This window comes from Leuresthes tenuis, unplaced genomic scaffold (assembly GCF_036924035.1).
Source record: "Leuresthes tenuis unplaced genomic scaffold, fLeuTen1.0.hap1 SCAF_10, whole genome shotgun sequence".
In the NCBI taxonomy this organism is placed as follows: domain Eukaryota; kingdom Metazoa; phylum Chordata; class Actinopteri; order Atheriniformes; family Atherinopsidae; genus Leuresthes; species Leuresthes tenuis.
This window is the reverse complement of record NW_027325364.1, coordinates 27,746,214-27,817,483: the sequence shown is the minus strand read 5'-3', so window position 1 is coordinate 27,817,483 and position 71,270 is coordinate 27,746,214. Positions and strand designations below refer to the sequence as shown.

Below are 71,270 nucleotides of genomic sequence, written 5' to 3'. Positions count from 1 at the left end.
GTGAATTACCTCCTCTAAAACAGAGGACATCCGTGTCGCTAAAACCTTGCTAAAAAGTTTACAGTCAAAGTTTAAAAGTGTGATGGGCCTCCAATTCTTTAGGTCAGTCTTATCATTTTTTTTATAAAGTAGAGTCACTATTCCCACTCTAAAACTGTCAGGCAGTCGGTCGAGTTTTTCAAAATCTTTAAAAACATCTAAAATGTCTGATGATAAAAGGTCCCAATAGGTCAGATAGAATTCTGCAGGAAGCCCGTCTAAACCCGGAGCTCGACTTCTCTTAAAACCTGTTAGGCATTTTTTTAACTCTAAAGCAGTAAAATTCTGTGTCAAGTGCACATTCTCTTTTACGGTTTTGTCAACGAATTTTAAGATTTCTGCCGATGTTTCCAAGTCCACTGGTTTCTCTTTGTACATGTTACTATAAAAGGTATGTACAGTTTCAATCATCTCTTGTGTGGATTTTGTTAAAAACCCATCTTCTCTTTTTAGATTTTGATTACACTCCTTTTTATTTATAACTTTCTTTCTTTTTCACCTTCCTCAATTTCCTGCTCCCTGCTTCTTACAAAAATTCCTTTACTCTTTATTTCTGCTAAAACTGACATTTCCTTTTTGACATCTTTGATTTCTTCTTTAAAGTCTATGCCACACTGATTTAGTTTAAAGTAGCGCTGTAAGCGTTTATGTAGTCCCATCATACATCTATTCTCTTTCCTTTTTTTACGTTTACCTTGCTGTTTAAAAAAAGTCTGGGTCGTTTCCTTCACCATTTCCCACCATTGTGCATGTGTTTCGTAGAGGTCTTGAAGGGTCTGCCACTCTTTATAACATTCCCTGTACTGACTGACTATGATTTCATCCTCCAACAGGGAACAGTTGAGTTTCCACAGACCACTTCCTACCGTCACACCAGAAGGGGGTGAAAGGGTGCAGGAGAGCATAAGGTGGTCTGAAAAGAAAACAGGGGTTAATCTAACATCAGTGGGTGGGCAATCTCTAGTAAAGAAATAATCAATGCGAGAGGCTCTGGTGCCATCATGACTAAACCAGGTGAAGCCCTCCTCTCTGGGATGCATGGTTTTAAAACAGTCAGTAAGCTTAAAATCCCTGCATATGCCCTGAAGTAAAATCGAAGTCTTATCCACTTTAAAATCTACCCCTGCTCTTTTTCTATCTTTCCTGCTCAAGATACAGTTAAAATCCCCTCCTACAACTAAAGGTACTTGCCCTAGCATGTAAAGCTGTATATCTTCTAAAAGGTCATACCTTTCATTTTTTCCATTGAAACCATAAATATTTAAGAGGTTAAAGTCTTGCCCCATAAAATTCAAGTGTGCTAAAAGTGCCCGTCCGTCTCTCACCACTGTGCTACCTTTCACCAGAACATGCGGATTTTTAATTAGAATGGCCACACCATCATTTTTATTTTGATTTGAGCCACTCCATATCAATAAATGGGGCCACATTTCCTCCCATTGTCTATGGTTTTTTAAAAAAGGTAGTCCACATTCTTGTATTAAAAACACATCTGATTTTATGGAGTCTAAGAAGGATAAAATACTCTGGGCTCTTGTCTTTGATTTCACACTTCTCACATTTAGTGTTGAGAAGGTGAGAACCATTAAAAGCATAAAGGAAAGTAGGTATGTCATTTTCGTTTTTCTAAGTTATCAAAACAAATTACACACAGGTTATTTCTTGGGAAACTAGCTCTTCCTTAATTTCTTTAGGTGAAAAGTGAGTAGGGTGATCTATATTTCCTTTTCGGACTCTCGGTGTTGGCCTCTGACGCAATGTTGCATTTAACTTTGAGTCCCTGGGGGTTGATTGCAGAGCTGAAGTTAAAAAGGAGACCTCATTTGGTGAGTCGGAGGGGAAGACTAGGTTCTTCCACTGAAGAACTGTCTGAAAGGGACCTAACCCTTCCCCTCTTCTCTGATACCACTGGGGAATCAGAGGCTCAGATGCCGTCCTCTTCGGCTGTTGACCTTCGGGGAGGTGAGTATCTTCACTAGACTCACCTGTCTGCTCTTCCTCCTCATTTAGCGTAGCTCCACCCTCTGCCTGTGAATTCTCACAGACTTCAACACTGAGTGGTGAGGCCTCTACAGGCCCCTCCCCTTTTTGCTCCTCACTTCTAATCCAAGCTTTTGGCGGGAAGTTTGAATTTATTGGGTCAACCTCTTCACTTTGTTCACCAACTGCCACCTTTGGTTCTTCTCTTTGTTGGCTTGACTGTGGCTTTACCGTCTTTAATTTGTTGGCAAAAGATTTAGGGCAATCTCTGAAGAGGTGATTTAATTCTCCACAGAGATTACATTTCCTGCCATTTGGACACTCTCCAAAAGTTTGCCCAATTTCTCTGCTCTTCCCACATAACACCTTGGTACAAGCCTCAACCAGGTGTCCATGCTCACCACACTTGCGGCAGAACTTGGGCTGCCCCTGGTAGTGGATGTAACCTCGGTTTTCAAGGTGGCCAGAGTGTCGCCCACCCGCTGCACTGAGCACTCTTCAGCCCTTTTAAATGGTATAACTTTGCACTCCCGCACGCTCCAGCAAGCACCATTCAAGCAACAACTTTGCACTCCAGCTTCGAACATCGGCACAGTCGCAACAAGTAAGGCGACTCTACTCAGAGAAGTCACTCTGCACAGTAAGAAGATTTCTTTTGCACAGACAGAAAGGGCTTCACCCGCAAAGGTAAAGCCTGCCAAAAATAGAAACAACTCATTAGTGCTGCTCTCCACAGAAATCTTTAGTAAAAGGCGAAAGACTTGTACGTTATGAAGAGAAACCAGAGTACGATTATCCGTCACTGCGGGAGCAGGGCATCAGGCTAGTTGGCATAGCCACCTTCCCCATGGTGAGCTTTGCTTGGTTGAGACGCTTGACCCCCCCCCTTGCTCCTCGGCTGACCAAGTAGGAACAATCGGGCCCTATTCGATGGCTGCCTTGTCTTTTACTCTGTGCAAAAGACAAGGCAGCAACAAAAACACCACGAGAATCCCGTATTGAGGCTTTGTTCTGATCGCTCATTCGGTGTCGCGTTTCTTTCAAGCAATTCTCCCGGTTAGCCCACACTCGGCTCGCTCCCATAGCCGTGTTAAAGTCTACTTCGCATTCACACTCTTTTCTCAGCAGACTCTTGGGATTTTATCTATAAAATGAATTCCTTCACTCAAACTATGTGAAAACTGCTTTGTCCTTAATATTTACCATGTCTAGAAAGATTTAAACAAAAAAAACAACGTTGTACTTTGCAGTAAAAGAAAGAGCAAATGTAAAGTTTCAGGAATCCGAGAATAAGCTTACTTTCATGAGTTCTTCACGATTTCGGATTTTGCTATAAAATGAATTCCTTCACTCATACTAAATTAAAACTGCTAAACCGCTAATCTGTTATATGTAAGGCAGATGTCAAATTCACCGAAATAGGATCAAAGGGTATTCGGCCAATCGAGCTGTAGCAGCTTCGGTAAAAGAGTATAAGTTGAAGAGTTTGTGAATAAAGGTGTGTGCACACATAGTGTGCTGTACGAAAATAGGCAGGGAGCAATGCCGGCTGGGGTATATGTTCTTGTATGTTGTCTGACTGTTTGATTTGAATGTGTTGTGTAAGTGTCCTGTTGAATGTTACATGTTTGGGCTTTGACACGCTTCACTGTGGTTGTTAACTGTGTGGTGTGTCCTGAAATGTTATATGTTTGGGCTGTGTGACATGCTTAATGCTTGTCAGTAGCTACCCACTTATTCATATATAGCAACTGACAACATAAGAAGTCCGGACATACTTTGATAGTAGTTGTAGAAGTATCCTTATTGATAATAGATCACTAATTCATAGTGATAGAACAGTAGATGAACAGGTGCTTGCACATGTCTCACGAAAATAAAATGGGTGTATGATTGCTGACGGCAGAGCAATACTGCCAAACTTATGAGTTCTTGTGGCAAACTTGATTCAGTGTCTTGACGTGTATACGCTGTTTCGCTGACTTGATTGTCACAAGAAACAAAGTGTGTTTGATAAGATCCGACCATTTTATTACGGGAGGATCAGTATGTATGGATTCTGATGTGACTGATAAACCCATTCGTATCTTAAGCATAATCTAATACGTGAGACAACGCCCTGGCACACGATAAAAAAAAAAAAAGAGAGAGAGCGGTTTTGTGTCCCCACAGTCCATAATGTAGAAAAGAGAGAAAAAAGCCTTTCTGATTTGGTGTGTGTGCTCACAGTGCAGAGTGTAGAGAAAAGAAAGCCGTTTTGGTGTCACGGGTGTTGTGACTTAGACACACACATTTCTAAATTGAGAAAGGAAATTATTTTAGAGGAAGCACTAGAGTTTAGATCCCACATTTGTTGATAGGCATTCATTTATTTCTTCACTTCTGATGAAGTTTCAACAATAAACAACAAACTTTGTATTATGAGAAAGAACCAGACTCATTCTTCAGGAATCCGAAAATAAGCTCTATTTTATGAGTTATGCACGAATTCGGATTCTCCTATAAAACGAATTCATTAACTCAAACCAAGTTAAGACTGCTTTGTCCTTCATATTTATTCAGGTCTAATCAAGTTTCAACGATAAACACCGTTGTACTTTGTAGAATGAGAAAGAACTTCTTCAGCAATAAGCATCTCTCGACATATGACGAAATACAGATTTTGCTATAAAATTAATTCCTTCTATCAGCCTGACTTAAAACTGTTTGTCCTCCTTATTTATCCACTTCAAATCAAGTTTCAACAATTAAAAAAAAATTGTAGTTTGAGAAAGAACACCTTAATCTTCAGCAATCAGTATAAAAAGAGGTGCAAATGCCAACCATACATACCTAAAAGGTGGAGCGGAAGTATTCAGCTGCAAGTAGGTGTGAATGTTCAACCATAATTTGTAAAAAGCGGGTAAGAAAAGGTTCGAATGCCCGACTATATATTAACAAAAGCGGGAGGAGAGGTCTTCGGATGAGAGTGGGTGAGAATTTCCAACCATAATCTATAAAATACGGTGAAAAAAAATATGTGAATGCCTCATAGAACACTAAAAGCGGAAGTGTTCGGCTGCAAGAAGGTGTGAATGTCCGACTATATTTGGTGAAAAGCAGGTGAAGCAAGGTCTGAATGCCCAACCTTACATCATCAAAAGCGAGATCAGAGGTGTTTGGCTGCAAGAAGGCCATAGTTTGCCAAAAGCGGGTAAGGTGCGAATGTCCGACTAAATATCAACAAAATTTGGGGCGGAGGTCTTCGGATGCAAGTGGGTGTGAATGTCCGACTATATTTGGTGTAAAGCAGGTGAAGCAAGGTCTGAATGCCCAACCTTACATCATCAAAAGCGAGATCAGAGGTGTTTGGCTGCAAGAAGGCCATAGTTTGCCAAAAGCGGGTAAGGTGCGAATGACCGACTAAATATCAACAAAAGTGGGGGCGGAGGTCTTCGGATGCAAGTGGGTGTGAATATCCCACCATACAAGTATGGTGGAGAGGAAGCTGTGAATGGCCGACCATAGTAAAAGGCGGGTGAGAGAAGGTGCGAATGTCAAACCATACATAAACAAAACAGGGAGCGGAGGTGTTCTGCTGTAAGAAGGTGTGAATGTCCAACCATAGTTGGTAAAAAGCGGGTAAGAAAAGGTTAAATTACCCGACTGTACACAATCAAAAGAGGGAGCGGAGTTGTTCAGCTAAGAGAAGGTGTGAAAGTCCGACCTTGGTTTGTAAAAAGCGGGTAAGAAAAGGTTCGTATGCCCGAATATACACCATCAAAAGCGGAAGCGGAGGTGTTCGGCTGCAAGATATTGTGAACGTCCGACCAAAGTTTGTAAAAAGCAGTTAAGAAAAGGTTCGAATATCCAACCATACATAATCAAAAGCGGGAGCAGAGCTGTTTGACTCCAAGTAGGTGTGAATGTCAGATCATAATTTGCAAAAAGCTGATGAGAAAGGGTGAGAATGCCCGACTATACACCATCAAATGCGGTAGCGGAGTTGTTCGGCTGTGAGTAGGTGTGAATCTCCAACCATAATTGCTGAAAAATGTGTTAGAAAAGGTAAAAATGCCGGTCCATACATAATCAAAATCGGGAGAGGTGGTGTTCAGCTGCAAGAAGGTCTAAATGTCCATCAATAATTGCTAGAAAACATGAAAGAAAATTTTCGAAAATCAAACCACACATGATCATAAGTGGGAGAGGAGGTGTTCAGCTGCAAGAAGGTGTGAATGTCCACCCATAATACCTGAAAAATTGGTAAAAAAAAGGTGTGAATGCCCAACCATACATCATCAAAAGCAGGAGTGCATGTGTTCGGCTACAAGAAGGTGTGAACGTCCAACCAAAGTTTGTAAAAAGTAGTTAAGAAAAGGTTCGAATATCCAACCATACATAATCAAAAGCGGGAGCAGAGCTGTTCGACTGCAAGTAGGTGTGAATGTCAGATCATAATTTGCAAAAAGCTGATGAGAAAGGGTGAGAATGCCCGACTATACACCATCAAATGCGGGAGCGGAGTTGTTCGGCTGTGAGTAGGTGTGAATCTCTGACCATAATTGCTGAAAAATGTGTTAGAAAAGGTAACAATGCCGGTCCATACATCATCAAAAGCGAGAGAGGTTGTGTTCGGCTGCAAGTAGGTGTGAATGTCCAGCCATAATTACTCACAAACGGGTAAGAAAAGGTAGTATTGCCAGACCATATATGATCAAAAGCGGGAGCGGAGGTGTTCAGCTGCAAGAAGGTCTACATGTCCATCAATAATTGCTAGAAAACATGAAAGAAACTTTTCGAAAATCAAACCACACATGATCATAAGTAGGATAGGAGGTGTTCAGCTGCAAGGTGTGAATGTCCACCCATAATTCCTGAAAAATGGGCAAAAAAAAGGTGTGAATGCCCAACCATACATCATCAAAAGCAGGAGTGGAAGTGTTCGGCTACAAGAAGGTGTGAACGTCCAACCAAAATATGTAAAAAGCAGTTAAGAAAAGGTTCGAATATCCAACCATACATAATCAAAAGCGGGAGCAGAGCTGTTCGACTGCAAGTAGGTGTGAATTTCAGATCATAATTTGCAAAAAGCTGATGAGAAAGGGTGAGAATGCCCGACTATACATCATCAAATGCGGGAGCGGAGTTGTTCGGCTGTGAGTAGGTGTGAATCTCCGACCATAATTGCTGAAAAATGTGTTAGAAAAGGTAAGAATGCCGGTCCATACATCATCAAAAGCGAGAGAGGTTGTGTTCGGCTGCAAGTAGGTGTGAATGTCCAGCCATAATTACTCACAAACGGGTAAGAAAAGGTAGTATTGCCAGACCATATATGATCAAAACAGGGAGCGGAGGTGGTTCAGCTGCAAGAAGGTTTGAATGTCCGACTAAAGTTAAAATATATTAAGAAAAGCCGGAGGAGAGGTCTTCGGATGAGAGTGGTTGAAAATTTCCAACCATAATGTATAAAATGCGGTGAAAAAAAGGTGTGATAGAACACTAAAAGGTGGAGCGGAAGTGTTCGGCTGCAAGAAGGTGTGAATGTCCGTCTATATTTGGTGAAAAGCAGGTGAAGCAAGGTCTGAATGCCCAACCTTACATCATCAAAAGCGAGATCAGAGGTGTTTGGCTGCAAGAAGGCCATAGTTTGCCAAAAGCGGTTAAGGTGCGAATGTCCGACTAAATATCAACAAAATTTGGGGCGGAGGTCTTCGGATGCAAGTGGGTGTGAATGTCCGACTATATTTGGTGAAAAGCAGGTGAAGCAAGGTCTGAATGCCCAACCTTACATCATCAAAAGCGAGATCAGAGGGTTTTTGGCTGCAAGAAGGCCATAGTTTGCCAAAAGCGGGTAAGGTGCGAATGACCGACTAAATATCAACAAAAGTGGGGGCGGAGGTCTTCGGATGCAAGTGGGTGTGAATATCCCACCATACAAGTATGGTGGAGAGGAAGCTGTGAATGGCCGACCATAGTAAAAGGCAGGTGAGAGAAGGTGCGAATGTCAAACCATACATAATCAAAACAGGGAGCGGAGGTGTTCTGCTGTAAGAAGGTGTGAATGTCCAACCATAGTTGGTAAAAAGCGGGTAAGAAAAGGTTAAAATACCCGACTGTACACAATCAATAGCGGGAGCGGTGTTTATGGCTGCCTTGTCTTTTGCACAGAGTAAAAGACAAGGCAGCCATCGAATAGGGCCCGATTGTTCCTACTTGGTCAGCCGAGGAGCAAGGGGGGGGAGCAAGCGTCTCAACCAAGCAAATCTCACCAAGTAGGAACAATCGGGCCCTTTTCGATGGCTGCAACACCTGAAAGAGATATTGATGCGAGACCCCATCAAAAGCTTTTTCAAAGTCTAAATTTAAGATGACAAGCCGGGTGTTTCTGTCTCTAGCGTAATCAATGATGTCTCGAATCAGTACGAGGCTGTCGGTGAGTTGTCTCTCTGAGATGGCACAAGCCTGGTCTGGGTGAATTACCTCCTCTAAAACAGAGGACATCCGTGTCGTTAAAACCTTGCTAAAAAGTTTACAGTCAAAGTTTAAAAGTGTGATGGGCCTCCAATTCTTTAGGTCAGTCTTATCATTTTTATCAGAAGTGAAGAAATAAATGAATGCCTATCAACAAATGTGGGATCTAAACTCTAGTGCTTCCTCTAAAATAATTTCCTTTCTCAATTTAGAAATGTGTGTGTGTAAGTCACAACACCCGTGACACCAAAACGGCTTTCTTTTCTCTACACTCTGCACTATGAGCACACACACCAAATCAGAAAGGCTTTTCTCTCTCTTTTCTACATTATGGACTGTGGGGACACAAAACCGCTCTCTCTTTTTTTTTTTATCGTGTGCCAGGGCGTTGTCTCACGTATTAGATTGTGCTTAAGATACGAATGGGTTTATCAGTCACATCAAAATCCATACATACTGATCCTCCCGTAATAAAATGGTCGGATCTTATCAAACACACTTTGTTTCTTGTGACAATCAAGTCAGCGAAACAGCGTATACACGTCAAGACACTGAATCAAGTTTGCCACAAGAACTCATAAGTTTGGCAGTATTGCTCTGCCGTCAGCAATCATACATCCATTTTATTTTCGTGAGACATGTGCAGGCACCTGTTCATCTACTGTTCTATCACTATGAATTAGTTTATCTATTATCAATAAGGATACTTCTACAACTACTCTATCAAAGTATGTCCGGACTTCTTACGTTGTCAGTTGCTATATATGAATAAGTGGGTAGCTACTGACAAGCATTAAGCATGTCACACAGCCCAAACATATAACATTTCAGGACACACCACACAGTTAACAACCACAGTGAAGCGTGTCAAAGCCCAAACATGTAACATTCAACAGGACACTTACACAACACATTCAAATCAAACAGTCAGACAACATACAAGAACATATACCCCAGCCGGCATTGCTCCCTGCCTATTTTCCTACAGTTCACTGTGTGTGCGCACACCTTTATTCACAAACTCTTCAACTTATACTCTTTTACCGAAGCTGCTACAGCTCGATTGGCCGAATACCGAATAATCCTAATTCGGTGAATTTGACATCTGCCTTACATGTAACAGATTAGCGGTTTAGCAGTTTTAATATAGTTTGAGTGAAGGAATTCATTTTATAGCAAAATCCGAAATCGTGAAGAACTCATGAAAGTAAGCTTATTCTCGGATTCCTGAAACTTTAGATTTGCTATTTCTTTTACTGCAAAGTACAACGTTGTTTTTTTTCTTTAAATCTTTCAAGACATGGTAAATATGAAGGACAAAGCAGTTTTAACATAGTTTGAGTGAAGGAATTCATTTTATTGTTAAAATCCCAAGAGTCTGCTGAGAAAAGAGAGTGAATGCGAAGTAGACTTTAACACGGCTCTGGGAGCGAGCCGAGTGCGGGCTAACCGGGAGAATTGCTTGAAAGAAACGCGACACCGAATGAGCGGTCAGAACAAAGCCTCAATACGGTTTTCCCGTGGTGTTTTTGTTGCTGCCTTGTCTTTTGCACAGAGTAAAAGACAAGGCAGCCATCGAATAGGGCCCGATTGTTCCTACTTGGTCAGCCGAGGAGCAGGGGGGGGGGGGGGGGGGGGGGAGCAAGCGTCTCAACAAAGCAAAGCTCACCATGGGGAAGGTGGCTATGCCAACTGGCCTGATGACCTGCTCCCGCAGTGACGGATAATCGTACTCTGGTTTCTCTTCATAACGTACAAGTCTTTCGCCTTTTACTAAAGACTTCATTACGGTGAAAAAAAATATGTGAATGCCTCATAGAACACTAAAAGCGGAAATGTTGTAGTTTGAGAAAAAACAACTTAATCTTAAGCAATCAGTAGGGTAAGAAAGGGTAAGAAAAGGTGCAAATGCCAACCATACATCACTAAAAGGTGGAGCGGAAGTATTCGGCTGCAAGTAGGTGCGAATGCCTGACAATGTATGATCAAAAGAGGGAGCGGAGGTTTTCGGCTGCAAGGTCTGAATGTCCAACCATAATTTGTAAAAACCGGGGAAGAAAAGGCTCGAAAGCCCGACTATACACCATCAAAAGCGGGAGCGGAGGTGTTCGGCTGCAAGTAGGTGTGAATGTTCGACCATAATTTGTAAAAAGCGAGTAAGAAAAGGTTCGAATGCCCGACTATATATTAACCAAAGTAGGAGGAGAGGTCTTCGGATAAGAGTGGGTGAGAATTTACAACCATAATCTATAAAATGCGGTGAAAAAAAAGGTGTGAATACCCCATAGCACACTAAAAGGTAGAGCGGAAGTGTTCGGCTGCAAGAAGGTGTGAATGTCTGACCATAGTTTGTAAAAAGCGGGTAAGAAAAGGCTCGAATGCCCGAACAAACACCATCAAAGGAGGGAGCGGAGGTGTTCCGCTGTAAGAAGGTCTAAATGTCCGACCATAGTTGGCAAAAAGCAGGTAAGAAAAGGTTAAAATACCCGACTGTACACAATCAAAAGCGGAAGCGGAGGTGTTCGGCTGCAAGAAGGTGTGAACGTCCGACCAAAGTTTGTAAAAAGCAGTGAAGAAAAGTTTCGAATATCCAACCAAACATAATCAAAAGCGGTAGCAGAGCTGTTCGACTGCAAGTAGGTGTGAATGTCAGATCATAATTTGCAAAAAGCTGATGAGAAAGGGTGAGAATGCCCGACTATACACCATCAAATGCGGGAGCGGAAGTGTTCGGCTGTGAGTAGGTGTGAATGTCAAACCATAATTGCTGAAAAATGTGTTAGAAAAGACTAGAATGCCGGACCATACATCATCAAAAGCGGGAGAAGTGGTGTTCGACTGCAAGTAGGTGTGAATGTCCAGTCATAATTACTCACAAACCGGTAAGAAAAGGTAGTATTGCCAGACCATACATTATCAAAACAGGGAGCGGAGGTGGTTCAGCTGCAAGGTGTGAATGTCTGACTAAAGTTTATAAAAAGCGGGTAAGACAAGGTGCGAATGCCTGACAATGTATGATCAAATGAGGGAGCGGAGGTTTTCGGCTGCAAGGTCTGAATGTACAACCATAATTCGTAAAAACCGGGGAAGAAAAGGCTCGAAAGTCCGACTATACACCATCAAAAGCGGGAGCGGAGGTGTTCGGCTGCAAGTAGGTGTGAATGTTCGACCATAATTTGTAAAAAGCGGGTAAGAAAAGGTTTGAATGCCCGACTATATATTAACAAAAGCAGGAGGAGAGGTCTTCGGATAAGAGTGGGTGAGAATTTCCAACCATAATCAATAAAATGCGGTGAAAAAAAAGGTGTGAATACCCCATAGAACACTAAAAGGTGGAGCAGAAGTGTTCGGCTGCAAGAAGGTGTGACTGTTCGACTATATTTGGTGAAAAGCAGGTGAAGCAAGGTCTGAATGCCCAACCTTACATCATCAAAAACGAGATCAGAGGTGTTTGGCTGCAAGAAGGCCATAGTTTGCCAAAAGCGGGTAAGCTGCGAATGACCGACTAAATATCAACAAAAGTGGGGGCGGAGGTCTTCGAATGCAAGTGGGTGTGAATATCCCACCATACAAGTATGGTGGAGAGGAAGCTGTGAATGGCCGACCATAGTAAAAAACGGGTGAGAAAAGGTGCGAATGTCCAATCATACATGATCAAAACAGGGAGCGGAGGTGTTTGGCTGCGACAAGGTGTGTATGTCCACCCATAATTAATAAAAAGCGGGCAACAAGTAGGTTTGAATACCCATCATCAAAAGCAGGAGTGGATGTGTTCGGCTACAAGAAGGTTTGAATGTCTGACCATAGTTTGTAAAAAGCGGGTAAGAAAAGGTTCGAGTGCCCGAACATACACCATCAAAAGAGGGAGCGGAGGTGTTCCGCTGTACGAAGGTGTGAATGTCCGACCATAGTTGGTAAAAAGCGGGTAAGAAAAGGTTAAAATACCCGACTGTACACAATCAATAGCGGGAGCGGATGTGTTCGGCTACAAGAAGGTGTGAATGTCCGACCATAGTTGGTAAAAAGCGGGTAAGAAAAGGTTAAAATACCCGACTGTACACAATCAATAGCGGGAGCGGAGTTGTTCGGCTACAAGAAGGTGTGAAAGTCCGACCATGGTTTGTAAAAACCGGGAAGAAAAGGCTCGAAAACCCGACTATACACCATCAAAAAGAAGGTTTGAATGTCCATCAATAATTGCTTTAAAACAAGAAAGTAAATTTTCGAATATCAAACCGCACATGATCATAAGCGGGAGAGGAGGTGTTCGGCTGCAAGAAGGTGTGAATGTCCACCCATAATTCATGAAAAATGGGTAAAAAAAAAGGTGCGAATGCCTAACAATACATTATCAAAAGCAGGTGTGAATGTCAGATCATAATTTGTAAAAAAGCTGATGAGAAAGGGTGAGAATGCCCGACTATACACCATCAAATGCGGGAGCGGAGGTGTTCGGCTCTGAGTAGGTGTGAATGTCCGACCATAATTGCTGAAGAATGTGTTAGAAAAGGTAAGAATGCTGGACCATACATCATCAAAAGCGGGAGAGGTGGTGTTCGGCTGCAAAAAGGTGTGACTGTTCGACTAAAGTTTGTAAAAAGAGGGTAAGACAAGGTGCGAATGCCTGACAATGTATGATCAAAAGCGGGAGCGGAGGTGTTCAGCTGCAAGAAGGTCTACATGTCCATCAATAATTGCTAGAAAACATGAAAGAAACTTTTCGAAAATCAAACCGCACATGATCATAAGTGGGATAGGAGGTGTTCAGCTGCAAGGTGTGAATGTCCACCCATAATTCCTGAAAAATGGGAAAAAAAAAGGTGTGAATGCCCAACCATACATCATCAAAAGCAGGAGTGGAAGTGTTCGGCTACAAGAAGGTGTGAACGTCCAACCAAAATATGTAAAAAGAAGTTAAGAAAAGGTTCGAATATCCAACCAAACATAATCAAAAGCGGGAGCAGAGCTGTTCGACTGCAAGTAGGTGTGAATGTCAGATCATAATTTGCAAAAAGCTGATGAGAAAGGGTGAGAATGCCCGACTATACATCATCAAATGCGGGAGCGGAGTTGTTCGGCTGTGAGTAGGTGTGAATCTCCGACCATAATTGCTGAAAAATGTGTTAGAAAAGGTAAAAATGCCGGTCCATACATCATCAAAAGCGAGAGAGGTTGTGTTCGACTGCAAGTAGGTGTGAATGTCCAGCCATAATTACTCACAAACGGGTAAGAAAAGGTAGTAGCCAGACCATATATGATCAAAACAGGGAGCGGAGGTGGTTCAGCTGCAAGAAGGTTTGAATGTCAAACTAAAGTTCAAATATATTAACAAAAGCGGGAGGAGAGGTCTTCGGATGAGAGTGGTTGAAAATTTCCAACCATAATGTATAAAATGCGGTGAAAAAAAAGGTGTGATAGAACACTAAAAGTTGGATCGGAAGTGTTCGGCTGCAAGAAGGTGTGAATGTCCGACTATATTTGGTGAAAAGCAGGTGAAGCAAGGTCTGAATGCCCAACCTTACATCATCAAAAGCAAGATCAGAGTTGTTTGGCTGCAAGAAGGCCATAGTTTGCCAAAAGCGGGTAAGGTGCGAATGTCTACCTAAATATCAACAAAATTTGGGGCGGAGGTCTTCGGATGCAAGTGGGTGTGAATATCCCACCATACAAGTATGGTGGAGAGGAAGCTGTGAATACCCGACCATAGTTTGGAAAAAGCGGGTAAGAAAAGGTTTGAATGCCCGAACATACACCATCAAAAGAGGGAGCGGAGGTGTTCCGCTGTACGAAGGTGTGAATGTCCAACCATACTTGGTAAAAAGCGGGTAAGAAAAGGTTAATATACCCGACTCTACACAATCAATAGCGGGAGCGGATGTGTTCGGCTACAAGAAGGTGTGACAGTCCGACCATGGTTTGTAAAAAGCAGTTAAGAAAAGGTTCGAATATCCAACCAAACATAATCAAAAGCGGGAGCAGAGCTGTTCGACTGCAAGTAGGTGTGAATGTCCAGCCATAATTACCCACAAACGGGGGAAGAAAAGGTAGTATTGCCAGACCATACATGATCAAAACAGGGAGCGGAGGTTCAGCTGCAAGGTGTGAATGTCTGACTATAGTTTGTAAAAAGCGGGTAAGACAAGGTGCGAATGCCCGACAATGTATGATCAAAAGAGAAAGCGGAGGTGTTCGGCTGCAAGGTCTGAATGTCCAACCATAATTTGTAAAAACCGGTTAAGAAAAGGCTTGAAAGCCCGACTATACATCATCAAAAGCGGGAGCGGAGGTGTTCAGCTGCAAGAAGGTGTGAATGTTCGACTAAAGTTTGTAAAAAGCTAGTAAGACAAGGAGCGATGTCCCGACATTGTATGATCAAAAGCGGGAGCGGAGGTGTCCAGCTGTGAGTAAGTGTGAATGTCCGACCATAATTGCTGAAAAATGTGTTAGAAAAGGTAAGAATACTGGACCATACATCATCAAAAGCGGTAGAGGTGGTGTTCGGCTGCAAGAAGGTGTGAAAGTCCGACAATGGTTTGTAAAAAGCGGGTAATAAAAGGTTCGAATGCCCGAATATACATCATCAAAAGCGGAAGCGGAGGTGTTCGGATGCAAGAAGGTGTGAACGTCCGACCAAAGTTTGTAAAAAGCAGTGAAAAGCGAGAAAAAGCTTTTCGTGAGTTCTGCATGATTTGGGATTTTGCTTATAAAATGCATTACTTCACTCAAACTATGTTAAAACTGATTTGTCCTTCATATTTGCCATGTCTAGAAAGATTTAAACAGAAAAACAACGTTGTACTTTGCAGTAAAAGAAATAGCAAATCTAAAGTTTCAGGAATCCGAGAATAAGCTTACTTTCATGAGTTCTGCACGATTTCGGATTTTGCTATAAAATGAATTGCTTTGCTCAAACCAAGTTAAAACTGCTTTGTCCTTCCATATTCATCAATGTCTAGATCGACTTCAACAAAGAAAAACATTGGACTTTGCAGTAGAAGAAGTTGAAATCCATCTACACATTGATAAATATGAAGGACAAAGCAGTTCCCACTTGCCCATAAGAAAATAAGCTTATTCTCGGATTCCTGATCCTTCAGTTTTGCTCTTTCTTCTACTGCAAAATACAATGTTTTTCTTTGTTGAAGTCGATCTAGACATTGATAAATATGAATGAAAAAGCAGTTTTAACTTGGTTTGAGTGAATGAATTCATTTTATACATAAAATCCGAAATCGTGCAGAACTCATAAAAATAAGCTTATTCTCGGATTCCTAAAACTTTTGATTGGCTCTTTCTTTTACTGCAAAGTACAACGTTGTTCTTTTGTTTAAATCTATCGAGACATTGATAAATATGAAGGTAAAAGCCGTTTTAACATAGTTTGAGTGAAGGAATTGATTTTATAGATAAAATCCCAAATCATGCAGAACTCCTCAAAAGGGGCGTATGGCTTAATCACAAGTGTGGTTCTTTCTCATTCAGGGTAGTATGAGGAAGTTTATGCTTGAAATATATGTAGAAATGGGTACATATGAAGGACAAAGCAGTGTTAACTTAGTTTGAGTGAAGGAATTCATTTTATACATAAAATCCCAAATCATGCAGAACGTATGAAAAGAAGCTTATTCTCGGATTCCTGATCCTTCAGTTTTGCTCTTTCTTCTACTGCAAAATACAATGTTGTTCTTTGTTGAAGTCGATCTAGACATTGATAAATATGAAGGAAAAAGCAGTTTTAACTTGGTTTGAGTGAATGAATTCATTTTATATATAAAATCCGAAATCGTGCAGAACACATGAAAATAAGCTTATTCTCGGATTCCTAAAACTTTTGATTTGCTCTTTCTTTTATTGCAAAGTACAACGTTGTTTTTTTGTTTAAATCTATCGAGACATTGATAAATATGAAGGTAAAAGCCGTTTTAACATAGTTTGAGTGAAGGAATTCATTTTATAGATAAAATCCCAAATCATGCAGAACTCCTCAAAAGGAGGTATGGCTTAATCACAAGTGTGGCTCTTTCTCATTCAGGGTAATATGAGGAAGTTTATGCTTGAAATATATGTAGAAATGGGTACATATGAAGGACAAAGCAGTGTTAACTTAGTTTGCGTGAAGAAATTCATTTTATACATAAAATCCGAAATCGTGCAGAACTCATGAAAATAAGCTTATTCTCGGATTCCTAAAACTTTTGATTTGCACTTTCTTTTACTGCAAAGTACAACGTTGTTTTTTGTTGAAATCTATCTAGACATTGATAAATACCAGCCGAAACTCTGCAGCCGCTTTTGATAATTTATGGTTGGGCATTCTTACCTTTTCTTACCCGCTTTTTACAAATTATGATCTTACATTCACACCTACTTGCAGTCGAACACCTTCTCATCCACTTATGATCATGTGCGGTTGGGCTTTCGCACCTTTTCTTACCCATTTTTCAGTAATTATGGGTGGACATTCAGACCTTCTTGCAGCCGAAAACCTCCGCTCCTCTTTTGATCATACATTGTCGGGCATTCACACCTTGTCTTACCCGCTTTTTACAAACTTTAGTCGGACATTCAAACCTTCTTGCAGCTGAACCACCTCCGCTCCCTGTTTTGATCATATATGGTCTGGCAATAGTACCTTTTCTTACACGTTTGTGAGTAATTATGGCTGGACATTCACACCTTCTTGCAGCCGAACACAACCTCTCCCGCTTTTGATGATATATGGTCCAGCATTCTTACCTTTTCTAACACATTTTTCAGCAATTATGGTCGGACATTCACACCTACTCACAGACGAACACCTCCGCTCCCACATTTGATAGTGTATAGTCGGGCATTCTCACCCTTTCTCATCAGCTTTTTGCAAATTATGATCTGATATTCACACCTACTTGCAGTCGAACAGCTCTGCTCCCGCTTTTGATTATGTTTGGTTGGATATTCGAACATTTTCTTAATGCTTTTTACAAACTTTGGTCGGACGTTCACACCGTCTTGCAGCCGAACACCTCCGCTTCCGCTTTTGATGGTGTATAGTCGGGCATTCGAGCCTTTTCTTACCCACCTATTACTTACTATGGTTGGACATTCAAACCTTCTTGTAGCCGAACACATCCTTTCCTGCTTTTGATGATGTATGATTTGGCATTCGCACCTTTTCTTACCCATTTTTCAGTAATTATTGGTCGGACGTTCAGACCTTCTTGCACCTGAACACCTCTGCTCCCGCTTTTGATGGTGTATAGTCGGGCTTTCGAGCCTTTTCTTCCCCGATTTTTACAAATTATGGTTGGACATTCAGACCTTGCAGCCGAAAACCTCCGCTCCCTCTTTTGATCATACATTGTCGGGCATTCGCCCCTTGTCTTACACGGTTTTTACAAACTTTAGTCAGACATTCACACCTTGCAGCTGAACCACCTCCATTCCCTGTTTTGATCATGTGTGGTCTGGAAATACTACCTTTTCTTCCCCCGTTTGTGAGTAATTATGGCTGGACATTCACACCTACTTGCAGCCGAAAAACCACCTCTCCCGCTTTTGATGATGTATTGTCCGGCATTCTAGTCTTTTCTATCACATTTTTCAGCAATTATGATCTGACATTCACACCTACTTGCAGTCGAACAGCTCTGCTCCCGCTTTTGATTATGTTCGGTTGGATATTCAAACCTTTTCTTAACTGCTTTTTACAAACTTTGGTCGGACGTTCACACCTTCTTGCAGCCGACAACCCCCGCTTCCGCTTTTGATGGTATATATTCGGGTATTCGAACCTTCTCTTACCCGCTTTTTACAAACCATGGTTGGACTTTCATACCTTCTTGTAGCTGAACAACTCCACTCCTGCTTTTGATGATTTATGGTTGGACATTCGCATCTTTTCCTACCCATTTTTCAGTAATTATGGGTGGATATTCACATCTTCTTGCAGCTGAACACCTCCTCTCCCGCTAATGATCGTGTAAGGTTTGATATTCGAAAATTTTCTTTCATGTTTTAAAGCAATTATTAATGGACATTCACACCTACTTGCAGCCGAACACCACCTCTCCCGCTTTTGATGATGTATGGACCGGCATTCTTACCTTTTCTAACACATTTTTCAGCAATTATGGTTGGAGAATCACACCTACTCACAGCCGAACAACTCCGCTACCGCATTTGATGGTGTATAGTCGGGATTTCTCACCCTTTCTCATCAGCTTTTTGCAAATTATTCTCTGACATTCACACCTACTTGCAGTTGAACAGCTCTGCTCCCGCTTTTGATTATGTTTGGTTAGATATTCGAACCTTTTCTTAACTGCTTTTTTACAAACTTTGGTCGGACGTTCACATCTTCTTGCAGCCGAACACCTACGCTTCCGGTTTTGATAGTGTATATTCGGGCATACGAACCTTTTCTTACCCGCTTTTTACAAACCATGGTCGGACTTTCACACCTTCTCTTAGCTGAACAACTCCGCTCCCTCTTTTGATTGTGTACAGTCGGGTATTTTAACCTTTTCTTACCCGCTTTTTACCAACTATGATCGGACATTCACACCGTCTTACAGCGGAACACCTCCGCTCCCTCTTTTGATGGTGTATGTTCGGGCATTCGAACCTTTTCTTACCCGCTTTTTACAAACCAGGGTCGGACTTTCACACCTTTTAGTAGCCGAACAACTCCGCTCCCGCTATTGATTGTGTACAGTCGGGTATTTTAACCTTTTCTTACCCGCTTTTTACCAACTATGGTCGGACATTCACACCGTCTTACAGCGGAACACTTCCTCTCCTGCTTTTGATGGTGTATAGTCGGGCATTCTCACCTTTTCTTACCCGATTTTTACAAACTATGGTGGAACATTCAAACCTTCTTGTATCCGAAAACCTCCGCTCTCTCTTTTGATCATACATTGTCGGACATTCGCACCTTTTTTTACCCGCTTTTTACAAACCATGGTCGGACTTTCACACCTTCTTGTAGCCGAACACATCCGCTCCCGCTATTGATTGTGTACAGTCGGGTATTTTAACCTTTTCTTACCCGCTTTTTACCAACTATGGTCGGACATTCACACCTTCGTACAGCGGAACACCTCCGCTCCCTCTTTTGATGGTGTATGTTCGGGTATTCAAACCTTTTCTTACCCGCTTTTTCCAAACTATGGTCGGCTATTCACAGCTTCCTCTCCACCATACTTGTATGGTTGGATATTCACACCCACTTGCATCCGAAGACCTCTGCCCCAAATTTTGTTGATATTTAGTCGGACATTCGCACCTTACCCGCTTTTGGCAAACTATGGCCTTCTTGCAGCCAAACACCTCTGATCTCGCTTTTGATGATGTAAGGTTGGGCATTCAGACCTTGCTTCACCTGCTTTTCACCAAATATAGTCGGACATTCACACCTTCTTGCAGCCGAACACTTCCGCTCCACCTTTTAGTGTTCTATCACACCTTTTTTTCACCGCATTTTATACATTATGGTCGGAAATTTTCAACCACTCTCATCCGAAGACCTCTCCTCCCGCTTTCTTTAATATATTTGAACTTTAGTCGGACATTCAAACCTTCTTGCAGCTGAACCACCTCCGCTCCCTGTTTTGATCATATATGGTCTGGCAATACTACCTTTTCTTACCCGTTTGTGAGTAATTATGGCTGGACATTCACACCTACTTGCAGCCGAACACAACCTCTCTCGCTTTTGATGATGTATGGACCGGCATTTTTACCTTTTCTAACACATTTTTCAGCAATTATGGTCGGAGATTCACACCTACTCACAGCCGCATTTGATGATGTATAGTCGGGCATTCTCACCCTTTCTCATCAGCGTTTTGCAAATTATGATCTGACATTCACACCTACTTGCAGTCGAAAAGCTCTGCTCCCGCTTTTGATTATGTTTGGTTGGATATTCGAAACTTTTCTTAACTGCTTTTTACATATTTTGGTTGGACGTTCACACCTTCTTGTAGCCGAACACTTCCACTCCTGCTTTTGATGATGTATGGTTGGGCATTCACACCTTTTTTTTGCCCATTTTTCAGGAATTATGGGTGGACATTCACACCTTGCAGCTGAACACCTCCTATCCCACTTATGATCATGTGCGGTTTGATTTTCGAAAAATTTCTTTCATGTTTTCTAGCAATTATTGATGGACATGTAGACCTTCTTGCAGCTGAACACCTCCGCTCCCGCTTTTGATCATACATTGTCAGGCATTCGCACCTTGTCTTACCCACTTTTTACAAACTTTAGTCGAACAGTCACACCTACTTGCAGCCGAACACAACCTCTCTCGCTTTTGATGATGTATGGACCGGCATTTTTACCTTTTCTAACACATTCTTCAGCAATTATGGTCGGAGATTCACACCTACTCACAGCCGAACAACTCCGCTCCCGCATTTGATGGTGTATAGTCGGGCATTCTCACCCTTTCTCATCAGCTTTTTGCAAATTATGATCTGACATTCACACCTAATTGCAGTCGAACAGCTCTGCTCCCGCTTTTGATTATGTTTGGTTGGATATTCGAACCTTTTCTTAACTGCTTTTTACAAACTTTGGTTGGACGTTCACACCTTCTTGTAGCCGAACACATGCACTCCTGCTTTTGATGATGTATGGTTGGGCATTCGCACCTTTTTTTTACCCATTTTTCAGGTATTATGGGTGGACATTCACACCTTCTTGCAGCTGAACACCTCCTCTCCCACTTATGATCATGTGGTTTGATTTTCGAAAATTTTCTTTCATGTTTTCTAGCAATTATTGATGGACATTTAGACCTTCTTGCAGCTGAACACCACCTCTCCCGATTTTGATGATGCATGGACCGGCATTTTTACCTTTTCTAACACATTTTTCAGCAATTATGGTTGGAGATTCACACCTACTCACAGCTGAATAACTCCGCTACCGCATTTGATGGTGTATAGTCGGGCATTCTCACCCTTTCTCATCAGCTTTTTGCAAATTATGATCTGACATTCACACCTACTTGCAGTCGAACAGCTCTGCTCCCGCTTTTGATTATGTTTGGTTAGATATTCGAACCTTTTCTTAACTGCTTTTTACAAACTTTGGTCGGACGTTCACAATATCTTGCAGCCGAACACCTCCGCTTCCGCTTTTGATGGTGTATATTCGGGCATACGAACCTTTTCTTACCCGCTTTTTACAAACCAAGGTCGGACTTTCACACCTTCTCTTAGCTGAACAACTCCGCTCCCTCTTTTGATTGTGTACAGTCGGGTAATTTAACCTTTTCTTACCCGCTTTTTACCATCTATGGTCGGACATTCACACCGTCTTACAGCGGAACACCTCCGCTCCCTCTTTTGATGATGTATGGTTAGGCATTCGCACCTTTTCTTACCCATTTTTCAGTAATTATGGGTAGACATTCACACCTTCTTGCAGCTGAACACCTCCTCTCCCGCTTATGATCATGTGCAGTTTGATATTCGAAAATTTTCTTTCATGTTTTCTAGCAATTATTGATGGACATTCAGACCGTCTTGCAGCTGAACACCTCCGCTCCCACTTTTGATGGTGTATAGTCGGGCTTTCGAGCCTTTTCTTCCCCGGTTTTTACAAATTATGGTTGGACATTCAGACCTTCTTGCAGCCGAAAACCTCCACTCCCTCTTTTGATCATACATTGTCGGGCATTCGCACCTTTTCTTACCCGCTTTTTACAAACCATGGTCGGACTTTCACACCTTTTAGTAGCCGAACAACTCCGCTCCCGCTATTGATTGTGTACAGTCGGGTATTTTAACCTTTTCTTACCCGCTTTTTACCAACTATGGTTGGACATTCACACCTTCTTACAGCAGAACACCTCCGCTCCCTGTTTTGATTATGTATGGTTTGACATTCGCACCTTCTCTCACCCGCCTTTTACTATGGTCGGCCATTCACAGCTTCCTCTCCACCATACTTGTATGGTGGGATATTCACACCCACCTGCATCCGAAGACCTCCGCCCCCACTTTTGTTGATATTTAGTCGGTCATTCGCACCTTACCCGCTTTTGGCAAACTATGGCCTTCTTGCAGCCCAACACCTCTGATCTCGCTTTTGATGATGTAAGGTTGGGCATTCAGACCTTGCTTTACCTGCTTTTCACCAAATATAGTCGGACATTCACACCCACTTGCATCCGAAGACCTCCGCCCCCACTTTTGTTGATATTTAGTCGGACATTCGCACCTTACCCGCTTTTGGCAAACTATGGCCTTCTTGCAGCCAAACACCTCTGATCTCGCTTTTGATGATGTAAGGTTGGGCATTCAGACCTTGCTTCACCTGCTTTTCACCAAATATAGTCGGACATTCACACCTTCTTGCAGCCGAACACTTCCGCTCCACCTTTTAGTGTTCTATCACACCTTTTTTTCACCACATTTTATACATTATGGTTGGAAATTTTCAACCACTCTCATCCGAAGACCTCTCCTCCCGCTTTTGTTAATATATTTGAACCTTCTTGCAGCTGAACCACCTCCGCTCCCTGTTTTGATCATATATGGTCTGGCAATACTACCTTTTCTTACCCGTTTGTGAGTAATTATGGCTGGACATTCACACCTACTTGCAGCCGAACACAACCTCTCCCACTTATGATCATGTGTGGTTTGATTTTCGAAAATTTTCTTTCATGTTTTCTAGCAATTATTGATGGACATTTAGACCTTCTTGCAGCTGAACACCACCTCTCCCGATTTTGATTATGTATGGACCGGCATTTTTACCTTTTCTAACACATTTTTCAGCAATTATGGTTGGAGATTCACACCTACTCACAGCCGAACAACTCGGATTTTGCTATAAAATTGCTTTGCTCAAACCAAGTTAAAACTGCTTTGTCCTTCCATATTCATCAATGTCTAGATTGACTTCAACAAAGAAAAACATTGGACTTTGCAGTAGAAGAAGTTGAAATCCATCTACACATTGATAAATATGAAGGAAAAAGCAGTTTTAACTTGGTTTGAGTGAATGAATTCATTTTATACATAAAATCCGAAATCGTGCAGAACTCATGAAAATAAGCTTATTATCGGATTCCTAAAACTTTTGATTGGCTCTTTCTTTTACTGCAAAGTACAACGTTGTTTTTTTGTTTAAATCTATCGAGACATTGATAAATATGAAGGTAAAAGCCGTTTTAACATAGTTTGAGTGAAGGAATTGATTTTATAGATAAAATCCCAAATCATGCAGAACTCCTCAAAAGGGGCGTATGGCTTAATCACAAGTCTGGTTCTTTCTCATTCAGGGTAGTATGAGGAAGTTTATGCTTGAAATATATGTAGAAATGGGTACATATGAAGGACAAAGCAGTGTTAACTTAGTTTGAGTGAAGGAATTCATTTTATACATAAAATCCCAAATCATGCAGAACGTATGAAAAGAAGCTTATTCTCGGATTCCTGATCCTTCAGTTTTGCTCTTTCTTCTACTGCAAAATACAATGTTGTTCTTTGTTGAAGTCGATCTAGACATTGATAAATATGAAGGAAAAAGCAGTTTTAACTTGGTTTGAGTGAATGAATTCATTTTATACATAAAATCCGAAATCGTGCAGAACTCATGAAAATAAGCTTATTCTCGGATTCCTAAAACTTTTGATTTGCTCTTTCTTTTATTGCAAAGTACAACGTTGTTTTTTTGTTTAAATCTATCGAGACATTGATAAATATGAAGGTAAAAGCCGTTTTAACATAGTTTGAGTGAAGGAATTAATTTTATAGATAAAATCCCAAACCATGCAGAACTCCTCAAAAGGGTCGTATGGCTTAATCACAAGTGTGGCTCTTTCTCATTCAGGGTAGTATGAGAAAGTTTATGCTTGAAATATATGTAGAAATGGGTACATATGAAGGACAAAGCAGTGTTAACTTAGTTTGCGTGAAGAAATTCATTTTATACATAAAATCCGAAATCGTGCAGAACTCATGAAAATAAGCTTATTCTCGGATTCCTAAAACTTTTGATTTGCACTTTCTTTTACTGCAAAGTACAACGTTTTTTTTGTTGAAATCTATCTAGACATTGATAAATACCAGCCGAAACTCTGCTGCCGCTTTTGATAATTTATGGTTGGGCATTCTTACCTTTTCTTACCCGCTTTTTACAAATTATGATCTTACATTCACACCTACTTGCAGTCGAACACCTTCTCATCCACTTATGATCATGTGCGGTTGGGCTTTCGCACCTTTTCTTACCCATTTTTCAGTAATTATGGGTGGACATTCAGACCTTCTTGCAGCCGAAAACCTCCGCTCCTCTTTTGATCATACATTGTCGGGCATTCACACCTTGTCTTACCCGCTTTTTACAAACTTTAGTCGGACATTCAAACCTTCTTGCAGCTGAACCACCTCCGCTCCCTGTTTTGATCATATATGGTCTGGCAATAGTACCTTTTCTTACCCGTTTGTGAGTAATTATGGCTGGACATTCACACCTTCTTGCAGCCGAACACAACCTCTCCCGCTTTTGATGATATATGGTCCGGCATTCTTACCTTTTCTAACACATTTTTCAGCAATTATGGTCGGACATTCACACCTACTCACAGACGAACACCTCCGCTCCCATATTTGATAGTGTATAGTCGGGCATTCTCACCCTTTCTCATCAGCTTTTTGCAAATTATGATCTGATATTCACACCTACTTGCAGTCGAACAGCTCTGCTCCCGCTTTTGATTATGTTTGGTTGGATATTCGAACATTTTCTTAATGCTTTTTACAAACTTTGGTCGGACGTTCACACCGTCTTGCAGGCGAACACCTCCGCTTCCGTTTTTGATGGTGTATAGTCGGGCATTCGAGCCTTTTCTTACCCACCTATTACTTACTATGGTTGGACATTCAAACCTTCTTGTAGCCGAACACATCCGCTCCTGCTTTTGATGATGTATGATTTGGCATTCGCACCTTTTCTTACCCATTTTTCAGTAATTATTGGTCGGACGTTCAGACCTTCTTTCACCTGAACACCTCTGCTCCCGCTTTTGATGGTGTATAGTCGGGCTTTCGAGCCTTTTCTTCCCCGATTTTTACAAATTATGGTTGGACATTCAGACCTTGCAGCCGAAAACCTCCGCTCCCTCTTTTGATCATACATTGTCGGGCATTCGCCCCTTGTCTTACACGGTTTTTACAAACTTTAGTCAGACATTCACACCTTGCAGCTGAACCACCTCCATTCCCTGTTTTGATCATGTGTGGTCTGGAAATACTACCTTTTCTTCCCCCGTTTGTGAGTAATTATGGCTGGACATTCACACCTACTTGCAGCCGAAAAACCACCTCTCCCGCTTTTGATGATGTATTGTCCGGCATTCTAGTCTTTTCTATCACATTTTTCAGCAATTATGATCTGACATTCACACCTACTTGCAGTCGAACAGCTCTGTTCCCGCTTTTGATTATGTTCGGTTGGATATTCAAACCTTTTCTTAACTGCTTTTTACAAACTTTGGTCGGACGTTCACAATATCTTGCAGCCGAACACCTCCGCTTCCGCTTTTGATGGTGTATATTCGGGCATACGAACCTTTTCTTACCCGCTTTTTACAAACCAAGGTCGGACTTTCACACCTTCTCTTAGCTGAACAACTCCGCTCCCTCTTTTGATTGTGTACAGTCGGGTAATTTAACCTTTTCTTACCCGCTTTTTACCATCTATGGTCGGACATTCACACCGTCTTACAGCGGAACACCTCCGCTCCCTTTTTTTTTATGATGTATGGTTAGGCATTCGCACCTTTTCTTACCCATTTTTCAGTAATTATGGGTAGACATTCACACCTTCTTGCAGCTGAACACCTCCTCTCCCGCTTATGATCATGTGCAGTTTGATATTCGAAAATTTTCTTTCATGTTTTCTAGCAATTATTGATGGACATTCAGACCGTCTTGCAGCTGAACACCTCCGCTCCCACTTTTGATGGTGTATAGTCGGGCTTTCGAGCCTTTTCTTCCCCGGTTTTTACAAATTATGGTTGGACATTCAGACCTTCTTGCAGCCGAAAACCTCCACTCCCTCTTTTGATCATACATTGTCGGGCATTCGCACCTTTTCTTACCCGCTTTTTACAAACCATGGTCGGACTTTCACACCTTTTAGTAGCCGAACAACTCCGCTCCCGCTATTGATTGTGTACAGTCGGGTATTTTAACCTTTTCTTACCCGCTTTTTACCAACTATGGTTGGACATTCACACCTTCTTACAGCAGAACACCCTGTTTTGATTATGTATGGTTTGACATTCGCACCTTCTCTCACCCGCCTTTTACTATGGTCGGCCATTCACAGCTTCCTCTCCACCATACTTGTATGGTGGGATATTCACACCCACCTGCATCCGAAGACCTCCGCCCCCACTTTTGTTGATATTTAGTCGGTCATTCGCACCTTACCCGCTTTTGGCAAACTATGGCCTTCTTGCAGCCCAACACCTCTGATCTCGCTTTTGATGATGTAAGGTTGGGCATTCAGACCTTGCTTCACCTGCTTTTCACCAAATATAGTCGGACATTCACACCCACTTGCATCCGAAGACCTCCGCCCCCACTTTTGTTGATATTTAGTCGGACATTCGCACCTTACCCGCTTTTGGCAAACTATGGCCTTCTTGCAGCCAAACACCTCTGATCTCGCTTTTGATGATGTAAGGTTGGGCATGCAGACCTTGCTTCACCTGCTTTTCACCAAATATAGTCGGACATTCACACCTTCTTGCAGCCGAACACTTCCGCTCCACCTTTTAGTGTTCTATCACACCTTTTTTTCACCGCATTTTATACATTATGGTTGGAAATTTTCAACCACTCTCATCCGAAGACCTCTCCTCCCGCTTTTGTTAATATATTTGAACTTTAGTCGGACATTCAAACCTTCTTGCAGCTGAACCACCTCCGCTCCCTGTTTTGATCATATATGGTCTGGCAATACTACCTTTTCTTACCCGTTTGTGAGTAATTATGGCTGGACATTCACACCTACTTGCAGCCGAACACAACCTCTCTCGCTTTTGATGATGTATGGACCGGCATTCTTACCTTTTCTAACACATTTTTCAGCAATTATGGTCGGAGATTCACACCTACTCACAGCCGAACAACTCCGCTCCCGCATTTGATGGTGTATAGTCGGGCATTCTCACCCTTTCTCATCAGCTTTTTGCAAATTATGATCTGACATTCACACCTACTTGCAGTTGAACAGCTCTGCTCCCGCTTTTGATTATGTATGGTTGTATATTCGAACCTTTTCTTAACTGCTTTTTACAAACTTTGGTTGGACGTTCACACCTTCTTGTAGCCGAACACATGCACTCCTGCTTTTGATGATGTATGGTTGGGCATTCGCACCTTTTTTTTTACCCATTTTTCAGGTATTATGGGTGGACATTCACACCTTCTTGCAGCTGAACACCTCCTCTCCCACTTATGATCATGTGTGGTTTGATTTTCGAAAAATTTCTTTCATGTTTTCTAGCTATTATTGATGGACATTTAGACCTTCTTGCAGCTGAACACCACCTCTCCCGATTTTGATTATGTATGGACCGGCATTTTTTACCTTTTCTAACACATTTTTCAGCAATTATGGTTTGAGATTCACACCTACTCACAGCCGAACAACTCCGCTACCGCATTTGATGGTGTATAGTCGGGCATTCTCACCCTTTCTCATCAGCTTTTTGCAAATTATGATCTGACATTCACACCTACTTGCAGTCGAACAGCTCTGCTCCCGCTTTTGATTATGTATGGTTCGATATTCGAACCTTTTATTAACTGCTTTTTACAAACTTTGGTTGGACGTTCACACCTTCTTGTAGCCGAACACATGCACTCCTGCTTTTGATGATGTATGGTTGGGCATTCACACCTTTTTTTTCCCCATTTTTCAGGTATTATGGGTGGACATTCACACCTTCTTGCAGCTGAACACCTCCTCTCCCACTTATGATCATGTGTGGCTTGATTTTCGAAAATTTTCTTTCATATTTTCTAGCAATTATTGATGGACATTTAGACCTTCTTGCAGCTGAACACCACCTCTCCCGATTTTGGTTATGTATGGACCGGCATTTTTACCTTTTCTAACACATTTTTCAGCAATTATGGTTGGAGATTCACACCTACTCACAGCCGAACAACTCCGCTACCGCATTTGATGGTGTATAGTCGGGCATTCTCACCCTTTCTCATCAGCTTTTTGCAAATTATGATCTGACATTCACACCTACTTGCAGTCGAACAGCTCTGCTCCCGCTTTTGATTATGTATGGTTGGATATTCGAACCTTTTCTTAACTGCTTTTTACAATCTTTGGTTGGACGTTCACACCTTCTTGTAGCCGAACACATGCACTCCTGCTTTTGATGATGTATGGTTGGGCATTCGCACCTTTTTTTTACCCATTTTTCAGGTATTATGGGTGGACATTCACACCTTCTTGCAGCTGAACACCTCCTCTCCCACTTATGATCATGTGTGGTTTGATTTTCGAAAATTTTCTTTCATGTTTTCTAGCAATTATTGATGGACATTTAGACCTTCTTGCAGCTGAACACCACCTCTCCCGATTTTGATTATGTATGGACCGGCATTTTTACCTTTTCTAACACATTTTTCAGCAATTATGGTTGGAGATTCACACCTACTCACAGCCGAACAACTCCGCTACCGCATTTGATGGTGTATAGTTGGGCATTCTCACCCTTTCTCATCAGCTTTTTTGCAAATTATGATCTGACATTCACACCTACTTGCAGTCGAACAGCTCTGCTCCCGCTTTTGATTATGTATGGTTGGATATTCGAACCTTTTCTTAACTGCTTTTTACAAACTTTGGTTGGACGTTCACACCTTCTTGTAGCCGAACACATGCACTCCTGCTTTTGATGATGTATGGTTGGGCATTCGCACCTTTTTTTTACCCATTTTTCAGGTATTATGGGTGGACATTCACACCTTGCAGCTGAACACATCCTCTCCCACTTATGATCATGTGTGGTTTGATTTTCGAAAATTTTCTTTCATGTTTTCTAGCAATTATTGATGGACATTTAGACCTTCTTTCAGCTGAACACCACCTCTCCCGATTTTGATTATGTATGGACCGGCATTTTTACCTTTTCTAACACATTTTTCAGCAATTATGGTTGGAGATTCACACCTACTCACAGCCGAACAACTCCGCTACCGCATTTGATGGTGTATAGTCGGGCATTCTCACCCTTTCTCATCAGCTTTTTGCAAATTATGATCTGACATTCACACCTACTTGCAGTCGAACAGCTCTGCTCCCGCTTTTGATTATGTATGGTTGGATATTCGAACCTTTTCTTAACTGCTTTTTACAAACTTTGGTCGGACGTTCACAATATCTTGCAGCCGAACACCTCCGCTTCCGCTTTTGATGGTGTATATTCGGGCATACGAACCTTTTCTTACCCGCTTTTTACAAACCAAGGTCGGACTTTCACACCTTCTCTTAGCTGAACAACTCCGCTCCCTCTTTTGATTGTGTACAGTCGGGTAATTTAACCTTTTCTTACCCGCTTTTTACCATCTATGGTCGGACATTCACACCGTCTTACAGCGGAACACCTCCGCTCCCTCTTTTGATGATGTATGGTTAGGCATTCGCACCTTTTCTTGCCCATTTTTCAGTAATTATGGGTGGACATTCACACCTTCTTGCAGCTGAACACCTCCTCTCCCGCTTATGATCATGTGCAGTTTGATATTCGAAAATTTTCTTTCATGTTTTCTAGCAATTATTGATGGACATTCAGACCGTCTTGCAGCTGAACACCTCCGCTCCCACTTTTGATGGTGTATAGTCGGGCTTTCGAGCCTTTTCTTCCCCGGTTTTTACAAATTATGGTTGGACATTCAGACCTTCTTGCAGCCGAAAACCTCCACTCCCTCTTTTGATAATACATTGTCGGGCATTCGCACCTTTTCTTACCCGCTTTTTACAAACCATGGTCGGACTTTCACACCTTTTAGTAGCCGAACAACTCCGCTCCCGCTATTGATTGTGTACAGTCGGGTATTTTAACCTTTTCTTACCCGCTTTTTACCAACTATGGTTGGACATTCACACCTTCTTACAGCAGAACACCTCCGCTCCCTGTTTTGATTATGTATGGTTTGACATTCGCACCTTCTCTCACCCGCCTTTTACTATGGTCGGCCATTCACAGCTTCCTCTCCACCATACTTGTATGGTGGGATATTCACACCCACTTGCATCCGAAGACCTCCGCCCCCACTTTTGTTGATATTTAGTCGGTCATTCGCACCTTACCCGCTTTTGGCAAACTATGGCCTTCTTGCAGCCAAACACCTCTGATCTCGCTTTTGATGATGTAAGGTTGGGCATTCAGACCTTGCTTCACCTGCTTTTCACCAAATATAGTCGGACATTCACACCTTCTTGCAGCCGAACACTTCCGCTTTTAGTGTTCTATGAGGCATTCACATATTTTTTTTCACCGTATTTTATAGATTATGGTTGGAAATTCTCACCCACTCTCATCCGAAGACCTCTCCTCCCGCTTTTGTTAATATATAGTCGGGCATTCGAACCTTTTCTTACCCGCTTTTTACAAATTATGGTCGAACATTCACACCTACTTGCAGCTGAATACTTCCGCTCCACCTTTTAGGTATTTATGGTTGGCATTTGCACCTCTTTTTATACTGATTGCTGAAGATTAAGTTGTTCTTTCTCAAACTACAATTTTTTTTTAATTGTTGAAACTTGATTTGAAGTGGATAAATAAGGAGGACAAACAGTTTTAAGTCAGGCTGATAGAAGGAATTAATTTTATAGCAAAATCTGTATTTCGTCATATGTCGAGAGATGCTTATTGCTGAAGAAGTTCTTTCTCATTCTACAAAGTACAACGTTGTTTATCGTTGAAACTTGATTAGACATGAATAAATATGAAGGACAAAGCAGTCTTAACTTGGTTTGAGTTAATGAATTTGTTTTATAGGAGAATCCGAATTCGTGCATAACTCATAAAATAGAGCTTATTTTCGGATTCCTGAAGAATGAGTCTGGTTCTTTCTCATAATACAAAGTTTGTTGTTTATTGTTGAAACTTCATCAGAAGTGAAGAAATAAATGAATGCCTATCAACAAATGTGGGATCTAAACTCTAGTGCTTCCTCTAAAATAATTTCCTTTCTCAATTTAGAAATGTGTGTAAGTCACAACACCCGTGACACCAAAACGGCTTTCTTTTCTCTACACTCTGCACTATGAGCACACACACCAAATCAGAAAGGCTTTTTTCTCTCTTTTCTACATTATGGACTGTGGGGACACAAAACCGCTCTCTCTCTTTTTTTTTTTTTATCGTGTGCCAGGGCGTTGTGTCACGTACTAGATTATGCTTAAGATATGAATGGGTTTATCAGTCACATCAGAATCCATACATACTGATCCTCCCGTAATAAAATGGTCGGATCTTATCAAACACACTTTGTTTCTTGTGACAATCAAGTCAGCGAAACAGCGTATACACGTCAAGACACTGAATCAAGTTTGCCACAAGAACTCATAAGTTTGGCAGTATTGCTCTGCCGTCAGCAATCATACACCCATTTTATTTTCGTGAGACATGTGCAAGCACCTGTTCATCTACTGTTCTATCACTATGAATTAGTGATCTATTATTAATAAGGATACTTCTACAACTACTATCAAAGTATGTCCGGACTTCTTATGTTGTCAGTTGCTATATATGAATAAGTGGGTAGCTACTGACAAGCATTAAGCATGTCACACAGCCCAAACATATAACATTTCAGGACACACCACACAGTTAACAACCACAGTGAAGCGTGTCAAAGCCCAAACATGTAACATTCAACAGGACACTTACACAACACATTCAAATCAAACAGTCAGACAACATACAAGAACATATACCCCAGCCGGCATTGCTCCCTGCCTATTTTCGTACAGCACACTATGTGTGCGCACACCTTTATTCACAAACTCTTAAACTTATACTCTTTTACCGAAGCTGCTACAGCTCGATTGGCCGAATACCCTTTGATCCTATTTCGGTGAATTTGACATCTGCCTTACATATAACAGATTAGCGGTTTAGCAGTTTTAATTTAGTTTGAGTGAAGGAATTCATTTTATAGCAAAATCCGAAATCGTGAAGAACTCATGAAAGTAAGCTTATTCTCGGATTCCTGAAACTTTAGATTTGATCTTTCTTTTACTGCAAAGTACAACGTTGTTTTTTTTGTTTAAATCTTTCTAGACATGGTAAATATTAAGGACAAAGCAGTTTTCACATAGTTTGAGTGAAGGAATTAATTTTATAGATAAAATCCCAAGAGTCTGCTGAGAAAAGAGAGTGAATGCGAAGTAGACTTTAACACGGCTATGGGAGCGAGCCGAGTGTGGGCTAACCGGGAGAATTGCTTGAAAGAAACGCGACACCGAATGAGCGATCAGAACAAAGCCTCAATACGGGATTCTCGTGGTGTTTTTGTTGCTGCCTTGTCTTTTGCACAGAGTAAAAGACAAGGCAGCCATCAAATAGGGCCCGATTGTTCCTACTTGGTCAGCCGAGGAGCAAGGGGGGGGGGAGCAAGCGTCTCAACCAAGCAAAGCTCACCATGGGGAAGGTGGCTATGCCAACTAGCCTGATGCCCTGCTCCCGCAGTGACGGATAATCGTACTCTGGTTTCTCTTCATAACGTACAAGTCTTTCGCCTTTTACTAAAGATTTCTGTGGAGAGCAGCACTAATGAGTTGTTTCTATTTTTGGCAGGCTTTACCTTTGCGGGTGAAGCCCTTTCTGTCTGTGCAAAAGAAATATTCTTACTGTGCAGAGTGACTTCTCTGAGTAGAGTCGCCTTACTTGTTGCGACTGTGCCGATGTTCGAAGCTGGAGTGCAAAGTTGTTGCTTGAATGGTGCTTGCTGGAGCATGCGGGAGTGCAAAGTTATACCATTTAAAAGGGCTGAAGAGTGCTCAGTGCAACGTGACACTCTGGCCACCTATGGCCATAAAAAGAACACTGCTACAAGTGCGCATTGTGCCAGCAAGGGACCTCGGACCTGAAACAGTGGACAGTTATCGCTTCTCGGCCTTTTGGCTAAGATCAAGTGTAGTATCTGTTCTTATCAGTTTAATATGTCCTCTATACGAGGACAACATATTAAATGGATTTTTAAGAATAGGAGTTGAAAAAGAAGCTTGCTCCGTTCACTCCAAGCCTCGACCCGGTACTGCAGTGCCGCTGGGAACGGTGCGCTCTCCTCTGCTCTTGTGAAAAAGCAAACAGCGGTGCAGGATGGAAGTTTCAGGGAGCCCAAGATGAAACTTTCTTTTAATCTGCTGAGAAAAGAGAGTGAATGCGAAGTGGACTTTAACACGGCTCTGGGAGCGAGCCGAGTGCGGGCTAACCGGGAGAATTGCTTGAAAGAAACGCGACACCGAATGAGTGGTCAGAACAAAGCCTCAATACGGTGTTCCCGTGGTGTTTGTGGCTGCCTTGTCTTTTGCACAGAGTAAAAGACAAGGCAGCCATCGAATAGATTGTTTCTACTTGGTCAGCCGAGGAGGGGGGGGGGGGGGGGGGGGGGGCAAGCGTCTCAACCAAGCAAAGCTCACCAAGTAGGAACAATCGGGCCCTTTTCGATGGCTGCAACACCTGAAAGAGATATTGATGCGAGACCCGATCAAATGCTTTTTCAAAGTCTAAATTTAAGATGACAAGCCGGGTGTTTCTGTCTCTAGCGTAATCAATGATGTCTCGAATCAGTACGAGGCTGTCGGTGAGTTGTCTCCCTGAGATGGCACAAGCTTGGTCTGGGTGAATTACCTCCTCTAAAACAGAGGACATCCGTGTCGCTAAAACCTTGCTAAAAAGTTTACAGTCAAAGTTTAAAAGTGTGATGGGCCTCCAATTCTTTAGGTCAGTCTTATCATTTTTTTTATAAAGTAGAGTCACTATTCCCACTCTAAAACTGTCAGGCAGTCGGTCGAGTTTTTCAAAATCTTTAAAAACATCTAAAATGTCTGATGATAAAAGGTCCCAATAGGTCAGATAGAATTCTGCAGGAAGCCCGTCTAAACCCGGAGCTCGACTTCTCTTAAAACCTGTTAGGCATTTTTTTAACTCTAAAGCAGTAAAATTCTGTGTCAAGTGTGCATTCTCTTTTACGGTTTTGTCAACGAATTTTAAGATTTCTGCCGATGTTTCCAAGTGCACTGGTTTCTCTTTGTACATGTTACTATAAAAGGTATGTACAGTTTCAATCATCTCTTGTGTGGATTTTGTTAAAAACCCATCTTCTCTTTTTAGATTTTGATTACACTCCTTTTTATTTATAACTTTCTTTCTTTTTCACCTTCCTCAATTTCCTGCTCCCTGCTTCTTAAAAAAATTCCTTTACTCTTTATTTCTGCTAAAACTGACATTTCCTTTTTGACATCTTTGATTTCTTCTTTAAAGTCTATGCCACACTGATTTAGTTTAAAGTAGCGCTGTAAGCGTTTATGTAGTCCCATCATACATCTATTCTCTTTCCTTTTTTTACGTTTACCTTGCTGTTTAAAAAAAGTCTGGGTCGTTTCCTTCACCATTTCCCACCATTGTGCATGTGTTTCGTAGAGGTCTTGAAGGGTCTGCCACTCTTTATAACATTCCCTGTACTGACTGACTATGATTTCATCCTCCAACAGGGAACAGTTGAGTTTCCACAGACCACTTCCTACCGTCACACCAGAAGGGGGTGAAAGGGTGCAGGAGAGCATAAGGTGGTCTGAAAAGAAAACAGGGGTTAATCTAACATCAGTGGGTGGGCAATCTCTAGTAAAGAAATAATCAATGCGAGAGGCTCTGGTGCCATCATGACTAAACCAGGTGAAGCCCTCCTCTCTGGGATGCATGGTTTTAAAACAGTCAGTAAGCTTAAAATCCCTGCATATGCCCTGAAGTAAAATCGAAGTCTTATCCACTTTAAAATCTACCCCTGCTCTTTTTCTATCTTTCCTGCTCAAGATACAGTTAAAATCCCCTCCTACAACTAAAGGTACTTGCCCTAGCATGTAAAGCTGTATATCTTCTAAAAGGTCATACCTTTAATTTTTTCCATTGAAACCATAAATATTTAAGAGGTTAAAGTCTTGCCCCATAAAATTCAAGTGTGCTAAAAGTGCCCGTCCGTCTCTCACCACTGTGCTACCTTTCACCAGAACATGTGGATTTTTAATTAGAATGGCCACACCATCATTTTTATTTTGATTTGAGCCACTCCATATCAATAAATGGGGCCACATTTCCTCCCATTGTCTATGGTTTTTTAAAAAAGGTAGTCCACATTCTTGTATTAAAAACACATCTGATTTTATGGAGTCTAAGAAGGATAAAATACTCTGGGCTCTTGTCTTTGATTTCACACTTCTCACATTTAGTGTTGAGAAGGTGAGAACCATTAAAAGCATAAAGGAAAGTAGGTATGTCATTTTCGTTTTTCTAAGTTATCAAAACAAATTACACACAGGTTATTTCTTGGGAAACTAGCTCTTCCTTCATTTCTTTGGGTGAAAAGTGAGTAGGGTGATCTATATTTCCTTTTCGGACTCTCTGTGTTGGCCTCTGACGCAATGTTGCATTTAACTTTGAGTCCCTGGGGGTTGATTGCAGAGCTGAAGTTAAAAAGGAGACCTCATTTGGTGAGTCGGAGGGGAAGACTAGGTTCTTCCACTGAAGAACTGTCTGAAAGGGACCTAACCCTTCCCCTCTTCTCTGATACCACTGGGGAATCAGAGGCTCAGATGCCGTCCTCTTCGGCTGTTGACCTTCGGGGAGGTGAGTATCTTCACTAGACTCACCTGTCTGCTCTTCCTCCTCATTTAGCGTAGCTCCACCCTCTGCCTGTGAATTCTCACAGACTTCAACACTGAGTGGTGAGGCCTCTACAGGCCCCTCCCCTTTTTGCTCCTCACTTCCAATCCAAGCTTTTGGCGGGAAGTTTGAATTTATTGGGTCAACCTCTTCACTTTGTTCACCAACTGCCACCTTTGGTCCTTCTCTTTGTTGGCTTGACTGTGGCTTTACCGTCTTTAATTTGTTGGCAAAAGATTTAGGGCAATCTCTGAAGAGGTGATTTAATTCTCCACAGAGATTACATTTCCTGCCATTTGGACACTCTCCAAAAGTTTGCCCAATTTCTCTGCTCTTCCCACATAACACCTTGGTACAAGCCTCAACCAGGTGTCCATGCTCACCACACTTGCGGCAGGACTTGGGCTGCCCCTGGTAGTGGATGTAACCTCGGTTTTCAAGGTGGCCAGAGTGTCGCCCACCCGCTGCACTGAGCACTCTTCAGCCCTTTTAAATGGTATAACTTTGCACTCCCGCACGCTCCAGCAAGCACCATTCAAGCAACAACTTTGCACTCCAGCTTCGAACATCGGCACAGTCGCAACAAGTAAGGTGACTCTACTCAGAGAAGTCACTCTGCACAGTAAGAAGATTTCTTTTGCACAGACAGAAAGGGCTTCACCCGCAAAGGTAAAGCCTGCCAAAAATAGAAACAACTCATTAGTGCTGCTCTCCACAGAAATCTTTAGTAAAAGGCGAAAGACTTGTACGTTATGAAGAGAAACCAGAGTACGATTATCCGTCACTGCGGGAGCAGGGCATCAGGCTAGTTGGCATAGCCACCTTCCCCATGGTGAGCTTTGCTTGGTTGAGACGCTTGCCCCCCCCCCCCCCCCCCCCCCCCCCCCCCTTGCTCCTCGGCTGACCAAGTAGGAACAATCGGGCCCTATTCGATGGCTGCCTTGTCTTTTACTCTGTGCAAAAGACAAGGCAGCAACAAAAACACCACGAGAATCCCGTATTGAGGCTTTGTTCTGATCGCTCATTCGGTGTCGCGTTTCTTTCAAGCAATTCTCCCGGTTAGCCCACACTCGGCTCGCTCCCATAGCCGTGTTAAAGTCTACTTCGCATTCACTCTCTTTTCTCAGCATACTCTTGGGATTTTATCTATAAAATTAATTCCTTCACTCAAACTATGTGAAAACTGCTTTGTCCTTAATATTTACCATGTCTAGAAAGATTTAAACAAAAAAAACAACGTTGTACTTTGCAGTAAAAGAAAGAGCAAATCTAAAGTTTCAGGAATCCGAGAATAAGCTTACTTTCATGAGTTCTTCACGATTTCGGATTTTGCTATAAAATGAATTCCTTCACTCATACTAAATTAAAACTGCTAAACCGCTAATCTGTTATATGTAAGGCAGATGTCAAATTCACCGAAATAGGATCAAAGGGTATTCGGCCAATCGAGCTGTAGCAGCTTCGGTAAAAGAGTATAAGTTGAAGAGTTTGTGAATAAAGGTGTGTGCACACATAGTGTGCTGTACGAAAATAGGCAGGGAGCAATGCCGGCTGGGGTATATGTTCTTGTATGTTGTCTGACTGTTTGATTTGAATGTGTTGTGTAAGTGTCCTGTTGAATGTTACATGTTTGGGCTTTGACACGCTTCACTGTGGTTGTTAACTGTGTGGTGTGTCCTGAAATGTTATATGTTTGGGTTGTGTGACATGCTTAATGCTTGTCAGTAGCTACCCACTTATTCATATATAGCAACTGACAACATAAGAAGTCCGGACATACTTTGATAGTAGTTGTAGAAGTATCCTTATTGATAATAGATCACTAATTCATAGTGATAGAACAGTAGATGAACAGGTGCTTGCACATGTCTCACGAAAATAAAATGGGTGTATGATTGCTGACGGCAGAGCAATACTGCCAAACTTATGAGTTCTTGTGGCAAACTTGATTCAGTGTCTTGACGTGTATACGCTGTTTCGCTGACTTGATTGTCACAAGAAACAAAGTGTGTTTGATAAGATCCGACCATTTTATTACGGGAGGATCAGTATGTATGGATTCTGATGTGACTGATAAACCCATTCGTATCTTAAGCATAATCTAATACGTGAGACAACGCCCTGGCACACGATAAAAAAAAAAAAAGAGAGAGAGCGGTTTTGTGTCCCCACAGTCCATAATGTAGAAAAGAGAGAAAAAAGCCTTTCTGATTTGGTGTGTGTGCTCATAGTGCAGAGTGTAGAGAAAAGAAAGCCGTTTTGGTGTCACGGGTGTTGTGACTTACACATACACATTTCTAAATTGAGAAAGGAAATTATTTTAGAGGAAGCACTAGAGTTTAGATCCCACATTTGTTGATAGGCATTCATTTATTTCTGCACTTCTGATGAAGTTTCAACAATAAACAACAAACTTTGTATTATGAGAAAGAACCAGACTCATTCTTCAGGAATCCGAAAATAAGCTCTATTTTATGAGTTATGCACGAATTCGGATTCTCCTATAAAACGAATTCATTAACTCAAACCAAGTTAAGACTGCTTTGTCCTTCATATTTATTCAGGTCTAATCAAGTTTCAACGATAAACAACGTTGTACTTTGTAGAATGAGAAAGAACTTCTTCAGCAATAAGCATCTCTCGACATATGACGAAATACAGATTTTGCAATAAAATTAATTCCTTCTATCAGCCTGACTTAAAACTGTTTGTCCTCCTTATTTATCCACTTCAAATCAAGTTTCAACAATTAAAAAAAAATTGTAGTTTGAGAAAGAACACCTTAATCTTCAGCAATCAGTATAAAAAGAGGTGCAAATGCCAACCATACATACCTAAAAGGTGGAGCGGAAGTATTCAGCTGCAAGTAGGTGTGAATGTTCAACCATAATTTGTAAAAAGCGGGTAAGAAAAGGTTCGAATGCCCGACTATATATTAACAAAAGCGGGAGGAGAGGTCTTCGGATGAGAGTGGGTGAGAATTTCCAACCATAATCTATAAAATACGGTGAAAAAAAATATGTAAATGCCTCATAGAACACTAAAAGCGGAAGTGTTCGGCTGCAAGAAGGTGTGAATGTCCGACTATATTTGGTGAAAAGCAGGTGAAGCAAGGTCTGAATGCCCAACCTTACATCATCAAAAGCGAGATCAGAGGTGTTTGGCTGCAAGAAGGCCATAGTTTGCCAAAAGCGGGTAAGGTGCGAATGTCCGACTAAATATCAACAAAATTTGGGGCGGAGGTCTTCGGATGCAAGTGGGTGTGAATGTCCGACTATATTTGGTGTAAAGCAGGTGAAGCAAGGTCTGAATGCCCAACCTTACATCATCAAAAGCGAGATCAGAGGTGTTTGGCTGCAAGAAGGCCATAGTTTGCCAAAAGCGGGTAAGGTGCGAATGACCGACTAAATATCAACAAAAGTGGGGGCGGAGGTCTTCGGATGCAAGTGGGTGTGAATATCCCACCATACAAGTATGGTGGAGAGGAAGCTGTGAATGGCCGACCATAGTAAAAGGCGGGTGAGAGAAGGTGCGAATGTCAAACCATACATAAACAAAACAGGGAGCGGAGGTGTTCTGCTGTAAGAAGGTGTGAATGTCCAACCATAGTTGGTAAAAAGCGGGTAAGAAAAGGTTAAATTACCCGACTGTACACAATCAAAAGAGGGAGCGGAGTTGTTCAGCTAAGAGAAGGTGTGAAAGTCCGACCTTGGTTTGTAAAAAGCGGGTAAGAAAAGGTTCGTATGCCCGAATATACACCATCAAAAGCGGAAGCGGAGGTGTTCGGCTGCAAGATATTGTGAACGTCCGACCAAAGTTTGTAAAAAGCAGTTAAGAAAAGGTTCGAATATCCAACCATACATAATCAAAAGCGGGAGCAGAGCTGTTCGACTGCAAGTAGGTGTGAATGTCAGATCATAATTTGCAAAAAGCTGATGAGAAAGGGTGAGAATGCCCGACTATACACCATCAAATGCGGTAGCGGAGTTGTTCGGCTGTGAGTAGGTGTGAATCTCCAACCATAATTGCTGAAAAATGTGTTAGAAAAGGTAAAAATGCCGGTCCATACATCATCAAAATCGGGAGAGGTGGTGTTCAGCTGCAAGAAGGTCTAAATGTCCATCAATAATTGCTAGAAAACATGAAAGAAAATTTTCGAAAATCAAACCACACATGATCATAAGTGGGAGAGGAGGTGTTCAGCTGCAAGGTGTGAATGTCCACCCATAATACCTGAAAAATGGGTAAAAAAAAGGTGCGAATGCCCAACCATACATCATCAAAAGCAGGAGTGCATGTGTTCGGCTACAAGAAGGTGTGAACGTCCAACCAAAGTTTGTAAAAAGCAGTTAAGAAAAGGTTCGAATATCCAACCATACATAATCAAAAGCGGGAGCAGAGCTGTTCGACTGCAAGTAGGTGTGAATGTCAGATCATAATTTGCAAAAAGCTGATGAGAAAGGGTGAGAATGCCCGACTATACACCATCAAATGCGGGAGCGGAGTTGTTCGGCTGTGAGTAGGTGTAAATCTCCGACCATAATTGCTGAAAAATGTGTTAGAAAAGGTAAGAATGCCGGACCATACATCATCAAAAGCGGGAGAAGTGGTGTTCGGCTGCAAGTAGGTGTGAATGTCCAGCCATAATTACTCACAAACCGGTAAGAAAAGGTAGTATTGCCAGACCATACATTATCAAAACAGGGAGCGGAGGTGGTTCAGCTGCAAGGTGTGAATGTCTGACTAAAGTTTATAAAAAGCGGGTAAGACAAGGTGCGAATGCCTGACAATGTATGATCAAATGAGGGAGCGGAGGTTTTCGGTTGCAAGGTCTGAATGTACAACCATAATTCGTAAAAACCGGGGAAGAAAAGGCTCGAAAGTCCGACTATACACCATCAAAAGCGGGAGCGGAGGTGTTCGGCTGCAAGTAGGTGTGAATGTTCGACCATAATTTGTAAAAAGCGGGTAAGAAAAGGTTTGAATGCCCGACTATATATTAACAAAAGCAGGAGGAGAGGTCTTCGGATAAGAGTGGGTGAGAATTTCCAACCATAATCAATAAAATGCGGTGAAAAAAAAGGTGTGAATACCCCATAGAACACTAAAAGGTGGAGCAGAAGTGTTCGGCTGCAAGAAGGTGTGACTGTTCGACTATATTTGGTGAAAAGAAGGTGAAGCAAGGTCTGAATGCCCAACCTTACATCATCAAAAACGAGACCAGAGGTGTTTGGCTGCAAGAAGGCCATAGTTTGCCAAAAGCGGGTAAGCTGCGAATGACCGACTAAATATCAACAAAAGTGGGGGCGGAGGTCTTCGGATGCAAGTGGGTGTGAATATCCCACCATACAAGTATGGTGGAGAGGAAGCTGTGAATGGCCGACCATAGTAAAAAGCGGGTGAGAAAAGGTGCGAATGTCCAATCATACATGATCAAAACAGGGAGCGGAGGTGTTTGGCTGCGACAAGGTGTGTATGTCCACCCATAATTAATAAAAAGCGGGCAACGAGTAGGTTTGAATACCCATCATCAAAAGCAGGAGTGGATGTGTTCGGCTACAAGAAGGTTTGAATGTCTGACCATAGTTTGTAAAAAGCGGGTAAGAAAAGGTTCGAGTGCCCGAACATACACCATCAAAAGAGGGAGCGGAGGTGTTCCGCTGTAAGACGGTGTGAATGTCCAACAATAGTTGGTAAAAAGCGGGTAAGAAAAGGTTAAAATACCCGACTGTACACAATCAATAGCGGGAGCGGAGTTGTTCGGCTACAAGAAGGTGTGAAAGTCCGACCATGGTTTGTAAAAAGCGGGTAAGAAAAGGTGCGAATGCCCGACAATGTATGATCAAAAGAGGGAGTGGAGGTTTTCGGCTGCAAGAAGGTCTGAATGTCCAACCATAATTTGTAAAAACCGGGGAAGAAAAGGCTCGAAAGCCCGACTATACACCATCAAAAGTGGGAGCGGAGGTGTTCAGCTTCAAGACGGTCTGAATGTCCATCAATAATTGCTAGAAAACATGAAAGAAAATTTTCGAATATCAAACTGCACATGATCATAAGCAGGAGAGGAGGTGTTCAGCTGCAAGAAGGTGTGAATGTCTACCCATAATTACTGAAAAATGGGTAAGAAAAGGTGCGAATGCCTAACCATACATCATCAAAAGAGGGAGCGGAGGTGTTCCGCTGTAAGACGGTGTGAATGTCCGACCATAGATGGTAAAAAGCGGGTAAGAAAAGGTTAAATTACCCGACTGTACACAATCAAAAGAGGGAGCGGAGTTGTTCAGCTAAGAGAAGGTGTGAAAGTCCGACCTTGGTTTGTAAAAAGCGGGTAAGAAAAGGTTCGTATGCCCGAATATACACCATCAAAAGCGGAAGCGGAGGTGTTCGGCTGCAAGATATTGTGAATGTCCGACCAAAGTTTGTAAAAAGCAGTTAAGAAAAGGTTCGAATATCTAACCAAACATAAGAATGAGTCTTTTCCGCTGTAGAATGCCCGACTATAGACCATCAAATGCGGGAGCGGAGGTGTTCGGCTCTGAGTAGGTGTGAATGTCCGACCATAATTGCTGAAGAATGTGTTAGAAAAGGTAAGAATGCTGGACCATACATCATCAAAAGCGGTAGAGGTGGTGTTCGGCTGCAAAAAGGTGTGACTGTTCGACTAAAGTTTGTAAAAAGTGGGTAAGACAAGGTGCGAATGCCTGACAATGTATGATCAAAAGCGGGAGCGGAGGTGTTCAGCTGCAAGAAGGTCTACATGTCCATCAATAATTGCTAGAAAACATGAAAGAAACTTTTCGAAAATCAAACCGCACATGATCATAAATGGGATAGGAGGTGTTCAGCTGCAAGGTGTGAATGTCCACCCATAATTCCTGAAAAATGGGCAAAAAAAAGGTGTGAATGCCCAACCATACATCATCAAAAGCAGGAGTGGAAGTGTTCGGCTACAAGAAGGTGTGAACGTCCAACCAAAATATGTAAAAAGAAGTTAAGAAAAGGTTCGAATATCCAACCAAACATAATCAAAAGCGGGAGCAGAGCTGTTCGACTGCAAGTAGGTGTGAATGTCAGATCATAATTTGCAAAAAGCTGATGAGAAAGGGTGATAATGCCCGACTATACATCATCAAATGCGGGAGCGGAGTTGTTCGGCTGTGAGTAGGTGTGAATCTCCGACCATAATTGCTGAAAAATGTGTTAGAAAAGGTAAAAATGCCGGTCCATACATCATCAAAAGCGAGAGAGGTTGTGTTCGGCTGCAAGTAGGTGTGAATGTCCAGCCATAATTACTCACAAACGGGTAAGAAAAGGTAGTATTGCCAGACCATATATGATCAAAACAGGGAGCGGAGGTGGTTCAGCTGCAAGAAGGTTTGAATTCTGATGTGACTGATAAACCCATTCGTATCTTAAGCATAATCTAATACATGAGACAACGCCCTGGCACACGATAAAAAAAAAAAAGAGAGAGAGCGGTTTTGTGTCCCCACAGTCCATAATGTAGAAAAGAGAGAAAAAAGCCTTTCTGATTTGGTGTGTGTGCTCATAGTGCAGAGTGTAGAGAAAAGAAAGCCGTTTTGGTGTCACGGGTGTTGTGACTTACACACACACATTTCTAAATTGAGAAAGGAAATTATTTTAGAGGAAGCACTAGAGTTTAGATCCCACATTTGTTGATAGGCATTCATTTATTTCTTCACTTCTGATGAAGTTTCAACAATAAACAACAAACTTTGTATTATGAGAAAGAACCAGAATCATTTTTCAGGAAACCGAAAATAAGCTCTATTTTATGAGTTATGCACGAATTCGGATTCTCCTATAAAACGAATTCCTTAACTCAAACCAAGTTAAGACTGCTTTGTCCTTCATATTTATTCATGTCTAATCAAGTTTCAACGATAAACAACGTTGTACTTTGTAGAATGAGAAAGAACTTCTTCAGCAATAAGCATCTCTCGACATATGACGAAGTACAGATTTTGCTATAAAATTAATTCCTTCTATCAGCCTGACTTAAAACTGTTTGTTCTCCTTATTTATCCACTTCAAATCAAGTTTCAACAAATAAAAAAATGTTGTAGTTTGAGAAAGTACAACTTAATCTTCAGGAATCAGTATAAAAAGAGGTGCAAATGCCAACCATAAATACCTAAAAGGTGGAGCGGAAGTATTCAGCTGCAAGTAGGTGTGAATGTTCGACTATAATTTGTAAAAAGCGGGTAAGAAAAGGTTCGAATGCCCGACTATATATTAACAAAAGCTGGAGGAGAGGTCTTCGGATGAGAGTGGGTGAGAATTTCCAACCATAATCTATAAAATACGGTGAAAAAAAATATGTGAATGCCTCATAGAACACTAAAAGCGGAAGTGTTCGGCTGCAAGAAGGTGTGAATGTCCGACTATATTTGGTGAAAAGCAGGTGAAGCAAGGTCTGAATGCCCAACCTTACATCATCAAAAGCGAGATCAGAGGTGTTTGGCTGCAAGAAGGCCATAGTTTGCCAAAAGCGGGTAAGGTGCGAATGTCCGACTAAATATCAACAAAATTTGGGGCGGAGGTCTTCGGATGCAAGTGGGTGTGAATATTCCACCATACAAGTATGGTGGAGAGGAAGCTGTGAATAGCCGACCATAGTTTGGAAAAAGCGGGTAAGAAAAGGTTTGAATGCCCGAACATACACCATCAAAAGAGGGAGCGGAGGTGTTCCGCTGTACGAAGGTGTGAATGTCCGACCATAGTTGGTAAAAAGCGGGTAAGAAAAGGTTAAAATACCCGACTGTACACAATCAATAGCGGGAGCGGATGTGTTCGGCTACAAGAAGATGTGAAAGTCCGACCATGGTTTGTAAAAAGCGGGTAAGAAAAGGTGCGAATGTCCGACAATGTATGATCAAAAGAGAGAGCGGAGGTTTTCGGATACAAGAAGGTTTGAATGTCCCACCATAGTTTGTAAAAAGCGGGTAAGAAAAGCTTCGAATGCCCGACTATACACCATCAAAAGCGGGAGCAGAGGTGTTCCGCTGTAAGACGGTGTGAATGTCCGACCATAGTTGGTAAAAAGTGGGTAAGAAAAGGTTAAAATACCCGACTGTACACAATCAATAGCGGGAGCGGAGTTGTTCGGCTACAAGAAGGTGTGAAAGTCCGACCATGGTTTGTAAAAACCGGGAAGAAAAGGCTCGAAAGCCCGACTATACACCATCAAAAAGAAGGTTTGAATGTCCATCAATAATTGCTTTAAAACAAGAAAGTAAATTTTCGAATATCAAACCGCACATGATCATAAGCGGGAGAGGAGGTGTTCGGCTGCAAGAAGGTGTGAATGTCCACCCATAATTCATGAAAAATGGGTAAAAAAAAAGGTGCGAATGCCTAACAATACATTATCAAAAGCAGGTGTGAATGTCAGATCATAATTTGTAAAAAGCTGATGAGAAAGGGTGAGAATGCCCGACTATACACCATCAAATGCGGGAGCGGAGGTGTTCGGCTCTGAGTAGGTGTGAATGTCCGACCATAATTGCTGAAGAATGTGTTAGAAAAGGTAAGAATGCTGGACCATACATCATCAAAAGCGGTAGAGGTGGTGTTCGGCTGCAAAAAGGTGTGACTGTTCGACTAAAGTTTGTAAAAAGTGGGTAAGACAAGGTGCGAATGCCTGACAATGTATGATCAAAAGCGGGAGCGGAGGTGTTCAGCTGCAAGAAGGTCTACATGTCCATCAATAATTGCTAGAAAACATGAAAGAAACTTTTCGAAAATCAAACCGCACATGATCATAAATGGGATAGGAGGTGTTCAGCTGCAAGGTGTGAATGTCCACCCATAATTCCTGAAAAATGGGAAAAAAAAAGGTGTGAATGCCCAACCATACATCATCAAAAGCAGGAGTGGAAGTGTTCGGCTACAAGAAGGTGTGAACGTCCGACCAAAATATGTAAAAAGAAGTTAAGAAAAGGTTCGAATATCCAACCAAACATAATCAAAAGCGGGAGCAGAGCTGTTCGACTGCAAGTAGGTGTGAATGTCAGATCATAATTTGCAAAAAGCTGATGAGAAAGGGTGATAATGCCCGACTATACATCATCAAATGCGGGAGCGGAGTTGTTCGGCTGTGAGTAGGTGTGAATCTCCGACCATAATTGCTGAAAAATGTGTTAGAAAAGGTAAAAATGCCGGTCCATACATCATCAAAAGCGAGAGAGGTTGTGTTCGGCTGCAAGTAGGTGTGAATGTCCAGCCATAATTACTCACAAACGGGTAAGAAAAGGTAGTATTGCCAGACCATATATGATCAAAACAGGGAGCGGAGGTGGTTCAGCTGCAAGAAGGTTTGAATTCTGATGTGACTGATAAACCCATTCGTATCTTAAGCATAATCTAATACATGAGACAACGCCCTGGCACACGATAAAAAAAAAAAAGAGAGAGAGCGGTTTTGTGTCCCCACAGTCCATAATGTAGAAAAGAGAGAAAAAAGCCTTTCTGATTTGGAGTGTGTGCTCATAGTGCAGAGTGTAGAGAAAAGAAAGCCGTTTTGGTGTCACGGGTGTTGTGACTTACACACACACATTTCTAAATTGAGAAAGGAAATTATTTTAGAGGAAGCACTAGAGTTTAGATCCCACATTTGTTGATAGGCATTCATTTATTTCTTCACTTCTGATGAAGTTTCAACAATAAACAACAAACTTTGTATTATGAGAAAGAACCAGAATCATTTTTCAGGAAACCGAAAATAAGCTCTATTTTATGAGTTATGCACGAATTCGGATTCTCCTATAAAACGAATTCCTTAACTCAAACCAAGTTAAGACTGCTTTGTCCTTCATATTTATTCATGTCTAATCAAGTTTCAACGATAAACAACGTTGTACTTTGTAGAATGAGAAAGAACTTCTTCAGCAATAAGCATCTCTCGACATATGACGAAGTACAGATTTTGCTATAAAATTAATTCCTTCTATCAGCCTGACTTAAAACTGTTTGTTCTCCTTATTTATCCACTTCAAATCAAGTTTCAACAAATAAAAAAATGTTGTAGTTTGAGAAAGTACAACTTAATCTTCAGGAATCAGTATAAAAAGAGGTGCAAATGCCAACCATACATACCTAAAAGGTGGAGCGGAAGTATTCAGCTGCAAGTAGGTGTGAATGTTCGACTATAATTTGTAAAAAGCGGGTAAGAAAAGGTTCGAATGCCCGACTATATATTAACAAAAGCTGGAGGAGAGGTCTTCGGATGAGAGTGGGTGAGAATTTCCAACCATAATCTATAAAATACGGTGAAAAAAAATATGTGAATGCCTCATAGAACACTAAAAGCGGAAGTGTTCGGCTGCAAGAAGGTGTGAATGTCCGACTATATTTGGTGAAAAGCAGGTGAAGCAAGGTCTGAATGCCCAACCTTACATCATCAAAAGCGAGATCAGAGGTGTTTGGCTGCAAGAAGGCCATAGTTTGCCAAAAGCGGGTAAGGTGCGAAAGTCCGACTAAATATCAACAAAATTTGGGGCGGAGGTCTTCGGATGCAAGTGGGTGTGAATATCCCACCAAACAAGTATGGTGGAGAGGAAGCTGTGAATGGCCGACCATAGTAAAAGGCGGGTGAGAGAAGGTGCGAATGTCAAACCATACATAATCAAAACAGGGAGCGGAGGTGTTCTGCTGTAAGAAGGTGTGAATGTCCAACCATAGTTGGTAAAAAGCGGGTAAGAAAAGGTTAAAATACCCGACTGTACACAATCAATAGCGGGAGCGGAGTTGTTCGGCTACTAAAAGGTGTGAAAGTCCGACCATGGTTTGTAAAAAGCGGGTAAGAAAAGGTGCGAATGCCCGACAATGTATGATCAAAAGAGGGAGTGGAGGTTTTCGGCTGCAAGAAGGTCTGAATGTCCAACCATAATTTGTAAAAACCGGGGAAGAAAAGGCTCGAAAGCCCGACTATACACCATCAAAAGTGGGAGCGGAGGTGTTCAGCTGCAAGACGGTCTGAATGTCCATCAATAATTGCTATAAAACATGAAAGAAAATTTTCGAATATCAAACTGCACATGATTATAAGCGGGAGAGGAGGTGTTCAGCTGCAAGAAGGTGTGAATGTCTACCCATAATTACTGAAAAATGGGTAAGAAAAGGTGCGAATGCCTAACCATACATCATCAAAAGAGGGAGCGGAGGTGTTCCGCTGTAAGACGGTGTGAATGTCCGACCATAGATGGTAAAAAGCGGGTAAGAAAAGGTTAAATTACCCGACTGTACACAATCAAAAGAGGGAGCGGAGTTGTTCAGCTAAGAGAAGGTGTGAAAGTCCGACCTTGGTTTGTAAAAAGCGGGTAAGAAAAGGTTCGTATGCCCGAATATACACCATCAAAAGCGGAAGCGGAGGTGTTCGGCTGCAAGATATTGTGAACGTCCGACCAAAGTTTGTAAAAAGCAGTTAAGAAAAGGTTCGAATATCTAACCAAACATAATCAAAAGCGGGAGCAGAGCTGTTCGACTGGAAGTAGGTGTGAATGTCAGATCATAATTTGCAAAAAGCTGATGAGAAAGGGTGAGAATGCCCGACTATACACCATCAAATGCGGTAGCGGAGTTGTTCGGCTGTGAGTAGGTGGGAATCTCCAACCATAATTGCTGAAAAATGTGTTAGAAAAGGTAAAAATGCCGGTCCATACATCATCAAAATCGGGAGAGGTGGTGTTCAGCTGCAAAAAGGTCTAAATGTCCATCAATAATTGCTAGAAAACATGAAAGAACATTTTCGAAAATCAAACCACACATGGTCATAAGTGGGAGAGGAGGTGTTCAGCTGCAAGAAGGTGTGAATGTCCACCCATAATCCCTGAAAAATGGGTAAAAAAAAGGTGCGAATGCCCAACCATACATCATCAAAAGCAGGAGTGCATGTGTTCGGCTACAAGAAGGTGTGAACGTCCAACCAAAGTTTGTAAAAAGTGGGTAAGAAAAGGTTCGAATATCCAACCATACATAATCAAAAGCGGGAGCAGAGCTGTTCGACTGCAAGTAGGTGTGAATTTCAGATCATAATTTTCAAAAAGCTGATGAGAAAGGGTGAGAATGCCCAACTATACACCATCAAATGCGGGAGCGGAGTTGTTCGGCTGTGAGTAGGTGTGAATCTCCGACCATAATTGCTGAAAAATGTGTTAGAAAAGGTAAGAATGCCGGTCCATACATCATCAAAAGCGAGAGAGGTTGTGTTCGGCTGCAAAAAGGTGTGACTGTTCGACTAAAGTTTGTAAAAAGAGGGTAAGACAAGGTGCGAATGCCTGACAATGTATGATCAAAAGCGGGAGCGGAGGTGTTCAGCTGCAAGAAGGTCTACATGTCCATCAATAATTGCTAGAAAACATGAAAGAAACTTTTCGAAAATCAAACCGCACATGATCATAAGTGGGATAGGAGGTGTTCAGCTGCAAGGTGTGAATGTCCACCCATAATTCCTGAAAAATGGGCAAAAAAAAGGTGTGAATGCCCAACCATACATCATCAAAAGCAGGAGTGGAAGTGTTCGGCTACAAGAAGGTGTGAACGTCCAACCAAAATATGTAAAAAGAAGTTAAGAAAAGGTTCGAATATCCAACCAAACATAATCAAAAGCGGGAGCAGAGCTGTTCGACTGCAAGTAGGTGTGAATGTCAGATCATAATTTGTAAAAAGCTGATGAGAAAGGGTGAGAATGCCCGACTATACACCATCAAATGCGGGAGCGGAGTTGTTCGGCTGTGAGTAGGTGTAAATCTCCGACCATAATTGCTGAAAAATGTGTTAGAAAAGGTAAGAATGCCGGTCCATACATCATCAAAAGCGAGAGAGGTTGTGTTCGACTGCAAGTAGGTGTGAATGTCCAGCCATAATTACTCACAAACGGGTAAGAAAAGGTAGTAGCCAGACCATATATGATCAAAACAGGGAGCGGAGGTGGTTCAGCTGCAAGAAGGTTTGAATGTCAAACTAAAGTTCAAATATATTAACAAAAGCGGGAGGAGAGGTCTTCGGATGAGAGTGGTTGAAAATTTCCAACCATAATGTATAAAATGCGGTGAAAAAAAAGGTGTGATAGAACACTAAAAGGTGGAGCGGAAGTGTTCGGCTGCAAGAAGGTGTGAATGTCCGACTATATTTGGTGAAAAGCAGGTGAAGCAAGGTCTGAATGCCCAACCTTACATCATCAAAAGCAAGATCAGAGTTGTTTGGCTGCAAGAAGGCCATAGTTTGCCAAAAGCGGGTAAGGTGCGAATGTCCGACTAAATATCAACAAAATTTGGGGCGGAGGTCTTCGGATGCAAGTGGGTGTGAATATCCCACCATACAAGTATGGTGGAGAGGAAGCTGTGAATACCCGACCATAGTTTGGAAAAAGCGGGTAAGAAAAGGTTTGAATGCCCGAACATACACCATCAAAAGAGGGAGCGGAGGTGTTCCGCTGTACGAAGGTGTGAATGTCCAACCATACTTGGTAAAAAGCGGGTAAGAAAAGGTTAATATACCCGACTGTACACAATCAATAGCGGGAGCGGATGTGTTCGGCTACAAGAAGGTGTGAAAGTCCGACCATGGTTTGTAAAAAGCGGGTAAGAAAAGGTGCGAATGTCCGACAATGTATGATCAAAAGAGAGAGCGGAGGTTTTCGGATACACGAAAGTTTGAATGTCCTACCATAGTTTGTAAATAGCGGGTAAGAAAAGGTTCGAATGCCCAACTATACACCATAAAAAGTGGGAGCGGAGGTGTTCCGCTGTAAGATGGTGTGAATGTCCGACCATAGTTGGTAAAAAGCGGGTAAGAAAAGGTTAAAATACCCGACTGTACAAAATCAATAGCGGGAGCGGAGTTGTTCGGCTACAAGAAGGTGTGAAAGTCCGACCATGGTTTGTAAAAAGCAGTTAAGAAAAGGTTCGAATATCCAACCAAACATAATCAAAAGCGGGAGCAGAGCTGTTCGACTGCAAGTAGGTGTGAATGTCCAGCCATAATTACTCACAAACGGGGGAAGAAAAGGTAGTATTGCCAGACCATACATGATCAAAACAGGGAGCGGAGGTTCAGCTGCAAGGTGTGAATGTCTGACTATAGTTTGTAAAAAGCGGGTAAGACAAGGTGCGAATGCCCGACAATGTATGATCAAAAGAGAATGCGGAGGTGTTCGGCTGCAAGGTCTGAATGTCCAACCATAATTTGTAAAAACCGGTTAAGAAAAGGCTTGAAAGCCCGACTATACATCATCAAAAGCGGGAGCGGAGGTGTTCAGCTGCAAGAAGGTGTGAATGTTCGACTAAAGTTTGTAAAAAGCTAGTAAGACAAGGAGCGATGTCCCGACATTGTATGATCAAAAGCGGGAGCGGAGGTGTCCAGCTGTGAGTAGGTGTGAATGTCCGACCATAATTGCTGAAAAATGTGTTAGAAAAGGTAAGAATACTGGACCATACATCATCAAAAGCGGTAGAGGTGGTGTTCGGCTGCAAGAAGGTGTGAAAGTCCGACAATGGTTTGTAAAAAGCGGGTAATAAAAGGTTCGAATGCCCGAATATACATCATCAAAAGCGGAAGCGGAGGTGTTCGGATGCAAGAAGGTGTGAACGTCCGACCAAAGTTTGTAAAAAGCAGTGAAAAGCGAGAAAAAGCTTTTCGTGAGTTCTGCATGATTTGGGATTTTGCTTATAAAATGCATTACTTCACTCAAACTATGTTAAAACTGATTTGTCCTTCATATTTACCATGTCTAGAAAGATTTAAACAAAAAAACAACGTTGTACTTTGCAGTAAAAGAAAGAGCAAATCTAAAGTTTCAGGAATCCGAGTATAAGCCTGCTTTCATGAGTTCTGCACGATTTCGGATTTTGCTATAAAATGAATTGCTTTGCTCAAACCAAGTTAAAACTGCTTTGTCCTTCCATATTCATCAATGTCTAGATCGACTTAAACAAAGAAAAACATTGGACTTTGCAGTAGAAGAAGTTGAAATCCATCTACACATTGATAAATATGAAGGACAAAGCAGTTCCCACTTGCCCATAAGAAAATAAGCTTATTCTCGGATTCCTGATCCTTCAGTTTTGCTCTTTCTTCTACTGCAAAATACAATGTTTTTCTTTGTTGAAGTCGATCTAGACATTGATAAATATGAATGAAAAAGCAGTTTTAACTTGGTTTGAGTGAATGAATTCATTTTATACATAAAATCCGAAATCGTGCAGAACTCATGAAAATAAGCTTATTCTCGGATTCCTAAAACTTTTGATTGGCTCTTTCTTTTACTGCAAAGTACAACGTTGTTTTTTTGTTTAAATCTATCGAGACATTGATAAATATGAAGGTAAAAGCCGTTTTAACATAGTTTGAGTGAAGGAATTGATTTTATAGATAAAATCCCAAATCATGCAGAACTCCTCAAAAGGGGCGTATGGCTTAATCACAAGTGTGGCTCTTTCTCATTCAGGGTAGTATGAGGAAGTTTATGCTTGAAATATATGTAGAAATGGGTACATATGAAGGACAAAGCAGTGTTAACTTAGTTTGAGGGAAGGAATTCATTTTATACATAAAATCCCAAATCATGCAGAACGTATGAAAAGAAGCTTATTCTCGGATTCCTGATCCTTCAGTTTTGCTCTTTCTTCTACTGCAAAATACAATGTTGTTCTTTGTTGAAGTCGATCTAGACATTGATAAATATGAAGGAAAAAGCAGTTTTAACTTGGTTTGAGTGAATGAATTCATTTTATACATAAAATCCGAAATCGTGCAGAACTCATGAAAATAAGCTTATTCTCGGATTCCTAAAACTTTTGATTTGCTCTTTCTTTTATTGCAAAGTACAACGTTGTTTTTTTGTTTAAATCTATCGAGACATTGATAAATATGAAGGTAAAAGCCGTTTTAACATAGTTTGAGTGAAGGAATTAATTTTATAGATAAAATCCCAAACCATGCAGAACTCCTCAAAAGGGTCGTATGGCTTAATCACAAGTGTGGCTCTTTCTCATTCAGGGTAGTATGAGAAAGTTTATGCTTGAAATATATGTAGAAATGGGTACATATGAAGGACAAAGCAGTGTTAACTTAGTTTGCGTGAAGGAATTCATTTTATACATAAAATCCGAAATCGTGCAGAACTCATGAAAATAAGCTTATTCTCGGATTCCTAAAACTTTTGATTTGCACTTTCTTTTACTGCAAAGTACAACGTTGTTTTTTGTTGAAATCTATCTAGATATTGATAAATACCAGCCGAAACTCTGCTGCCGCTTTTGATAATTTATGGTTGGGCATTCTTACCTTTTCTTACCCGCTTTTTAAATATTATGATCTTACATTCACACCTACTTGCAGTCGAACACCTTCTCATCCACTTATGATCATGTGCGGTTGGGCTTTCGCACCTTTTCTTACCCATTTTTCAGTAATTATGGGTGGACATTCAGACCTTCTTGCAGCCGAAAACCTCCGCTCCTCTTTTGATCATACATTGTCGGGCATTCACACCTTGTCTTACCCGCTTTTTACAAACTTTAGTCGGACATTAACACCTTCTTGCAGCTGAACCACCTCTACTCCCTGTTTTGATCATATATGGTCTGGCAATAGTACCTTTTCTTACCCGTTTGTGAGTAATTATGGCTGGACATTCACACCTACTTGCAGCCGAACACAACCTTTGATGATATATGGTCCGGCATTCTTACCTTTTCTAACACATTTTTCAGCAATTATGGTCGGACATTCACACCTACTCACAGACGAACACCTCCGCTCCCACATTTGATAGTGTATAGTCGGGCATTCTCACCCTTTCTCAACAGCTTTTTGCAAATTATGATCTGATATTCACACCTACTTGCAGTCGAACAGCTCTGCTCCCGCTTTTGATTATGTTTGGTTGGATATTCGAACATTTTCTTAACTGCTTTTTACAAACTTTGGTCGGACGTTCACACCGTCTTGCAGCCGAACACCTCCGCTTCCGCTTTTGATGGTATATAGTCGGGCATTCGAGCCTTTTCTTACCCGCCTATTACTTACTATGGTTGGACATTCAAACCTTCTTGTAGCCGAACACATCCGCTCCTGCTTTTGATGATGTATGATTTGGCATTCGCACCTTTTCTTACCCATTTTTCAGTAATTTTTGGTCGGACATTCAGACCTTCTTGCACCTGAACACCTCCTCTCCCGCTAATGATCATGTAAGGTTTGATATTCGAAAATTTTCTTTCATATTTTAAAGCAATTATTAATGGACATTCACACCTACTTGCAGCCGAACACCACCTCTCCCGCTTTTGATGATGTATGGACCGGTATTCTTACCTTTTCTAACACATTTTTCAGCAATTATGGTTGGAGAATCACACCTACTCACAGCCGAACAACTCCGCTACCACATTTCTCACCCTTTCTCATCAGCTTTTTGCAAATTATTCTCTGACATTCACACCTACTTGCAGTCGAACAGCTCTGCTCCCGCTTTTGATTATGTTTGGTTAGATATTCGAACCTTTTCTTAACTGCTTTTTCACAAACTTTGGTCGGACGTTCACACCTTCTTGCAGCCGAACACCTACGCTTCCGGTTTTGATAGTGTATATTCGGGCATACGAACCTTTTCTTACCCGCTTTTTACAAACCATGGTCGGACTTTCACACCTTCTCTTAGCTGAACAACTCCGCTCCGTCTTTTGATTGTGTACAGTCGGGTATTTTAACCTTTTCTTACCCGCTTTTTACCAACTATGATCGGACATTCACACCGTCTTACAGCGGAACACCTCCGCTACCTCTTTTGATGGTGTATGTTCGGGCATTCGAACCTTTTCTTACCCGCTTTTTAAAACCAGGGTCGGACTTTCACACCTTTTAGTAGCCGAACAACTCCGCTCCCGCTATTGATTGTGTACAGTCGGGTATTTTAACCTTTTCTTACCCGCTTTTTACCAACTATGGTCGGACATTCACACCTTCTTACAGCGGAACACCTCCGCTCCCTCTTTTGATGGTGTATATTTGGGCATTCGAACCTTTTCTTACCCGCTTTTTACAAACTATGGTCGGACATTCAAACCTTCTTGTAGCCGAACACATCCACTGGTGCTTTTGATGATGTATGGTTGGGCATTCGCACCTTTTCTTACCCATTTTTCAGTAATTATGGGTGGATATTCACACCTTCTTGCAGCGGAACACCTCGTCTCCCGCTTATGATTATGTGCGGTTCGATATTCGAAAATTTTCTTTCATGTTTTATAGCAATTATTGATGGACATTCATACCTTCTTGAAGCCGAACACATCCACTCCTGCTTTTGATGATATATGGTTGGGCATTCGAACCTACTTGTTGCCCGTTTTTCATTAATTATGGGTGGACATTCCCACCTTGTCGCAGCCAAACACCTCCGTTCCCTGTTTTGATCATGTATGTTTTGACATTCGCACCTTTTCTCACCTGCTTTTTACTATTGTCGGCCAATCACAGCTTCCTCTCCACCATACTTGTATGGTAGGAAATTCTCACCCACTCTCATCCGAAGACCTCTCCTCCCGCTTTTGTTAATATTTAGTCGGGCATTCGAACCTTTTCTTACCCACTTTTTAAAAATTATGGTCGAACATTCACACCTACTTGCAGCTGAATACTTCCGCTCCACCTTTTAGTCATGTATGGTTGGCATTTGCACCTTTTGTTACCCTCTTTTTATACTTATTGCTGAAGATTAAGTTGTTCTTTCTCAAACTACAATTTTTTTTTAATTGTTGAAACTTGATTTGAAGTGGATAAATAAGGAGGACAAACAGTTTTAAGTCACGCTGATAGAAGAAATTAATTTTATAGCAAAATCTATATTTCGTCATATGTCGAGAGATGCTTATTGCTGAAGAAGTTCTTTCTCATTCTACAAAGTACAACGTTGTTTATCGTTGAAACTTGATTAGACATGAATAAATATGAAGGACAAAGCAGTCTTAACTTGGTTTGAGTTAATTAATTCGTTTTATAGGAGAATCCGAATTCGTGCTTATTTTCGGATTCCTGAAGAATGAGTCTGGTTCTTTCTCATAATACAAAGTTTGTTGTTTATTGTTGAAACTTCATCAGAAGTGAAGAAATAAATGAATGCCTATCAACAAATGTGGGATCTAAACTCTACTGCTTCCTCTAAAATAATTTCTTTTCTCAATTCAGAAATGTGTGTGTGTAATGTGTGTTTTTTTTTTTGATTGTGTGCCAGGGCGTTGTCTCACGTATTAGATTATGCTTAAGATACGAATGGGTTTATCAGTCACCTCAGAATCCATACATACTGATCCTCCCGTAATAAAATGGTCGGATCTTATCAAACACACTTTGTTTCTTGTGACAATCAAGTCAGCGAAACAGCGTATACACGTCAAGACACTGAATCAAGTTTGCCACAAGAACTCATAAGTTTGGCAGTATTGCTCTGCCGTCAGCAATCATACACCCATTTTATTTTCGTGAGACGTGCAGGCACCTGTTCATCTACTGTTCTATCACTATGAATTAGTTTATCTATTATCAATAAGGATACTTCTACAACTACTATCAAAGTATGTCCAGACTTCTTATGTTGTCAGTTGCTATATATGAATAAGTGGGTAGCTACTGACAAGCATTAAGCATGTCACACAGCCCAAACATATAACATTTCAGGACACACCACACAGTTAACAACCACAGTGAAGTGTCAAAGCCCAAACCTTCAACAGGACACTTACACAACACATTCAAATCAAACAGTCAGACAACATACAAGAACATATACCCCAGCCGGCATTGCTCCCTGCCTATTTTCCTACAGCTCACTATGTGTGCGCACACCTTTATTCACAAACTCTTCAACTTATACTCTTTTACCGAAGCTGCTACAGCTCGATTGGCCGAATACCCTTAGATCCTATTTCGGTGAATTTGACATCTGCCTTACATGTAACAGATTAGCGGTTTAGCAGTTTTAATTTAGTTTGAGTGAAGGAATTCATTTTATAGCAAAATCCGAAATCGTGAAGCACTCATGAAAGTAAGCTTATTCTCGGATTCCTGAAACTCTTTCTTTTACTGCAATGACAACGTTGTTTTTTTTGTGACTTCTCTGAGTAGAGTCGCCTTACTTGTTGCGACTGTGCCGATGTTCGAAGCTGGAGTGCAAAGTTGTTGCTTGAATGGTGCTTGCTGGAGCATGCGGGAGTGCAAAGTTATACCATTTAAAAGGGCTGAAGAGTGCTCAGTGCAGCGGGTGGGCGGAGGTGCAACGTGACACTCTGGCCACCTATGGCCATAAAAAGAACACTGCTACAAGTGCGCATTGTGCCAGCAAGGGCCCTCGGACCTGAAACAGTGGACAGTTATCGCTTCTCGGCCTTTTGGCTAAGATCAAGTGTAGTATCTGTTCTTATCAGTTTAATATGTCCTCTATACGAGGACAACATATTAAATGGATTTTTAAGAATAGGAGTTGAAAAAGAAGCTTGCTCCGTTCACTCCAAGCCTCGACCCGGTACTGCAGTGCCGCTGGGAACGGTGCGCTCTCCTCTGCTCTTGTGAAAAAGCAAACAGCGGTGCAGGATGGAAGTTTCAGGGAGCCCAAGATGAAACTTTCTTTTAATCTGCTGAGAAAAGAGAGTGAATGCGAAGTGGACTTTAACACGGCTCTGGGAGCGAGCCGAGTGCGGGCTAACCAGGAGAATTGCTTGAAAGAAACGCGACACCGAATGAGTGGTCAGAACAAAGCCTCAATACGGTGTTCCCGTGGTGTTTGTGGCTGCCTTGTCTTTTGCACAGAGTAAAAGACAAGGCAGCCATCGAATAGATTGTTTCTACTTGGTCAGCCGAGGAGCAGGGGGGGGGGGGGGGGGGGGGGGGGGGCAAGCGTCTTAACCAAGCAAAGCTCACCAAGTAGGAACAATCGGGCCCTTTTCGATGGCTGCAACACCTGAAAGAGATATTGATGCGAGACCCGATCAAATGCTTTTTCAAAGTCTAAATTTAAGATGACAAGCCGGGTGTTTCTGTCTCTAGCGTAATCAATGATGTCTCGAATCAGTACGAGGCTGTCGGTGAGTTGTCTCCGTGAGATGGCACAAGCTTGGTCTGGGTGAATTACCTCCTCTAAAACAGAGGACATCCGTGTCGCTAAAACCTTGCTAAAAAGTTTACAGTCAAAGTTTAAAAGTGTGATGGGCCTCCAATTCTTTAGGTCAGTCTTATCATTTTTTTTATAAAGTAGAGTCACTATTCCCACTCTAAAACTGTCAGGCAGTCGGTCGAGTTTTTCAAAATCTTTAAAAACATCTAAAATGTCTGATGATAAAAGGTCCCAATAGGTCAGATAGAATTCTGCAGGAAGCCCGTCTAAACCCGGAGCTCGACTTCTCTTAAAACCTGTTAGGCATTTTTTTAACTCTAAAGCAGTAAAATTCTGTGTCAAGTGTGCATGAATTTTAAGATTTCTGCCGATGTTTCCAAGTGCACTGGTTTCTCTTTGTACATGTTACTATAAAAGGTATGTACAGTTTCAATCATCTCTTGTGTGGATTTTGTTAAAAACCCATCTTCTCTTTTTAGATTTTGATTACACTCCTTTTTATTTATAACTTTCTTTCTTTTTCACCTTCCTCAATTTCCTGCTCCCTGCTTCTTACAAAAATTCCTTTACTCTTTATTTCTGCTAAAACTGACATTTCCTTTTAGACATCTTTGATTTCTTCTTTAAAGTCTATGCCACACTGATTTAGTTTAAAGTAGCGCTGTAAGCGTTTATGTAGTCCCATCATACATCTATTCTCTTTCCTTTTTTTACGTTTACCTTGCTGTTTAAAAAAAGTCTGGGTCGTTTCCTTCACCATTTCCCACCATTGTGCATGTGTTTCGTAGAGGTCTTGAAGGGTCTGCCACTCTTTATAACATTCCCTGTACTGACTGACTATGATTTCATCCTCCAACAGGGAACAGTTGAGTTTCCACAGACCACTTCCTACCGTCACACCAGAAGGGGGTGAAAGGGTGCAGGAGAGCATAAGGTGGTCTGAAAAGAAAACAGGGGTTAATCTAACATCAGTGGGTGGGCAATCTCTAGTAAAGAAATAATCAATGCGAGAGGCTCTGGTGCCATCATGACTAAACCAGGTGAAGCCCTCCTCTCTGGGATGCATGGTTTTAAAACAGTCAGTAAGCTTAAAATCCCTGCATATGCCCTGAAGTAAAATCAAAGTCTTATCCACTTTAAAATCTACCCCTGCTCTTTTTCTATCTTTCCTGCTCAAGATACAGTTAAAATCCCCTCCTACAACTAAAGGTACTTGCCCTAGCATGTAAAGCTGTATATCTTCTAAAAGGTCATACCTTTCATTTTTTCCATTGAAACCATAAATATTTAAGAGGTTAAAGTCTTGCCCCATAAAATTCAAGTGTGCTAAAAGTGCCCGTCCGTCTCTCACCACTGTGCTACCTTTCACCAGAACATGCGGATTTTTAATTAGAATGGCCACACCATCATTTTTATTTTGATTTGAGCCACTCCATATCAATAAATGGGGCCACATTTCCTCCCATTGTCTATGGTTTTTTAAAAAAGGTAGTCCACATTCTTGTATTAAAAACACATCTGATTTTATGGAGTCTAAGAAGGATAAAATACTCTGGGCTCTTGTCTTTGATTTCACACTTCTTACATTTAGTGTTGAGAAGGTGAGAACCATTAAAAGCATAAAGGAAAGTAGGTATGTCATTTTCGTTTTTCTAAGTTATCAAAACAAATTACACACAGGTTATTTCTTGGGAAACTAGCTCTTCCTTCATTTCTTTAGGTGAAAAGTGAGTAGGGTGATCTATATTTCCTTTTCGGACTCTCGGTGTTGGCCTCTGACGCAATGTTGCATTTAACTTTGAGTCCCTGGGGGTTGATTGCAGAGCTGAAGTTAAAAAGGAGACCTCATTTGGTGAGTCGGAGGGGAAGACTAGGTTCTTCCACTGAAGAACTGTCTGAAAGGGACCTAACCCTTCCCCTCTTCTCTGATACCACTGGGGAATCAGAGGCTCAGATGCCGTCCTCTTCGGCTGTTGACCTTCGGGGAGGTGAGTATCTTCACTAGACTCACCTGTCTGCTCTTCCTCCTCATTTAGCGTAGCTCCACCCTCTGCCTGTGAATTCTCACAGACTTCAACACTGAGTGGTGAGGCCTCTACAGGCCCCTCCCCTTTTTGCTCCTCACTTCCAATCCAAGCTTTTGGCGGGAAGTTTGAATTTATTGGGTCAACCTCTTCACTTTGTTCACCAACTGCCACCTTTGGTCCTTCTCTTTGTTGGCTTGACTGTGGCTTTACCGTCTTTAATTTGTTGGCAAAAGATTTAGGGCAATCTCTGAAGAGGTGATTTAATTCTCCACAGAGATTACATTTCCTGCCATTTGGACACTCTCCAAAAGTTTGCCCAATTTCTCTGCTCTTCCCACATAACACCTTGGTACAAGCCTCAACCAGGTGTCCATGCTCACCACACTTGCGGCAGAACTTGGGCTGCCCCTGGTAGTGGATGTAACCTCGGTTTTCAAGGTGGCCAGAGTGTCGCCCACCCGCTGCACTGAGCACTCTTCAGCCCTTTTAAATGGTATAACTTTGCACTCCCGCACGCTCCAGCAAGCACCATTCAAGCAACAACTTTGTACTCCAGCTTCGAACATCGGCACAGTCGCAACAAGTAAGGCGACTCTACTCAGAGAAGTCACTCTGCACAGTAAGAAGATTTCTTTTGCACAGACAGAAAGGGCTTCACCCGCAAAGGTAAAGCCTGCCAAAAATAGAAACAACTCATTAGTGCTGCTCTCCACAGAAATCTTTAGTAAAAGGCGAAAGACTTGTACGTTATGAAGAGAAACCAGAGTACGATTATCCGTCACTGCGGGAGCAGGGCATCAGGCTAGTTGGCATAGCCACCTTCCCCATGGTGAGCTTTGCTTGGTTGAGACGCTTGCCCCCCCCCCCTTGCTCCTCGGCTGACCAAGTAGGAACAATCGGGCCCTATTCGATGGCTGCCTTGTCTTTTACTCTGTGCAAAAGACTAGGCAGCAACAAAAACACCACGAGAATCCCGTATTGAGGCTTTGTTCTGATCGCTCATTCGGTGTCGCGTTTCTTTCAAGCAATTCTCCCGGTTAGCCCACACTCGGCTCGCTCCCATAGCCGTGTTAAAGTCTACTTCGCATTCACTCTCTTTTCTCAGCAGACTCTTGGGATTTTATCTATAAAATGAATTCCTTCACTCAAACTATGTGAAAACTGCTTTGTCCTTAATATTTACCATGTCTAGAAAGATTTAAACAAAAAAAACAACGTTGTACTTTGTAGTAAAAGAAAGAGCAAATCTAAAGTTTCAGGAATCCGAGAATAAGCTTACTTTCATGAGTTCTTCACGATTTCGGATTTTGCTATAAAATGAATTCCTTCACTCATACTAAATTAAAACTGCTAAACCGCTAATCTGTTATATGTAAGGCAGATGTCAAATTCACCGAAATAGGATCAAAGGGTATTCGGCCAATCGAGCTGTAGCAGCTTCGGTAAAAGAGTATAAGTTGAAGAGTTTGTGAATAGAGGTGTGTGCACACATAGTGTGCTGTACGAAAATAGGCAGGGAGCAATGCCGGCTGGGGTATATGTTCTTGTATGTTGTCTGACTGTTTGATTTGAATGTGTTGTGTAAGTGTCCTGTTGAATGTTACATGTTTGGGCTTTGACACGCTTCACTGTGGTTGTTAACTGTGTGGTGTGTCCTGAAATGTTATATGTTTGGGCTGTGTGACATGCTTAATGCTTGTCAGTAGCTACCCACTTATTCATATATAGCAACTGACAACATAAGAAGTCCGGACATACTTTGATAGTAGTTGTAGAAGTATCCTTATTGATAATAGATCACTAATTCATAGTGATAGAACAGTAGATGAACAGGTGCTTGCACACGTCTCACGAAAATAAAATGGGTGTATGATTGCTGACGGCAGAGCAATACTGCCAAACTTATGAGTTCTTGTGGCAAACTTGATTCAGTGTCTTGACGTGTATACGTTGTTTCGCTGACTTGATTGTCACAAGAAACAAAGTGTGTTTGATAAGATCCGACCATTTTATTACGGGAGGATCAGTATGTATGGATTCTGATGTGACTGATAAACCCATTCGTATCTTAAGCATAATCTAATACGTGAGACAGATAAAAAAAAAAAAAGAGAGAGAGCGGTTTTGTGTCCCCACAGTCCATAATGTAGAAAAGAGAGAAAAAAGCCTTTCTGATTTGGTGTGTGTGCTCATAGTGCAGAGTGTAGAGAAAAGAAAGCCGTTTTGGTGTCACGGGTGTTGTGACTTACACACACACATTTCTAAATTGAGAAAGGAAATTATTTTAGAGGAAGCACTAGAGTTTAGATCCCACATTTGTTGATAGGCATTCATTTATTTCTTCACTTCTGATGAAGTTTCAACAATAAACAACAAACTTTGTATTATGAGAAAGAACCAGACTCATTATTCAGGAATCCGAAAATAAGCTCTATTTTATGAGTTATGCACGAATTCGGATTCTCCTATAAAACGAATTCATTAACTCAAACCAAGTTAAGACTGCTTTGTCCTTCATATTTATTCAGGTCTAATCAAGTTTCAACGATAAACAACGTTGTACTTTGTAGAATGAGAAAGAACTTCTTCAGCAATAAGCATCTCTCGACATATGACGAAATACAGATTTTGCTATAAAATTAATTCCTTCTATCAGCCTGACTTAAAACTGTTTGTCCTCCTTATTTATCCACTTCAAATCAAGTTTCAACAATTAAAAAAAAATTGTAGTTTGAGAAAGAACACCTTAATCTTCAGCAATCAGTATAAAAAGAGGTGCAAATGCCAACCATACATACCTAAAAGGTGGAGCGGAAGTATTCAGCTGCAAGTAGGTGTGAATGTTCAACCATAATTTGTAAAAAGCGGGTAAGAAAAGGTTCGAATGCCCGACTATATATTAACAAAAGCGGGAGGAGAGGTCTTCGGATGAGAGTGGGTGAGAATTTCCAACCATAATCTATAAAATACGGTGAAAAAAAATATGTGAATGCCTCATAGAACACTAAAAGCGGAAGTGTTCGGCTGCAAGAAGGTGTGAATGTCCGACTATATTTGGTGAAAAGCAGGTGAAGCAAGGTCTGAATGCCCAACCTTACATCATCAAAAGCGAGATCAGAGGTGTTTGGCTGCAAGAAGGCCATAGTTTGCCAAAAGCGGGTAAGGTGCGAATGTCCGACTAAATATCAACAAAATTTGGGGCGGAGGTCTTCGGATGCAAGTGGGTGTGAATGTCCGACTATATTTGGTGTAAAGCAGGTGAAGCAAGGTCTGAATGCCCAACCTTACATCATCAAAAGCGAGATCAGAGGTGTTTGGCTGCAAGAAGGCCATAGTTTGCCAAAAGCGGGTAAGGTGCGAATGACCGACTAAATATCAACAAAAGTGGGGGCGGAGGTCTTCGGATGCAAGTGGGTGTGAATATCCCACCATACAAGTATGGTGGAGAGGAAGCTGTGAATGGCCGACCATAGTAAAAAGCGGGTGAGAAAAGGTGCGAATGTCCAATCATACATGATCAAAACAGGGAGCGGAGGTGTTTGGCTGCGACAAGGTGTGTATGTCCACCCATAATTAATAAAAAGCGGGCAACAAGTAGGTTTGAATACCCATCATCAAAAGCAGGAGTGGATGTGTTCGGCTACAAGAAGGTTTGAATGTCTGACCATAGTTTGTAAAAAGCGGGTAAGAAAAGGTTCGAGTGCCCGAACATACACCATCAAAAGAGGGAGCGGAGGTGTTCCGCTGTAAGACGGTGTGAATGTCCAACAATAGTTGGTAAAAAGCGGGTAAGAAAAGGTTAAAATTCCCGACTGTACACAATCAATAGCGGGAGCGGAGTTGTTCGGCTACAAGAAGGTGTGAAAGTCCGACCGTGGTTTGTAAAAAGCGGGTAAGAAAAGGTGCGAATGCCCGACAATGTATGATCAAAAGAGGGAGTGGAGGTTTTCGGCTGCAAGAAGGTCTGAATGTCCAACCATAATTTGTAAAAACCGGGGAAGAAAAGGCTCGAAAGCCCGACTATACACCATCAAAAGTGGGAGCGGAAGTGTTCAGCTTCAAGACGGTCTGAATGTCCATCAATAATTGCTAGAAAACATGAAAGAAAATTTTCGAATATCAAACTGCACATGATCATAAGCAGGAGAGGAGGTGTTCAGCTGCAAGAAGGTGTGAATGTCTACCCATAATTACTGAAAAATGGGTAAGAAAAGGTGCGAATGCCTAACCATACATCATCAAAAGAGGGAGCGGAGGTGTTCCGCTGTAAGACGGTGTGAATGTCCGACCATAGATGGTAAAAAGCGGGTAAGAAAAGGTTAAATTACCCGACTGTACACAATCAAAAGAGGGAGCGGAGTTGTTCAGCTAAGAGAAGGTGTGAAAGTCCGACCTTGGTTTGTAAAAAGCGGGTAAGAAAAGGTTCGTATGCCCGAATATACACCATCAAAAGCGGAAGCGGAGGTGTTCGGCTGCAAGATGTTGTGAACGTCCGACCAAAGTTTGTAAAAAGCAGTTAAGAAAAGGTTCGAATATCTAACCAAACATAAGAATGAGTCTTTTCCGCTGTAGAATGCCCGACTATAGACCATCAAATGCGGGAGCGGAGGTGTTCGGCTCTGAGTAGGTGTGAATGTCCGACCATAATTGCTGAAGAATGTGTTAGAAAAGGTAAGAATGCTGGACCATACATCATCAAAAGCGGTAGAGGTGGTGTTCGGCTGCAAAAAGGTGTGACTGTTCGACTAAAGTTTGTAAAAAGTGGGTAAGACAAGGTGCGAATGCCTGACAATGTATGATCAAAAGCGGGAGCGGAGGTGTTCAGCTGCAAGAAGGTCTACATGTCCATCAATAATTGCTAGAAAACATGAAAGAAACTTTTCGAAAATCAAACCGCACATGATCATAAATGGGATAGGAGGTGTTCAGCTGCAAGGTGTGAATGTCCACCCATAATTCCTGAAAAATGGGCAAAAAAAAGGTGTGAATGCCCAACCATACATCATCAAAAGCAGGAGTGGAAGTGTTCGGCTACAAGAAGGTGTGAACGTCCAACCAAAATATGTAAAAAGAAGTTAAGAAAAGGTTCGAATATCCAACCAAACATAATCAAAAGCGGGAGCAGACCTGTTCGACTGCAAGTAGGTGTGAATGTCAGATCATAATTTGCAAAAAGCTGATGAGAAAGGGTGAGAATGCCCGACTATACACCATCAAATGCAGGAGCGGAGTTGTTCGGCTGTGAGTAGGTGTGAATCTCCGACCATAATTGCTGAAAAATGTGTTAGAAAAGGTAAGAATGCCGGTCCATACATCATCAAAAGCGAGAGAGGTTGTGTTCGGCTGCAAGTAGGTGTGAATGTCCAGCCATAATTACTCACAAACGGGTAAGAAAAGGTAGTTTTGCCAGACCATATATGATCAAAACAGGGAGCGGAGGTGGTTCAGCTGCAAGAAGGTTTGAATGTCCGACTAAAGTTCAAATATATTAAAAAAAGTGGGAGGAGAGGTCTTCGGATGAGAGTGGTTGAAAATTTCCGAACATAATGTATAAAATGCGGTGAAAAAAAGGTGTGATAGAACACTAAAAGGTGGAGCGGAAGTGTTCGGCTACAAGAAGGTGTGAATGTCCGACTATATTTGGTGAAAAGCAGGTGAAGCAAGGTCTGAATGCCCAACCTTACATTATCAAAAGCGAGATCAGAGGTGTTTGGCTGCAAGAAGGCCATAGTTTGCCAAAAGCGGGTAAGGTGCGAATGTCCGACTAAATATCAACAAAATTTGGGGCGGAGGTCTTCGGATGCAAGTGGGTGTGAATATCCCACCATACAAGTATGGTGGAGAGGAAGCTGTGAATAGCCGACCATAGTTTGGAAAAAGCGGGTAAGAAAAGGTTTGAATGCCCGAACATACACCATCAAAAGAGGGAGCGGAGGTGTTCCGCTGTACGAAGGTGTGAATGTCCGACCATACTTGGTAAAAAGCGGGTAAGAAAAGGTTAAAATACCCGACTGTACACAATCAATAGCGGGAGCGGATGTGTTCGGTTACAAGAAGATGTGAAAGTCCGACCATGGTTTGTAAAAAGCGGGTAAGAAAAGGTGCGAATGTCCGACAATGTATGATCAAAAGAGAGAGCGGAGGTTTTTGGATACAAGAAGGTTTGAATGTCCCACCATAGTTTGTAAAAAGCGGGTAAGAAAAGGTTCGAATGCCCGACTATACACCATCAAAAGCGGGAGCAGAGGTGTTCCGCTGTAAGACGGTGTGAATTTCCGACCATAGTTGGTAAAAAGCGGGTAAGAAAAGGTTAAAATACCCGACTGTACACAATCAATAGCGGGAGCGGAGTTGTTCGGCTACAAGAAGGTGTGAAAGTCCGACCATGGTTTGTAAAAACCGGGAAGAAAAGGCTCGAAAGCCCGACTATACACCATCAATAAGAAGGTTTGAATGTCCATCAATAATTGCTTTAAAACAAGAAAGTAAATTTTCGAATATCAAACCGCACATGATCATAAGCGGGAGAGGAGGTGTTCGGCTGCAAGAAGGTGTGAATGTCCACCCATAATTCATGAAAAATGGGTAAAAAAAAAGGTGCGAATGCCTAACAATACATTATCAAAAGCAGGTGTGAATGTCAGATCATAATTTGTAAAAAGCTGATGAGAAAGGGTGAGAATGCCCGACTATACACCATCAAATGCGGGAGCGGAGGTGTTCGGCTCTGAGTAGGTGTGAATGTCCGACCATAATTGCTGAAGAATGTGTTAGAAAAGGTAAGAATGCTGGACCATACATCATCAAAAGCGGGAGAGGTGGTGTTCGGCTGCAAAAAGGTGTGACTGTTCGACTAAAGTTTGTAAAAAGTGGGTAAGACAAGGTGCGAATGCCTGACAATGTATGATCAAAAGCGGGAGCGGAGGTGTTCAGCTGCAAGAAGGTCTACATGTCCATCAATAATTGCTAGAAAACATGAAAGAAACTTTTCGAAAATCAAACCGCACATGATCAAGAGTGGGATAGGAGGTGTTCAGCTGCAAGGTGTGAATGTCCACCCATAATTCCTGAAAAATGGGCAAAAAAAAGGTGTGAATGCCCAACCATACATCATCAAAAGCAGGAGTGGAAGTGTTCGGCTACAAGAAGGTGTGAACGTCCAACCAAAATATGTAAAAAGAAGTTAAGAAAAGGTTCGAATATCCAACCAAACATAATCAAAAGCGGGAGCAGAGCTGTTCGACTGCAAGTAGGTGTGAATGTCAGATCATAATTTGCAAAAAGCTGATGAGAAAGGGTGAGAATGCCCGACTATACACCATCAAATGCGGGAGCGGAGTTGTTCGGCTGTGAGTAGGTGTGAATCTCCGACCATAATTGCTGAAAAATGTGTTAGAAAAGGTAAGAATGCCGGTCCATACATCATCAAAAGCGAGAGAGGTTGGGTTCGGCTGCAAGTAGGTGTGAATGTCCAGCCATAATTACTCACAAACGGGTAAGAAAAGGTAGTTTTGCCAGACCATATATGATCAAAACAGGGAGCGGAGGTGGTTCAGCTGCAAGAAGGTTTGAATGTCCGACTAAAGTTCAAATATATTAACAAAAGCGGGAGGAGAGGTCTTCGGATGAGAGTGGTTGAAAATTTCCGAACATGATGTATAAAATGCGGTGAAAAAAAGGTGTGATAGAACACTAAAAGGTGGAGCGGAAGTGTTCGGCTGCAAGAAGGTGTGAATGTCCGACTATATTTGGTGAAAAGCAGGTGAAGCAAGGTCTGAATGCCAAACCTTACATCATCAAAAGCAAGATCAGAGTTGTTTGGCTGCAAGAAGGCCATAGTTTGCCAAAAGTGGGTAAGGTGCGAATGTCCGACTAAATATCAACAAAATTTGGGGCGGAGGTCTTCGGATGCAAGTGGGTGTGAATGTCCCACCATACAAGTATGGTGGAGAGGAAGCTGTGAATACCCGACCATAGTTTGGAAAAAGCGGGTAAGAAAAGGTTTGAATGCCCGAACATACACCATCAAAAGAGGGAGTGGAGGTGTTCCGCTGTACGAAGGTGTGAATGTCCAACCATACTTGGTAAAAAGCGGGTAAGAAAAGGTTAATATACCCGACTGTACACAATCAATAGCGGGAGCGGATGTGTTCGGCTACAAGAAGGTGTGACAGTCCGACCATGGTTTGTAAAAAGCGGGTAAGAAAAGGTGCGAATGTCCGACAATGTATGATCAAAAGAGAGAGCGGAGGTTTTCGGATACACGAAAGTTTGAATGTCCTACCATAGTTTGTAAATAGCGGGTAAGAAAAGGTTCGAATGCCCGACTATACACCATAAAAAGCGGGAGCGGAGGTGTTCCGCTGTAAGATGGTGTGAATGTCCGACCATAGTTGGTAAAAAGCGGGTAAGAAAAGGTTAAAATACCCGACTGTACAAAATCAATAGCGGGAGTGGAGTTGTTCGGCTACAAGAAGGTGTGAAAGTCCGACCATGGTTTGTAAAAAACTGTTAAGAAAAGGTTCGAATATCCAACCAAACATAATCAAAAGCGGGAGCAGAGCTGTTCGACTGCAAGTAGGTGTGAATGTCCAGCCATAATTACTCACAAACGGGTGAAGAAAAGGTAGTATTGCCAGACCATACATGATCAAAACAGGGAGCGGAGGTTCAGCTGCAAGGTGTGAATGTCTGACTATAGTTTGTAAAAACGGGTAAGACAAGGTGCGAATGCCCGACAATGTATGATCAAAAGAGAATGCGGAGGTGTTCGGCTGCAAGGTCTGAATGTCCAACCATAATTTGTAAAAACCGGTTAAGAAAAGGCTTGAAAGCCCGACTATACATCATCAAAAGCGGGAGCGGAGGTGTTCAGCTGCAAGAAGGTGTGAATGTTCGACTAAAGTTTGTAAAAAGCTAGTAAGACAAGGAGCGATGTCCCGACATTGTATGATCAAAAGCGGGAGCGGAGGTGTCCAGCTGTGAGTAGGTGTGAATGTCCGACCATAATTGCTGAAAAATGTGTTAGAAAAGGTAAGAATACTGGACCATACATCATCAAAAGCGGTAGAGGTGGTGTTCGGCTGCAAGAAGGTGTGAAAGTCCGACAATGGTTTGTAAAAAGCGGGTAATAAAAGGTTCGAATGCCCGAATATACATCATCAAAAGCGGAAGCGGAGGTGTTCGGATGCAAGAAGGTGTGAACGTCCGACCAAAGTTTGTAAAAAGCAGTGAAAAGCGAGAAAAAGCTTTTCGTGAGTTCTGCATGATTTGGGATTTTGCTTATAAAATGCATTACTTCACTCAAACTATGTTAAAACTGATTTGTCCTTCATATTTACCATGTCTAGAAAGATTTAAACAAAAAAACAACGTTGTACTTTGCAGTAAAAGAAAGAGCAAATCTAAAGTTTCAGGAATCCGAGTATAAGCCTGCTTTCATGAGTTCTGCACGATTTCGGATTTTGCTATAAAATGAATTGCTTTGCTCAAACCAAGTTAAAACTGCTTTGTCCTTCCATATTCATCAATGTCTAGATCGACTTCAACAAAGAAAAACATTGGACTTTGCAGTAGAAGAAGTTGAAATCCATCTACACATTGATAAATATGAAGGACAAAGCAGTTCCCACTTGCCCATAAGAAAATAAGCTTATTCTCGGATTCCTGATCCTTCAGTTTTGCTCTTTCTTCTACTGCAAAATACAATGTTTTTCTTTGTTGAAGTCGATCTAGACATTGATAAATATGAATGAAAAAGCAGTTTTAACTTGGTTTGAGTGAATGAATTCATTTTATACATAAAATCCGAAATCGTGCAGAACTCCTCAAAAGGGGCGTATGGCTTAATCACAAGTGTGGCTCTTTCTCATTCAGGGTAGTATGAGGAAGTTTATGCTTGAAATATATGTAGAAATGGGTACATATGAAGGACAAAGCAGTGTTAACTTAGTTTGAGTGAAGGAATTAATTTTATACATAAAATCCCAAATCATGCAGAACATATGAAAAGAAGCTTATTCTCGGATTCCTGATCCTTCAGTTTTGCTATTTCTTCTACTGCAAAATACAATGTTGTTCTTTGTTGAAGTCGATCTAGACATTGATAAATATGAAGGAAAAAGCAGTTTTAACTTGGTTTGAGTGAATGAATTCATTTTATACATAAAATCCGAAATCGTGCAGAACTCATGAAAATAAGCTTATTCTCGGATTCTTAAAACTTTTGATTTGCTCTTTCTTTTATTGCAAAGTACAACGTTGTTTTTTTGTTTAAATCTATCGAGACATTGATAAATATGAAGGTAAAAGCCGTTTTAACATAGTTTGAGTGAAGGAATTAATTTTATAGATAAAATCCCAAACCATGCAGAACTCCTCAAAAGGGTCGTATGGCTTAATAACAAGTGTGGCTCTTTCTCATTCAGGGTAGTATGAGAAAGTTTATGCTTGAAATATATGTAGAAATGGGTACATATGAAGGACAAAGCAGTTTTAACTTGGTTTGAGTGAATGAATTCATTTTATACATAAAATCCGAAATCGTGCAGAACTCATGAAAATAAGCTTATTCTCGGATTCCTAAAACTTTTGATTTGCTCTTTCTTTTATTGCAAAGTACAACGTTGTTTTTTTGTTTAAATCTATCGAGACATTGATAAATATGAAGGTAAAAGCCGTTTTAACATAGTTTGAGTGAAGG

General features: G+C 41.6%; 6 non-coding genes and 1 pseudogene across 6 annotated transcripts; 4 read left to right on the top strand and 3 right to left on the bottom strand.

Moving 5' to 3' along the window:
- Positions 1-2,695: 2,695 nt before the first annotated feature.
- LOC140317260 (U5 spliceosomal RNA) lies at positions 2,696-2,809 on the bottom strand. The gene has a single exon (XR_011917589.1). It is a non-coding gene; the product is annotated as a U5 spliceosomal RNA (small nuclear RNA).
- Positions 2,810-10,201: 7,392 nt separating this feature from the next.
- On the top strand, positions 10,202-10,290 carry LOC140317452 (U5 spliceosomal RNA; annotated as a pseudogene).
- A 22,939-nt stretch (positions 10,291-33,229) lies between these two features.
- Positions 33,230-33,343, top strand: LOC140317258 (U5 spliceosomal RNA). The gene has a single exon (XR_011917588.1). It is a non-coding gene; the product is annotated as a U5 spliceosomal RNA (small nuclear RNA).
- Positions 33,344-33,632: 289 nt separating this feature from the next.
- Positions 33,633-33,816, top strand: LOC140317124 (U2 spliceosomal RNA). Its single transcript, XR_011917469.1, has one exon. It is a non-coding gene; the product is annotated as a U2 spliceosomal RNA (small nuclear RNA).
- Positions 33,817-37,067: 3,251 nt separating this feature from the next.
- On the bottom strand, positions 37,068-37,181 carry LOC140317257 (U5 spliceosomal RNA). The gene has a single exon (XR_011917587.1). It is a non-coding gene; the product is annotated as a U5 spliceosomal RNA (small nuclear RNA).
- Positions 37,182-57,803: 20,622 nt separating this feature from the next.
- Positions 57,804-57,987, top strand: LOC140317123 (U2 spliceosomal RNA). The gene has a single exon (XR_011917468.1). It is a non-coding gene; the product is annotated as a U2 spliceosomal RNA (small nuclear RNA).
- A 3,236-nt stretch (positions 57,988-61,223) lies between these two features.
- LOC140317256 (U5 spliceosomal RNA) lies at positions 61,224-61,337 on the bottom strand. The gene has a single exon (XR_011917586.1). It is a non-coding gene; the product is annotated as a U5 spliceosomal RNA (small nuclear RNA).
- Between the last annotated feature and the right edge of the window lie 9,933 nt (positions 61,338-71,270).